Source organism: Hippopotamus amphibius, chromosome 1 (genome assembly GCF_030028045.1).
Source record: "Hippopotamus amphibius kiboko isolate mHipAmp2 chromosome 1, mHipAmp2.hap2, whole genome shotgun sequence".
Classification (NCBI taxonomy): Eukaryota; Metazoa; Chordata; class Mammalia; order Artiodactyla; family Hippopotamidae; genus Hippopotamus; species Hippopotamus amphibius.
The window spans coordinates 116,072,329-116,144,417 of NC_080186.1; the positions used below are offsets into that span (position 1 = coordinate 116,072,329).

At 40.3% G+C, this 72,089-nt stretch overlaps 3 protein-coding genes and 2 long non-coding RNA genes across 9 annotated transcripts in view; 3 read left to right on the forward strand and 2 right to left on the reverse strand.

Annotated features, from left to right (window-relative positions):
* LOC130846205 (small proline-rich protein 2E-like) overlaps nt 1–631 on the forward strand; it is a 1,537-nt gene extending 906 nt beyond the window's left edge. For both annotated transcript variants that reach the window (XM_057724306.1, XM_057724300.1), the window contains exon 2: nt 1–631. This exon is cut by the window's left edge. In XM_057724306.1, coding sequence (XP_057580289.1) covers nt 10–225 — 216 coding nt within the window. In that variant the 5' untranslated portion in view covers nt 1–9 and the 3' untranslated portion in view covers nt 226–631.
* A 3,365-nt stretch (nt 632–3,996) lies between these two features.
* LOC130846237 (uncharacterized) lies at nt 3,997–55,160 on the forward strand. Of its 3 annotated transcripts, XR_009051537.1 has the most exons (6): nt 3,997–4,199; nt 24,209–24,292; nt 45,148–45,316; nt 46,671–46,741; nt 49,918–50,059; nt 54,834–55,160. It is a non-coding gene; the product is annotated as an uncharacterized LOC130846237 (long non-coding RNA). The 3 variants fall into 3 exon arrangements; XR_009051535.1 differs by lacking the exons at nt 45,148–45,316; nt 46,671–46,741; nt 49,918–50,059; nt 54,834–55,160 and adding exons at nt 24,561–24,635; nt 25,104–25,833; XR_009051536.1 differs by lacking the exons at nt 45,148–45,316; nt 46,671–46,741; nt 49,918–50,059; nt 54,834–55,160 and adding an exon at nt 25,104–25,833.
* Nucleotides 15,917–17,827, forward strand: SPRR1B (small proline rich protein 1B). The gene is made up of 2 exons (XM_057724289.1): nt 15,917–16,157; nt 17,270–17,827. Exon 2 carries the CDS (start codon nt 17,288–17,290, stop codon nt 17,531–17,533), a length of 246 nt encoding a protein of 81 aa, XP_057580272.1. The 5' UTR covers nt 15,917–16,157; nt 17,270–17,287; the 3' UTR covers nt 17,534–17,827.
* On the reverse strand, nt 33,567–35,001 carry LOC130846232 (uncharacterized). The gene is made up of 2 exons (XR_009051534.1): nt 34,924–35,001; nt 33,567–34,203 (listed from the first exon to the last, which is right to left on the reverse strand). It is a non-coding gene; the product is annotated as an uncharacterized LOC130846232 (long non-coding RNA).
* LOC130846222 (small proline-rich protein 2E-like) lies at nt 50,422–51,822 on the reverse strand. Of its 2 annotated transcripts, none has more exons than XM_057724317.1 (2): nt 51,707–51,822; nt 50,422–50,973 (listed from the first exon to the last, which is right to left on the reverse strand). In XM_057724317.1, exon 2 carries the CDS (start codon nt 50,952–50,954, stop codon nt 50,739–50,741), a length of 216 nt encoding a protein of 71 aa, XP_057580300.1. In that variant the 5' UTR covers nt 50,955–50,973; nt 51,707–51,822; the 3' UTR covers nt 50,422–50,738. The 2 variants fall into 2 exon arrangements, with proteins under 2 accessions (XP_057580300.1, XP_057580309.1); XM_057724326.1 differs by lacking the exon at nt 51,707–51,822 and adding an exon at nt 51,632–51,661.
* Nucleotides 55,161–72,089: the final 16,929 nt, after the last annotated feature.

The following is a 72,089-nucleotide window of genomic DNA, read 5'->3' on the forward strand; positions in this document are numbered from 1 at the left end:
TCCAGAAAGATGTCTTATCAACAGCAGCAGTGCAAGCAGCCCTGCCATCCACCTCCAGTGTGCCCACCAAAGTGCCCTGAGCCTTGCCCACCTATAAAGTGTCCAGAGCCTTGCCCACCTATAAAGTGTCCTGATCCATGCCCACCTCAGCAGTGCCAGCAGAAATGCCCTCCTGTGCCACCTCCCCAACCATGTGAGCCGAAGTGCCCACCCAAGTGCAAATAACTGCTGCAGATTTCATCTAGATCAGGAAAGGATAAGGACAATTGGCTCACCTAGTTCCCCAGCTCCACCTTCACCTTCACTTCAAAGAGCATCATGGATAGAGAAGAAGCTTCTCCACCCTTCAGCCTGCAATATGCCTGTGGTGATGCTGACAGCCTGAGGTTTCCTTCCTGAGGTGACTGTACTGCTTTTCCTGGGAGGTAGCTGAGAGAGCATGACAGAGCTTCAGAAGGAAGAGCAGCAGCTCTCCTCCTGGGCACCATCAGAGGATTCTCTCGCTTTCTTCCATATCTGTCTGTTACCTGGGCAGGGGTTTGTACCAGCTGAGCAGTTGTTACTTCTTCTCCATTTCCTGAATAAATTACAGTTCTTTGTGTGATAATAAAGTGTTTTCTTTCTTTTAAAACTGCTTTAAGCAATATCATATCATCATCTTGGTTTTTTCTATCCTTATGTGATGCCAAGGTTCAAGCTCTCAACAGAATCAGTGTTATCTGAATTTTGAGACATGGCAAAGATTATTTCTATATAATTTAAAATCCATGTTATTTTGTTAATTATTGCTTGATTGATTTGAGGAACAAATTATTTAACTCCTCAGGATTTCAGTCCTTTACTGAAATTGGGAAAATAATATTACACTGCAAACTTCTCTTAGGCATAAAAATTACATGAATGTGTGTAATTTAGTTGGCACCATGCTAGACACACAATTGGTACTTTGTGAGTCAACAGATCATTCATTGTCTCGGTCTTTATCACCATCACCACCATCACAACCACCACCACGTTTGCTTCAGCAAGAAAATGGCTCAGACATAACTAGTATAGCAAACAAGCAGATTCTTAACCTCTATTACCAGCTCTTATTCTGTTCTTCTTTTTCTTCGCTGATTTAATCTAATTTTAAATGTAATACTGCAGATAAAGGGCTTTTAGAAATTAGTGGAATATTCTGCATAAAATTATAGTAGTTCTGGAAACACGGGTAGTACAGAAGAGAGGGAAAGTAGAAGGGTCCTTAACAGGTGAAGGGCTGCCTCCCTTCCATGTGTACAACCTGCTCTTCTTCCTCCAACAACTCATCAACCTCAGGGTCTTATATATTTTTTCACCTCTAAAATTACTTTCTTGACTGTTTTGACCCCACCTTTGAAGAACATTGTGGTTTACAATGTTTATTTAAATTTACAAAGTCACTGTTGCTACACAGCTTGTTTTCCAAGTGCTTAGCTCACTAGTCAAGTAAGCTATGAAAAGGGATATGTTCTCTCAGTATATCTCTTCTTATGGTCCTAAGTGTCCACAAATAGAATAGTTAATTCAGATCACACACAGACACACACAGACATACACACACACAATAGCATCATTTTTAAAAGTAAATAAATCTTCCTATTCAATCATGCTGTACCTATACATACTCAAGATTGAGAGGATCTTTCTCTTTGTACACATTCTTCACTCACAAGCCTGGAAGTAAAGAACTACAAGGTGATAGAACTGAAGTTGGAAAAAGATTCCCATGTTACTGTTCAACCCTCATAAGACTATGACAGGAGTGAAAAATAAACACTGATATTTGGGAGCTGTCTCTCCTGTAGCTAGTGTTATTTGACCTGACACAGACATTAGTTCTTTGAGATGGGATGCTACCAAAACAAATCTTAAAATTGTGGCCTTCGCTCAGGAGTCTGGAGGTGATTGGCAAGGAAACTGATATTAAAAATCACAAATGTGATGATCCATGTTATTCATGGCAAAGCGAGTGCAGTAATGGTTGCCCATGGTAATTTGGGAGGCCGACCAAATGTTGGTTATTTGTTGTATTGATCAGGGAATTTCAATAGACATAAGATCAGGAAAAAACTTTCTTGTTTGCCGGACAGAAATTTAAAAAATAAAAAGTAAAACTGTAGCACAAAAATTCAAAACCTTGTCAAATTAGAAAACCCACCACTTGTAAGCCCCAAAGAGGAAGAGATGAGAGTAGAAGTGGTTTTGAACTTCACGTCCATTTTCAGCTGACTGTAACAACAGAGAAAAGAGATAGAAGTTGTCGTCTCTCCACCTTTGTGCCAGGGATCTCATGGTAGCTCTATCAAGTTCACAAGGAAAGGCAACAAAGTAAATCAGGCCAGAGAATTACTTCTACGAATAAAACCGAGTGTGGTCCCTAGAACATAGAAATGATTGGAGGAATGCAATATATCAGGTGCCTAATAAGTTTTTGAGGAGATAGATGGCTAAATAAACTACATGCCAAAACTAAAAAGACTTTGACTTTTCAAAAATCGAAACAACTTTCCAGCTCTCCTTTCCCACTTTCCACACTACCCACTCACATGTGGTCAGTACAAGTAACTAAAAGGGAATAACCGCTATGAGGTGGATACAAGGCCCACAGGGAATGATGGATATGGGAAGCTCTCTCAGGGAACAGTATCAGAGCCTAATAGAGGCAAGGAGGAGAAGGAGCACAGAAATTCTCAGACCTTGTTACTCTTTTGTATGATGGCTATTCTTTCATCTTTCCCTCCAGATTTATTGAGGTATAATTGACAAATTAAATTGCATATATTGACAGTTTATAATGTGATGACTTGACATACGTATACTTTGTGCAATGATTACCACCACCAGGTACTTAACACATTACCCACCTCAAGAGTAATCATTTAAGTGTGTGTATGACTGTGTGTGTGCGTGTGTGTGGTGAGAATGCTTAAGGTCTACCCTCATAGCAAGTTTTAAGTACAGAACACAGTGTTATTACCTACAGTCACCATGCTCTACATTAGACTCCCAGAGCTTATTCACCTTATAACTGAAGGTTTGTACTCTTTGTGCAACATTAACTTTGCCCCACCCTACCCTCCCACACAACTTACCACCACTCTACTCTCTGTTTCTGTAAGTTCTATGAGTTTGGCAACACATTCCTAAATAACCAGTGACTCAAAGAAGGAATAACAAATAAAATTAGAAAATACTTTGGGATGACTATAAAGGAACACAACATACAAGAATTTTAGGGATACACATAATGCAGCGCATAGAGAGAATTTATGGCTGGAGAAATCTATATTTTAAAAGATGAAAGATCTCAAGTCAATAACTTTATAGACATGTATGCATGCTATGGGCTTATGGGAAATACAAAATCCTAACACTAAATACAGAAAAATATAAGCAGTGATTTTTTTTTCTGAAAGTTTAAGGTCGATGATCATATATGATGATGATGTATAACATTTACGATGTCATTTCATTTTTATAACTATTTATTATAATATTTTTTTAAATATATAGCATTCAGTAAGATGCTGCTGAGCTAGAGGAAAATGTTATATTCTGGCCTTCTGGAACACTCCTAAGGCTCTGCAGCAGGTCCCATATGAGCAGCCCAAGGGTGGGTGATCCCACTTCCTCTTGGAGCAGCCCAAGTGTCTCTCCTCCCCACACATCCTCCTCCCAATTCTCAAACTTCTGATCGGGACCATGGATACCACTACACCCAATCCTACTCACAGTGCAAAGGCCTCAAACCCTTCCCACTGGACTGACAGCTGATGCCAGTTGAGGGTTAAAGGAGGAGTTGTTTCTTCTTGTCTCAGCTCCTTCTCTTCCCTCAGTTCCTCTCCGCTTCTGTAGCTTGGCAAAACTGTCCTCAACTGTGCTGAAAACTTAGAGAGTAGGTACTAGTTTCATGAGGAACTTGGAGTTCAAACCATGCACCTTTTAGCAAATTTCATGTCCACAGCCTGGTAACTGATCGAACTTGTGCAGATAAAGAAATGCATATTTGGTCGGAGAAAAAGATGGCGGTGAAGTAGAGGGACGTGGAATGCATCCCCCTCCACAGATGCATTGGGAATGCACCAAAAGACGCAATAATTCCCACAGAGAACCAGCTGAACACCAGCAGACAACCTCGGACACCAGAAAGGACCACAAGGATCCCGACATAACCGGTAGGGAGGCATCTATGACGGCTCAAAGAGGGTGAAGCGGGAGAGCTGTGGCAGATGGGAGGGAGTGAGAAACATACAGAGGGTCCACACCGCAGCTCAGTGTTCCCAGACCAAGATGTTGACCCACAGCTGAACAGTGGGTCCGGGAGAGGGAGTGTGGGAACTGGAGAGCTGGTTCAGGGTGAGAAAAATTGTTGCCAGTAAGGTGACAGACCGAGAGGACAGGAGGGAAGAGGTTCGCGGCGAGGAGTGCCTGCCCCTGAGAGCTGCCCGGCCATGATGGTGGCTGGAGGCTGCAGGCTCACGGGCGGGGGGGGGAGGGAGGGGAGGAGCCATGGGCATAGCCTCTCTCTCTCTATCCACACCTGAAACAGGCAGTGGAGAGACACCCTGTGGGCCACCTAAGGCGCTCAGGGATAATAGGGACTCTCAGGCCCTCAGGAGGGGCTACATTAAAACCCCTTGGAACTCCGGCAGCAGGGAGACCGCCAAGAAAAAAAAAAAAAAAAAACCATGACAGGCCCAACTCTGAGACTTTCTGTTTACACCTGAGCCACCGGTGTCCCTCTGCAACAGGCACCTCCAAGCCCGACTGAAACAACAGTGCACCACTGCTCACTCACTCCCAGGAGAAGGAGCCACTATTGTACCCTCTCCCTCCCTACATACTGATGCTTACAGACTAACAATAAAGGAAGCTCTGCTGGTCACAGAATAATACAAAAAAACCCAATGCGAGTAGAAGAACACTTACAGCTGAGACTCTAAGGAAACAGAAATATTAGTATCAATTCTATTGAACTGGTCCGTTCTGGGAACAGTTCTGGATTTTTCTTTTCCCTTTATTAATTATGATCCTAGTCCTAAGGGATCTACAAGTTTTATAACTTTTTTAATTCTATTTTTCTTCTATTTTTATTTTTTTGCCTTTTTATATACTTCTATTACTAGCTAAGTTTTTGGTACTATGGACAACATCTCTCTCGTACATTCCTTTCATCCCTATCTTTTATACATTTCTATTCCTTTCTTTTTATTTGCATATTTCCAATCACGCTACGCTCTTCTGTTCCCCTGTCTTCCATCCATTTTTAGTTTACTTAATCTTAACATACTTATAAGCAACACTATTGATCTGCGCAGACTCCTAGCTCTATTCTCCAGATGACTCACCAACTTGGTACTTAATATTAGGTTTTTGTCTTTATCTTAGTTCTTAGTACAATTGTCTAATTTCATTCTGAGAATCTCCATTCTGTCTGGTGGTACTTTAGCTCTTTCTTATATTTGATTCTAGCTTACAAAATCTCCCTGGATTAGTGTTTGTATGTGTGAGGAGTAATTTGTTTGTTTGTTTGTTTTTGCTTTTGTTTCTGTTTTGTTCTGTTTTGGTTGTCAATTTCTTTTGGGTTTCTCTATGAATATCTGACAGCATACTGGGGTTCTTCTGTCAGGTCTTTCCACAGCCTTATGTCCTAATGGATTCAGTAATTGTGTGTCTTATACATGTATGTGTTTCCTAGGCTGAGTATTTGTTTAACCCAACACTCAGACATTAGTCTGAGGCTTGGACAGTCTTCTATAAACCCTTCTATCACTGGGACACACAACCCCAAAAGTTTGGACTACCATGAGGAAACAAAGAAACACCATGCAGGCAAAAGAGCAGGAAAAAAACCTACAAGACCAAATAAGTGAAGAGGAAAGAGGAAAAATGCCTGAAAAAGAATTTAGAGTAATGATAGTAAAAATGATACAAAATCTTGATAACAAAATAGAGAAAGTACAAGAAACAGTTCATAAGAACTCAGAAAAACAAACAGCAATGGATAACAAAATAACTGAAATTAAAACTACTCTAGATGCTATAACCAGCAGAATGACTGAGGCAGAAGAATGAATAAGTGAGTTGGAAGATAGAATGGGGGAAATAACTGCCACAGAGCAGGAAAAAGAGAAAAGAATAAAAAGAAGAGAAGACAGTCTCAGAGACCTTGGTAATAACATTAAACATACCAACATTCGAATTATAGGCATCCCAGAAGAAGAAGAAAACAAGAAAGGGTCTGAGAAAATATTTGAAGAGGTTATAGTGGAAAAGCTCCCCAACATGGGAAAGGAAATAATTAACCAAGTCCGAGAAGCACAGAGAGTCACATACAGAATAAACCCAAGGAGAAATACACCAGGGCACATATTCATCAAACTAATGACAATTAAACACAAAGAAAAAATATTAAAAGCAGCAAGAGAAAAGCAACAAATAACATATAAGGGAAAACCCATAAGGATGACAGCTGATCTTTCTGCAGAAACTCTGCAGGCCAGAAGGGAATGGCAGGATACACTAAAAGTCCTGAAAGAGAGAAACCTACAGCCAAGAATACTCTACCCAGCAAGAATCTCATTCAGATTTGAGGGAGAAATCAAAAGCTTTCCAGACAAGCAAAAGTGAAGAGAATTCAGCACCACCAAACCAGCCTTACAACAAGTGCTAAAGGAACTTCTCTAAGTAGGAAACACAAGAAAAGGAAAACACCTACAAATACAAACCCAAAACAATTAAGAAAATGGTAATAGGAGCATACATGTCAATAATCACCTTAAATGCAAATGGATTAAATGCTCCAAACAAAAGACACAGACTGGCTGAATGGATACAAAAACAAGACCCTTCTATATGCTGCCTACAAGAAACCCACTTCAGACCAAGGGATACATATAGACTGAAAGTAAAGTGATGGAAAGAGATATTCCATGCAAATGGAAGTCAAAAGAAAGCTGGAGTAGCAATACTCATATCAGACACATTAGACTTGAAAGTAAAGACTATTAAAAGAGACAAGGAAGGACACTACATAATGATCAAGGGATCCATCCAAGTAGAATATATCACAATGGTAAATATCTATGCCCCCAACATAGGAGCACCTCAATACATAGGCACATGCTAACAGCTATAAAAGGGGACATCAACAGTAACACAATAATAGTGGGAGACTTCAACACCCCACTTATATCAATGGACAGATCATCCAAACAGAAAATAAAGACACACAAGCTTTCAATGACACATTAGACCATCTTGAATTAATTGATGTTTATAGGACATTCTATCCAAAAACGACAGACTACACTTTCTTCTCAAGTGCACACGGAACATTCTCCAGGATGGATCACATCTTAGGTCACAAATTAAACCTTGGCAAATTCAAGAAAATTGAACTCATATCAAGCATCTTCTCAGACCACAACGCCATGAGACTAGATATCAATTACAGGGAAAAAACTGCAAAAAATACAAACACATGGAGGCTAAACAATATGCTATTAAACAACCAAGAAATCACTAAAGAAATCAAAGAGGAAATCAAAAAATATCTAGAAACAAATGACAATGAAAACACAAAAGCCTAAAACTTTTGGGACACAGCAAAAGCAGTTCTAAGAGGGAAGTTTATAGCAATACAGTCCTACCTTAAGAAACAAGAAAAATATCAAATAAACAACCTAACCTTACACCTAAAACAATTAGAAAAAGAAGAACAAAGGAACCCCAACTTGAGCAGAAGGAACGAAATCATAAAGATCAGAGCAGAAATAAATGAAAAAGAAAGGAAGGAAGCAATAGCAAAAATAAATAAAACTAAAAGCTGGTTCTTTGAGAAGATTAACAAAATTGGTAAACTATTAGCCAGACTCATCAAGAAAAAAAGGGAGAAGATGCAAATCAACAGAATTAGAAATGAAAAAGGAGAAGGACACCACAGAAATACAAAAGATCATGCGAGACTACTACAAGAAACTATATGCCAATACATTGGATAACCTCGAAGAAATGGATAAATTCTTAGAAAAATACAATCTTCCAAGACTGAAGCAGGAAGAAATAGAAACTATGAAAAGAGCAATCACAAGTATGAAAATTGAGGCAGTGATAAATATCTTCCAACAAACAAAAGCCCAGGGCAAGATGAATTACCAGGCGAATTCTATCAAACATTTAGAGAAGAGCTAACACCTATCCTTCTCAAACTCTTCCAAAATATTGCAGAAAGAGGAATACTCCCAAACTCATTCTACGAGGCCACCATCACCCTGATACAAAAACCAGGCAAAGATGTCACAAAAAAGGAAAATTACAGAGCAATATCACTGATGAATATGGATGCAAATATCCTCAACAAAGTACTAGCTAACAGAATCCAACAGCACATTAAAAAAATCATGCACCATGATCAAGTGGGGTTTACCTCTGGGATGCAAGGATTCTTCAATATACGCAAATAAATCAACGTGATACATCATATTAACAAATTGAAGGATAAAAACCTTATGATCATCTCAATAGATGCAGAAAAACCTTTTGACAAAGTTCAATATCCATTTATGATAAATGCTCTCCAGAAAATGGGCATAGAAAGAAATTACCTGAACAGAATGAAAGCCATATGTGAGAAACCAAAAGCCAACATTGTTCTAAATGGGGAAAAACTGAAAGAATTCCCTCTAAGGACAGGAACAAGACAAGGGTGTCCACTCTCACCACTATTATTCAACATAGTTTTGGAAGTTTTAGCCATAGCAATCAGAGAAGAAAAAGAAATAAAAGGAATCCAAATTGGAAAAGAAGAAGTAAAATTGTCACTCTTTGCAGATGACATGATATTATATATAGAAAACCCTAAAGACTCTACCAGAAAACTGCTATCACTAATTGATGAGTTTAGTAAAGTAGCAGGATACAAAATGAATGCACAGAAATCTCTTGCATTCCTATACACTAACAACGGAAGAGCAGAAAGAGAAATTAAGGAAACTCTCCCATTCACCATTGCAACAAAAAGAATAAAATACCTAGGAATAAACCTGCCTAAGGAGGCAAAAGATCTGTATGCAGAAAACTTTAAGACATTGCTGAAAGAAATCAAAGACGACACAATCAGATGGAGGGATATACCATGTTCTTGGATTGGAAGAATCAACATCGTGAAAATGACTGTACTACCCAAAGCAATTTACAGATTCAGTGCAATCCCGATCAAATTACCAATGGCATTTTTCACAGAACTAGAGCAAGAAATCTTATGATTTGTATGGAAACGCAAAAGACCCCGAATAGCCAAAGCAATCTTGAGAAGGAAAAGTGGAGTTGGTGAAATCAGGCTTCCTGACTTCATAGTATACTACAAGGCCACAGTGATCAAGATAGTATGGTACTGGCACAAATATAGAAAGGAAGATCAATGGAATAGAATAGAAAACTCAGAGGTAAGCCCATACACATATGGGCACTTTATCTTGGACAAAGGAGGCACGAATATACAATGGAAAAAAGACAGCCTCTTCAATAAGAGGTGCTGGGAAAATTGGACAGCTTCATGTAAAAGAATGAAATTAGAACACTTCCTAACACCATACACAAAAATAAACTCCAAATGGATTAAAGACCTACATGTAAGGCCAGACACGATAAAAACTCCTAGAGGAAAACATAGGCAGGACACTCTATGACATCCATCAAAGCATGATCCTTTTGGACCCACCTCCTAGAATCACGGAAATAAAATCAAGAGTAAACAAATGGGATCTAATGAAACTTAAAAGCTTTTGCACAGAGAAAGAATCCATAAACAAGACAAGAAGGCAACCCTCAGAATGGGAAAAAAATAGTTGCCTATGAAACAACGGACAAAGGATTAACCTCCAAAATATACAAGCAGCTCATGCAGCTTAATACCAAAAAAGCAAAAAACCCAAACCACAAATGGGCGGAAGACCTAAATAGACATTTCTCCAAAGAAGGCCTACAGGTGGCCAACAAACACATGAAAAGATGCTCAACATCACTCATCATCAGAGAAATGCAAGTCAAAGCCACAATGAGGTATCACCTCACACCAATCAGGATGGCCATCATCACAAAATCTGGAAACAACAAGTGTTGGAGAGGGTGTGGAGAAAAGGGAACTCTCCTGCACTGTTGGTGGCAATGTAAGTTGGTACAGCCACTATGGAAAACAATTTGGAGGTTCCTTCAAAAACTACAAATAGAACTACCATATGATCCAGTAATCCCACTACTGGGCATATGCCCAAAGAAAACCATAATCCCAAAAGAAACATGTACCATAATGTTTATTGCAGCACTATTTACAATAGCCAGGATATGGAAGCAACCTAAATGCCCATCAACAAATGAATGGATAAAGGAGATGTGGCATATATATACAATGGAATATTACTCAGCTATAAAAAGAATGAGATGGAACTATATGTTATGAGGTGGATAGACCTAGAGTTTCTCATACAGAGTGAAGTAAGTCAGAAAGAGAAAGACAAATATTGTATGCTAACTCACATATACGGAATCTAAAAATGATACTGATGAACTCAGTGACAAGAACAAGGACGCAGATGCAGAGAATGGACTGGAGAACTCGAGGTTTGGGAGGGGAAGCTGAGATGAAGCGAGAGAGTAGCACAGACATATATATACTACCAACTGTAAAGTAGATTGCCAGTGGGAAGTTGTTGTATAACAAAGGGAATTCAACTCTAGGATGGAAGATGCCTTAGAGGACTGGGACGGGGAGGGTGGGGGGGACTCGAGGCAGGGTGGGGGGCGGGAGTTGAGGGAGGGAGGGAATATGGGGATATGTGTATAAAAACAAATGAAACAATTGATTGAACTTGGTGTACCCCCCCAAAAAAAATAATAAATTAATTTTAAAAAAAAGATACCGTCATTAAAAAGGAGGAAGTAAAATGAAAAAAAAAACAAAAAAGCAGCAGTTCTGAGTACTGCAAATCACTGCTCTTTCCAGTCTATACCTGAAAGACTTTTGGAAAAATTGTTTTTTTATCTTCCTGAAAACGGGAGAAACCTGAGGGCATGGTTATCTCCCCCAAATCTGACTGAGAGTGTCCCCTAGTTGGAGTCTGTCCACTTCATATGTAAATTTCATGAGGGCAATAGGGGTTTAGGAACAGAAGGCCCCACACCACTTTCTTAGTGAAAAGAATATAAGCAACATGATAGAATTTTCTAGAGCTATGGGACATAATGAAATGGAGCAGGACCCTGCGGTCCTTCCCCACCGCCCCACTCCCCGCCATGTCCTTCACCTGCCTTTTGTCTATAGGAAAAGATTTAGCCAGAGACTAAGTTTAATCAGAGAAGTAAGAAAATGCAGAAGCAAAGGAAACCAGTCAAACAGGACAAAATAATAATAGATTAGTCATTAAACAAAGTCAAGGACCTTTAGTTCCTCCTCAAGGGCTATAGATAATATTCTGGGCCATATCCTATGAGCTCTCTTGTAGTTACTGAAACCTCCACAGGTGGAAGAAGTTAACTACATGGTGACCAATCTGTAGCCATGACATAAGCTACCACAATTCCGAGAACTGGAATCAAAGAAATGGGAACAAACTGACCCTGGAACTGAAGACTAACTGTACTTAAAACAATCAAGGTGACACTGATCAGACAACTGCATGACCAATTTTAAGATGACTGTCAGAGCTGACTGTGCTGTTTCTGCATGTTGCCCCCTCCCTCCCCTTTAAAAGCTCTTGTACTCTGTCAGTAACAGGGGGTCTGGAATCAGCCTTTGGAAGCAAGTCCACCTTCCCCCCACCCCATTGCTGGCCTCCCAAAGAACCGAACTTTCCTTTCCAACAACCTTGCCTCAGTATTGGCTTTCAAGGGGCAAGCAGCCAGACCACACTTTTGCTAACAGTTAGATATAATTATCAACAGTGATTAGTCTATATTTTTTATGAAATATGTTACAGTTTTATTTCTCTATCACTATTTTTAAAAATTCATATGTTTTTCATTAAGATTAATAAAACAGAAATCTATGAATTTTTTTATAAATAAGCTAATGATATTTTAGCATGCCATTTTTACCTGAATATACTGCCTAAAAATGAAAAATCTATTTGAAAACTCTTAAAGCTATAGTCCCTATAATAACTTTTATTTAGTTAATATCTTTTACCACATCCTAGTAAGCAATGTTCCTCATGCTAAAACAAAGAAACAAATAATAATCAAAATTTGGGGGTATATGTGTAAATACAGTTGATTCACTTTGTTGTACAGCAAAAACTGGCACAACAGTGTAAAGCAATCATATTCCAATAAAGAGCTTAAAAAAAAAAAGGAAAACTTGTTATTCATGTTATATGTATTTGTCAGGGTAGAGTATCTTCTGTGACAAAAACTCCCAAAATATCTGTGACTTCATGCAACAGAATTTTATTTATCATTTATACCCTAGTCCCATATGAGTTGGCAGGAACTCTGACTCCTTCCCTTCCTTCAGTCTGTCTTCCTCAATTCATCCAATTTTTTTGTTTGTTTGTTTTGCTGTAAGAAAAAGAATTTTCTTTAAATCATGGCATATAAAGGAAGAGTCTGTAGCAAAACACAAGTTTCTGGTAAAGAGAAATGCCAAATGGGTTGGACACCAAGTGGGGAAAGCTAGCGGGGTTGGGGTGGGATGAATTTGGAGATTGGGATTGCCATATATACATTACTAACAAGAAAAAAAAAATCAAATTGTAAAAAAAATAAAAAATAAAGGGAGAGAGAGAAATGCCAAATGGGAAGGGAGAGGAAGCAATCCAATGGAATAATGATGATTTTAGGAACTGAAAAAAAATCTTCACAGTTTGGACAAGGACTGTTTATCATAGGAACTTTGCCCTCTTTCCCTGCAGAAGAGAACCTCTGTTAACAGTTACCTGTTTCTTTTAGATATTGCCAAATAACAGGAACGATGTTCTACTAGCTGTTGCCTTGCCAGCCACCTCCAGCAACTTCACCTGCTTATCCTGTGACATAGCCTCCCAAGTTTCTGGAGACCTGGTCTTTAAGTGCCCAGCACCTTGCACAATTCTGCAAAGCTGTAGGCCACTACAGGATCTTTCCTTAGTGTCTACCTCCCTAGTAACCACCTAAACACTGTCTGCCCAAGTCTTCTCTTTGGAAGGCTCCTTTGTATTTCTCAAAGCTAGAAGAGCCTCAGAAGCTGACAGGGCCAAAACACCACAAAATCAAATGGCACTCCATCAAATTCTCCTCAAAATCTGTCACGGTGAGAGATGGCATCTTCACCAAGTATCAGCCCCTGATCTCCTTGGGATGATACTTAACAGACAAAGCCTCCTTTCCTGAACTTATTAACATGTAACATTCTAGCAGGAAGCTAAGGAAGTACCATCCTCAGCCACAGCAATCTGTCCAGTGCTTCAGAAGTACTTAGGTCAAGTCCAACTTTCTTACAGTGATCCTTCTCTCTTTATGTGCTCTGGGCATTGATTTCCATCCTCTGGATGATTTTGTTTATATGTCTTCTTTGTGAATTACAAGCCTGTTTCATAATTGTCTTAACCTGGCTTCTCCAGAAAGTTGTGCCTGATGCTAAAGCCTCATGGGCAGGAGTTTATTTGGGAACGTGATCCCAGAGAAAAGGCATGATGGATAAGGGGATAACTGAGAAGGAAGAAATCCAAGGAGGCATTATCTTTTTCCACATCAACAGGAATAACTGACAGTCAAGCCCATGGGACCTTTTAAGGATCTTTAGGAAATGACCTCAGAACTCTTTGTCCTGTGGATGAAGGTAGGAGGTATTTATTCATACCATCCTTTCACCATCACCATTTGTCAAGTTTGGTTCCACATACATTAACTCCCCCACACTTCTGGATTGAGCACACAAGAGTGCATTGTGTTCCACAGGTGCCCTGAATGATAGTATCATAGAAGCACTGGATCGGGAAGGATCAGGAAGTTCTTACACAGAGCCCATCCAAACCTACACAGAAAGGGTGCCATGACAGTGTATGGATAAGAGGTAAAGCAGAGAGAATTTGTAGGGAGGCCCAAGAGGTATCTAGCACAGTTTAACCAGCAAGACCAAGAAATAAGAATATTAGCAGCATCCTATTGTCCTGAGAAAGGCATCAGTGTAAGAGTCAGAGGCATGTGGGGAGATGCTAGTTGCAATCAGAAGCCATATGGCTTCCCAGAAAATTCACTGGCTAATCCAGCACTGCTAGTGAATAAATTGGGTTTCTCTGTATAGTAGGAAAAGCCTTAATATCCAACTATTCAGTGCACTTTTGACAGAAGAGTAAAGGGAAAGTCTAGGAGCTGGAAAGGGAAAAGTGTTGCTGAGGGAAAGGACGCACAAGTCAGGCAAACACATCAGGTCAAAGATTAAAGAATATTGAATGACAGTCCTTCTTTGCACCCAGGGATGTGGGTCCAGGAAAGACATGAGAGGCAGTGGTCCAGCCTCCAAACTGATGTTCAGTCAGCCAGCTCCATGAATAGTATCATGGAGGACCAAGGAGCAGGAACCAGTGTGCCCTAGGTCTGAGAATCCCACCAGATCAGCCTCAAGGTGTGCTAGGAAATCCTTCCTCAGGATCCTTATATATATGGTTTGGGTGAGAAGAGGCTTATACCCAAGCCTAAAGAAGAGCTGAATTAGTACAAAAGGCCTGAAACTCAGGCATGGCTGTGGCATTGGTCATATCCCACAAGGAAGTAACTACTTAAACTCTAGCAGAAGGAAAACAGATGGTTGAGGTTAGTAGCAGAAACACCTGTGTCTTGCTAAACTCTTACCCCACCCCTCAGCCCATATCGTGAGGCTTACCATAAGGGTCCAATTCCCTTTATAAAAAATTTTCTATTCACTCTCCAAACAGCTTCTGGGTGTCTCATAACAAAAAATGTCATTCATTCATGCATCCATTCTATAAACATCAATCCATTGAGCAGCTACTACACACCAGGCCCTGTGTGGGGATGGAGGGTAGAATAATGGCTAAAGGGAGCCAGGGGGAGGAGCTTCTGGTGGTGTCTTGCTGGTCCCAGGCTCAAGTTCAGGGGAGGTGACACAGCTGTGGAGCCAGCAGGTCCTCCACAAACATGTAGGTAAGCAAAGTAAGAAGGAAGGGACCACCCAAACACTAGGGTTTGAAGAATAATTTGGATTTTCCAAAGATAACAGCTTGTTTCAAATTGTGTATTGGAAGTAGACCTGGATTAATGGCCTCTGTTTCATTTCATCTTGAGCAGAATGAACCTTGGAATAAAGGATAAGGGAATCCTGTGGCTCTCATCCCTATGCCGTCTCCTGGAAGGGGTCCCCTTGAGGGGCAGGGTCTTCAGGGCCTGTTGTCACATTAGACAGAACAAGTGGATGGGCTAAAAGCACCAGGGTGCTATGGGGTTGCAGAAACCAATTGTCTTTCCCAGTGTTTTCACTGATCAGCTTCCCCATGCCCCACTGCTATTAACTCTGAAGGCTTTCTTGGAGTAAAGGTTTTTTAGGATTCAAAGAATAATTTTAGCCTTTTCTTCCCCTTCCCAGGCCTGGTACACTGAGTGATAGATAAACAAAATTGTTACTTTTTTCCACCTGGGGAAATTCATGCCACCATGCTCTTGGCCTCCCAGAAGAACCAGAAATATCTGTTGTTCCTCTCCACATCCAATTCAAATGTTAAGCAGCCCATCAAGCTTAGTCTGTGCTAAGGATTAGGACCTTCCAGAAAGCAGGACTGTTTCTAGTCAACAGCCCTAGAGCTTCTTCCTTCTCTCTCCTTTCAGCCCACACCGCCCTCACCATAAACACTAGCCCTGGGTATATAATGTACTCAGTGGGGATAAGTCCCCAGGTGACATCATTGTCAGAGAGCAAGTGCCAAAAAAATGTCAAGTTAGTGGTTTCATCACAGAAGCTGAGCGAACAGGTAACTGAGGGGTGCAGAATGAATCATGTTTGGCAGGCAAAACATGAAAATGCAGTAACCCCAAAAGATCCCATTCCTTGAAACAAGTCTCATTCCCTGTATAAAAAGCCAGTTGGCTTGGGAGACCATGCCAGATCCAAGTGATCACATAACCTGCTCTGCTCTGCGAACCAGGTGAGTCACTTTTCTTGCAACTTTTTATCATCCACTCAATGTATTTGACTTCTGTTGGAATCTCTTTGGCATTCATGATATCTTTTCCCTAATTATTGAAGTCCAGTCATTAGAGTGGTAACCTCTAGGAATATCTTTGTTTTAAAAGTAATCACATTTCGGGATTGAAGGGACTTAAGACTTTATCAATTTTGCCCTATCAGTTCTTGCTGTGTCAGTGAGAAGGGGACTGACATGTGCAAGGACCCACAGTTCACAAGATAAGGACTAGAACTGAGGGCCATAGCACTTTTAGTGACATTGTAACTCTTTCTTTATTTGTAATTTCAATATAGAGAATTTTATTCTTTCAAAAAATCGTTTTGTGAGAGTCTACTCTGTTTGGCGCTTTACTGTTAGAAAACAACTTAGGCAACAGGGACTTTACTCCATGAAACTACAATTTAATCAGGAAGGTAAGACATGGACATGAAGAGCTAAAACACCATGTAGAAATTTATCCTCATGAGGCAATGAGGACAAGTAAAGTGTTAAGGCAGTTTAGGGAGACAGGTGACTTCTGGAAGGCTTGCTCTAGTAAAGCCACCCAAAAGCATCATTTCAGGCCAGCTTTGATCCATGGTGGTTGGATACTACCTGAACAAGCAGGAATAAGGGAAACATTTGAGGCAGATGAGAGTGTGAGTGAGGCCAGAAGTGGAATTGTGTGGGGTCATAAAAATGCCACTACTTATTTATAGGTGATAAGGCATTCTGTGTGTGGGGTGGGGGGATGAAGTTATTGGGTTTTTTTTTTTCAAATAATATCACATTTCCATATAATCTAATATTGTGATTTCACATGCCTGCCAGGAGCCTGCAAAGGTGTTGTGTTGCTAATTGGGTTTTAAGATGTACCAGGAAGAAGGAGAGCACTTGGAGAAGGCTTGCTAAAGTGGAGCAGAACAATCACCTTTACATTCCCCCTTTTCAAAGGTTCAGAAATCATCAAAGCATTCTTTGTGGTAGAGAGGGGGAAAGGAGAACATGTGCTTCTGAAGAGACTTGAAGTGGCATTGAATGAGCTTCTTCCCTAGTTAATCCCTGTTTAAACCATCTGTTCTGTCTCTAAGTCCAGCCTCTTTTGAAGCATGAGTTCCCACCAGCAGAAGCAGCCCTGCATCCCACCCCCTGAGCCTCAGCAGCAGCAGGTGAAACAGCCCTGCCAGCCTCCACCCCAGGAGCCATGTGTCTCCCAAACCAAGGAGCCATGCCACACCAAAGTGCCAGAGCCCTGTCACCCCAGGTTTCCAAAGCCCTGTCACCCCAATGTTCAAGAGCCCTGCCCCTCAATGGTCACGCCAGTGCCAGCTCAACAGAAGACAAAGCAGAAGTAATGTGGTGTACAGCCAAGCCCTAGAAGAACCAACCACCGGATGCTGACCTCCCTCTCCCGTTCTGATTATCAGTCCATTTGCCTTATAATTAGCATGCTGTCACCCTGAGTCACAGACCTTCTTAATTTACACTCTAAAAACATGTGCTGTGAAGATTTCCTTCCCAAACACACTGGGCCTCTAAGCCTCTGAATTGCGCTGAAGTTCTGGGTACCTTAGAACCTTAGCTATGGACTGCTCAGGATTCATCTGAAGAGGGACTTAAGGTGAAAACAGGTGGATCAGCTTTGTTCTTCCACGATTAAATGCATTTTCAATTCCACTCCTGACTCTGTGTTGTGGTCTGACTCAATGCCTTCATTCTTTTCCCTTGTGAAGTAAGACTTGTACATAGGTTGGCGAGGAAAGGATGCATTCAGAAGTGTCTAGTCCTGGTAGTATGTGGGTGGGGAATTGCCCTTGCTGAGCATTTCTAGGCTGGAAATGGGCGTTTGTACAATGCCAGCCAGAGGCTGTTGCTTTGGGCATCCAGGGCTGAGAAGGGCTCTCCTCTTGCAACTCAGTGAGTCATGCTAGAGTCTAATTAGTGCCTGTCTGAACTAATTCTGATTCCTACTCTCTACCCCTGTCCCCAAATCTTCCAGATTGCTGACCTAACTAGCCATTTCTTGTTCATTTCAAGGGATGCTGTTCCAAGCCTGTGAACCTGCTCCTCCTCACTCATTTCCTTCTGATACCCAAAGATGTCTCTACTTTTGTTGCCTCAATCCATCCTCTTCCATTCACCAAGTGCCCAATCTGTGCCAGAAGGGGGATGAGAAGTATGCAAATACTTGCCTTCGGCATTTACACTCTTTGAAAAGGATGCATTTCACTCCCTACCCCACCTCTCACGCAAACACATGTACACACCCATGCACACTAGATCTGGAATCTTGGAATCTCCCGGAGTGATACACAAAATTTCATCTGCTGCATCTCCAGGTTGGAGACTGTTTACTTCACACATATATGGCAGGGACCACAGAAAGTGAGGACTGGAAAGCACACCATCTCATCTTCCTAGAGTGGAAAAATGTTTACAATGAAATGAAACACAGAATTACCAACCACGCATTCATATATATGTATATATGTTTATATTTATATTTATATTTATGTAAAAATATGTTTCTTTATGTTACCGAGAGACAAAGCAAATACTCCTTCAGCGGTATAAGAAGACATATTTTCATTTGTGAAATGAAATAATATAAAAAGGTGCATTTGATATAACTCAAGATATTGCGATTCTTTTGATCATAAAAATTTTACCTGCTTGCATTCTTTAAATTTATTGTCGCAATAAACATTACGGTACATGTTTCTTTTTGGATTATGGTTTTCTCTGGGTATATGCCCAGGAATGGGATTACTGGATAATATGAGAGTTCTATTTTTAGTTTTTTAAGGAACCTCCAAACTGTTCTCCATAGTGGTTGTACCAACTTACATTCCCACCAACAGTGCAGGAGAGTTCTCTTTTCTCCACACCCTCTCCAACATCTGTTGTTTCTAGATGTTTTGATGATGGCCACTCTGACCAGTGTGAGGTGATACCTCACTGTGCCTTTGACTTGCATTTCTCTGATAATTAGTGATGTTGAGCATCTTTTCATGTGTTTGTTGGCCAGTTGTATGTCCTCTTTGGAGAAATGTCTATTTAGGTCTTCTGCCCATTGGTGGATTGGGTTATTTGCTTTTTTGGTATTAAGCTGCATAAGCAGCTTGTATATTTTGGAGCTTTATCCTTTGTCCATTGCTTCGCTGGCAAGTATTTTCTCCCATTCTGAGGGTTGTCTTCTTGCCTTCTTTATGGTTTTTTTTTTTTTTTTTTTTTTTTTGCTGTGCAAAAGCTTTTAAGTTTCATTGGGTCCCATTTGTTTATTCTTGATTTTATTTCCATTATTCTAGGAGGTGGGTCCAAAAGGATCTTGCTTTGATGGATGTCATAGAGTGTTCTGCCTATGTTTTCCTCTAGGAGTTTGATAGTGTCTGGCCTTACATGTAGGTCTTTAATCCATTTGGAGTTTATTTTTGTGTATGGTGTTAGGAAGTGTTCTAATTTCATTCTTTTACATGTAGCTGTCCAATTTTCCCAGCACCACTTATTGAAGAGGCTGTCTTTTTTCCATTGTATATTCTTGCCTCCTCTGTCAAAGAGAAGGTGCCCATATGTGCTTGGGTTTACCTCTGAGTTCTCTATTCTGTTCCATTGATCTACTTTTCTATTTTTGTGCCAGTACCCATACTGTCTTGATCACTGTGGCCTTATAGTATAGTTTGAATTCAGGAAGCCTGATTCCACCAACTCCATTTTTCCTTCTCAAGATTGCTTTGGCTATTTGGGGTCTTTTGCGTTTCCATACAAATCATAAGATTTCTTGTTTTGGTTCTGTGAAAAATGCCATTGGTAATTTGACAGGGATTGTGCTGAATCTGTAAATTGCTTTGGGTATGATAGTCATTTTCACAATATTGATTCTTCCAATCCAAGAACATGGTGTGTCCCTCCATCTGTTTGTGTCACTTTGATTTCTTTCATCAGTGTCTTCTAATATTCTGCATACAGATGTTTTGCCTCCTTAGGCAGGTTTATTCCCAGGTATTTTATTCTTTTTGTTGCAATGGTAAATGGGAGAGTTTCCTTAATTTCTCTTTCTGCTCTTCCGTTGTTAGTGTATAGGACTGCAAGAGATTTCTGTGTGTTAATTTTGTACCTGCTACTTTACTAAACTCATCGATTAGTGATAGCAGTTTTCTGGTAGAGTCTTTAGGGATTTCTATATATAATATCATGTCATCTGCAAAGAGTGACAATTTTAATTGTTCTTTTCCAATTTGGATTCCTTTTATTTCTTTTTCTTCTCTGATTGCTGTGGCTAAAACTTCCAAAACTATGTTGAATATTAATGGTGAGAGTGGACACCCTTGTCTTGCTCCTGTTCTGACAGGGAATGCTTTCAGTTTTTCACCATTAAGAATGATGTTGGCTGTTGGCTTGTCATATATGGCTTTTATTATGTTGAGGTAATTTCATTCTATGATCATTTTCTGGAGAGCTTTTATTTTAAATGGATGTTGAATTTTGTCAAAAGGTTTTTCTGCATCTATTGAGATTATCATATGGTTTTATCATTCAATTTGTTAATATGGTGTATCACATTGATTGATTTGCACATATTGAAGAATCCTTGAATTACAGGGATAAACCCCACTTGATCATGGTGTAAGATCTTTTTAATGTGCTGTTGGATTCTGTTAGCTAGTATTTTGTTTAGGATTTTTGCATCTATATTCATCAGTGATATTGCTCTGTAATTTTCTTTTCTTGTGACATCTTTGCCTGGTTTTGGTATCAGGGTGATGGTGGCCTCATAGAATGAGTTTGGGAGTGTTCCTCCTTATGCAATATTTTGGAAGAGTTTGAGAAGGATAGGTGTTAGCTCTTCTCTAAATGTTTGATAGAATTCCCCTGGTAATCCATCTGGCCCTGGGCTTTTGTTTGTTGGGAGATTTTTAATCACTTGATCAGTTTCCGTACTTGTGAGTGGTCTGTTCATATGTTCTATTTCTTCCTGGTTCAACCTTGGAAGATTGTATTTTTCTAAGAATTTATCCATTTCTTCAAGGTTATCCAATGTATTGGCATATAGTTTCTTGTAGTAGTCTCTCATGATCTTTTGTATTTCTGCAGTGTCCATTGTTACTTCTCCTTTTTCATTTCTAATTCTGTTGATTTGCATCTTCTCCCCTTTTCTTCCCGATGAGTTTGGCTAATGGTTTATAAATTTTGTTTATCTTCTCAAAGAAGCAGCTTTTAGTTTTATTAATCTTTGCTATTCTTTCCTTCATTTCTTTGTCATTTATTTCTGATCTGATCTTTATGATTTCTTTCCTTCTGCTCACTTTGGGGTTTTTTTGTTCTTTCTCTAATTGTTTTAGATGTAAGTTTAGGTTGTTTTTTCAATATTTTTCTTGTTTCTTGAAGCAGGACTGTATTGATATAAACTTCCCTCTTAGAACTGCTTTTGCTCATCCCATAAGTTTCGGGTTGTTGTGTTTTCATTGTTGTTTGTTTCTAGGTATTTTTTGATTTCCTGTTTGATTTCCTTAGTGATTTCTTGGTTGTTTAATAGTGTATTGTTTAGTCTCCATGTGTTTCTATTTTTTACAATTTTTTTCAGGTAATTGATATCTAGTCTCATGGCATTGTGGTCAGAGAAGATGCTTGATACAATTTTAATTTTTTTGAATTTACCGAGGCTTGATTTGTGACCCAAGATGTGATCTATTCTGGAGAATGTTCCATGTGCACTTGAGAAGAAAATGTACTCTGCAGTTTTTGGGTGGAGTGGCCTATAAATATCAATTAAGTCGAGATGGTCTAATGTGTCAGTCAAAGATTGTGTGTCCTTATTTATTTTCTGTTTGAATGATCTGTCCATTGATGTATTTGGGTGTTAAAGTCGCCTACTATTATTGTGTTACTGTTGATGTCCCCTTTTATGGCTGTTAGCATTTGCCTTATGTATTGAGGTGCTCCTATGTTGGGAGCATAGATATTTACCATTGCGAGATGTTCTTCTTGGATGGATCCCTGATTATTATTTAGTGTCCTTCCTTGTCTCTTGTAATAGTCTTTACTTTAAAGTCTAATGTGTCTGATATGAGTATTGCTACTCCAGCTTTCTTTTGACTTCCATTTGCATGGAATATCTTTTTCCACCCCCTTCCTTTCAGTCTATATGTGTCCCTTGGTCTGAAGTGGGGTTCTTGTAGACAGCATATAGAAGGGTCTTGTTTTTGTATCCATTCAACCAGTCTGTGTCTTTTCATTGGAGCATTTAATCCATTTGCATTTAAGGTGATTATTGACATGTATGTTCCTATTACCACTTTGTTAATTATTTTGGGTTTCTTTTTGTAGCTCTTTTCCTTCTCTTGCATTTCCTGCTTAGAGAAGTTCCTTTAGCAATTGTAAGGCTGGTTTGGTGGTGCTGAATTCTCTTAATTTTAGCTTGTCTGTAAAGCTTTTGATTTCTCCATCGAATCTGAATGAGATTCTTGCTGGGTAGAGTATTCTTGGCTCTACATTTTTCTCTCTCAGGATTTTCAGTATATCCTGCCACTTCCTTCTGGCCTGCAGAGTTTCTACAGAAAGGTCAGCTGTTATCCTTATGGGTTTTCCCTTATTTGTTATTTGTTGCTTTTCTCTTGCTGATTTTAATATTTTTTCTTTGTGTTTAATTGTCATTAGTTTGATTAATATGTGGCTTGGTGTTTTTCTTCTTGGGTTTAATCTGTATAGGACTCTTTGAGCTTCTTGGACTTGATTAATTATTTCCTTTACCAAGTTGGGGAAGTTTTCCACTATAACCTCTTCAAATACTTTCTCAGACCCTTTCTTTTTTCTTTCTTCTTCTGGGATGCCTATGATTCAAATACTAGTGCGCTTAATGTTGTCACCAAGGTCTCTGAGACTGTATTCCATTCTTTTTATTCTTTTTTCTGTTTCCTGCTCTGCGGCAGTTATTTCCCCCATTCTGTCTTCCAACTCACATATTCATTCTTCTGCCTCAGTTATTCTGCTGTTTATAGTATCTAGAGTATTTTTAATTTCAGTTATTTTGTTATCTATTACTGTTTGTTTGCTCTTTAGTGCTTCTGAGTCCTTATTAACTGTTTCTTGTATTTTCTCTATTTTGTTATAGAGATTTTGGACTATCTTTACTATCATTACTCTGAATTCTTTTTCAGACAATTTTCCTATTTCCTCTTCATTTTTTTGATCTTGTGTATTTTTACCTTCTTCCTTCATCTGTGACATATTTTTTTGTCTTCTCATTTTCCCACGAATTTGGATGCGTGGGATCGTGTTCCTGTCCCACTGGGTGTTTGGCCTGAGGTTTCAAGCACTGGAGTTTGTAGGCTGTTGAGTATAGCTTGGTCTTTGTGTTGAGATGACAACCTCTGGGGGACCTCACTCTAAAGAATATTCTCTGGGAACTGGGTTTCCCTGTTATTCCAATGTTTTGGACTCAGAGCTCCCACCTCCAGAGCTCAGGCCTGACCCTGGGCTTGTGAATCAAAATCCCACAAGCCATGTGGAGCAGCGAAATGAAAAAAATTGTTTTAAAAATTAGGAGAACAGCAGAACAATAGCAAGATAAAAATACAAAAACAGGAAACTAACAGATGTGTTAGAAAAAAATTAAAAAAAAAAGATGAGCAACAACTGGAAGGTAAAACAACTGCAAACGCCTAAGTGAGGAGGTGCGAAGAAAAGGAAAAAAAAACAAGAAGAGAAAACAAAGGCCAGAAGGTCTTCGTTGTGGGGGCGGGGCTTAGACAAGGCTGGGGGTGGGGGTGAGGGGGAGGTTATGCAATGGGCAGGGCCTATGCTTAGAAAAGGCCCTGGGGGTGGTGGGGATTGGGGCTTAGGCCCAGTGAGGCAGATGAGCCCCGGAATGCCTCTGGTCCTTGATGCAAAGGACCAGGTCAAGATACCCAGTGGGCTCCCTGGGCCCAAGTTAGTGGAAGAAATGCTAGGCACCTCCCCTACTCCTCCAATCTCAGGGGTTCCCTCCCCCTTGGCTTCTCTTCTTCCTCACCCCCTCTCTCTTATTCCCCTAGGACCCTCACAGCTGCAGGGGGCACTGGAAGGCCGAAGACCAGACTCTGATGACCAACAGGATTCCCACGGCCAACTGAGCTAGGGTAATGCCTGCACACTTCCCCAGACCTCACAGTCTCATAGGGTCCCAGTCTGCCTCTCTTCCCCTCCCCCACCCCCCACTCTCCTAGGTCCCAAGAAGTTGCAGGGGGCCCTGGAGTGTGAAAGACCAGGTCCATGAGCCTAGCAGGCTTCCCAGAGCTAGTGGGTGGAGGAAATACCTTCTCCACCTCCCTTGATCCGCCAATCCCAGAAGGCCCCCTCCCCTGCCCTCCTCTCCTCTTCTCCCCAGCTTTCCTTCTACACCCCTAGGACCAGTGAGACCTAGAGGGGCCACAGGAGGACTGAAGACCAGACCTGGGGGCACAACAGGCCTCCCAGTGAGAAGTGAGTAGGGAGATTTTCCACAGGGTCTCCCCTGATCCTCCAGTCCTGCAAGATCTCATCCACTGCTGTCTCAGGCTCTCTGTCTCTTCTCCTCTCCTCTCTCCCTCCCACACGTGTATGACCCACTTAGTCAGAGACACTGAGGGACCAGACTGGGGAGCCCAGCAGGCCCACCAGGTCCAAGTGGGCAGGGGAAAGGTCCTCCGCAACTCCCTTGGTCCTCTGCACCTGGAACGTCCCACCACTAGTCTGCCTCTCTTCCTCTTCCCCTGCCACACTCCACTGTCCCCAGGACCAAAGCATCAGGGAGGGGACCCTGTAGAGTTGGAGAGCAGGCCCAGGAACCCAGCAGGCTTCCCAGGCCAGTGGGCAGTGGAAATGCCTTCTGCTCTTCCCCTGATGCTATGATCCCTCCCCCACTTCCACCTCTCCTCTTTTCCCATCTCCACTTCCCCCTTGTACTTCTAGGACCAACACCCTGGAGGTGCCTTGGAAGGTGGAGGACCCACCCAGAAGAAATACCTGGTAGTGCCTCCCCTATTCTTCTGACCTGGGGAGATCCCTTCCCACAACCACTGTCTGCCTCTCTCCCGCCCCCACACCATGCCCCCAGGACCCTCATGCTCTAGGGGGGCTGGGAGAGTGAAGGACCAGGCCCGGGAGCCCAGTCAGCCTTCCTGGCCAACAGGGAGGCGAAATGACCTCTCGCCTCCCCATTCCCCAATTTCAAAGCCCCCACCCCCACCTGCCCACCTCCTTGCCCCTCCTCCCTCCTTCCCACACCCCCAAGTAGCAGGCAGCCCAGAGAGGGTCTTGGAGGGTGGAGGACCCTGCTGGGGAGCCCAGCAGGCCCCTAAGCTGGGGAACTGAGGAGGCCTCATGGCCTGCTGAGTGGGAGAAACCCAGTTGCAGTTTCGCAATATCCCCAACCCCCAATGGTCCCTCCAGGTGGGAACCTACACCCTCACCCAGCCACCCCCCAGGGGCACTGGTCCCTTCCAGCTTTCCCTTCCCTGCCCCCTGTCTTCACCCATATCCCACCCGGTTGTTCCAGGGTTCCTGGGGTCTACTTGGGCCTCAAGTCCCCTGCTGGCCTCTGGCAACTGATCTACCTGTGGGGAGATGTGATCTCCACGTTGTTCCACACAGCCATCTTGACTCTTGCCCCCCTATGTTTATTCTTGAACAATGAAATTCTTTTTTGGTTTGGCACATTGCTTATTTAGTGTTCAAATCCCTCACAGAGGTATCAGGCATCTGATATAAATCAGTCCTCCAATCATTTCTATATTCTAGAGACCACACTCAGGTCCTTTCCTAGAAGTAATTTTATTGCCTGATTTTCATTGCTGTCTTTCCCCCTGATCATAATAGAGCTACCATAAGATCCTTGGCACCCAGGGGGAAAGACTACAACTGCACTCTCTTTTCTTTGTTGTTATACTCAACTGAAAGGGGACCAGGAGTGCAAAACCACTTCTAATCTCATCTCTTCCTCTTTGGGGCTTACAAGGGTGAGCTTTCTAATTTGAAAAGGTTTTGAATTTCTGTGCTTCAGTTTTACTTTTCATTTTTTTCATTTCTGGCCTGCAAACCAGAAAGTTACTTCTTAAATATATGTCTATTGAGCCAGATGGTGGAAGATGCCAGAGTGGGAGGACTTGCACTCTCTCCCTCTTGCAAGAGCACCAGAATTACAACTAACTGCTGAACAATCACTGACGGAAACACACTGGAACTAACCAAAAAAGAAACCATGCATCCAGAGACAAAGGAGAAGCTGTAATGAGACAGTAGGAGGGGCGCAATCCATTAAAATCAAATCCCATATACTCTAGGTGGGTGACTCACAAAGTGGAGAACAGTTATACCACAGAAGTCCACCCACTCAAGTGAGGGTTCTGAGCCCCACATCAGGCTTCCCATCCTGGGGGTCCAGCAATGGGATGAGGAATCCCCAGAGAACCAGTCTGTGAAAGCCAGCAGGATTTGATTGCAGGACCTCCACAGGACTGGGGGAAACAGAGACACCACTCTTGGAGGGCACACAAAAAAGAGAGCACACACCAGGACCCAGGGGGAAGGAGCAGTGACCCCATAGGAGACTGAACCAGACCTAATTGCTGCTCTTGGAGGGTTGCTGAAGAGCTGGGGGGCAGCTGTGGCTTACCACAGGAAGAGGGACACTGGCAGCAGGGGTTCTGGAAGTGCTCATTATTGTGAGCCCTCCCACAGTCCCTCCACCATTAGCCCCACCAAAAAGCCTGTAAGCTCCAGTGCTGGGTAGCCTTGGCACAAACAACCTAAAGCAAGGGAACACAGCCGCACCCATTGGCAGACAAGCAGATTAGTTTTACTGAGCTCCACCCACCAAATTGGATTAAAGATTTCCTGAGCGCTGCCCACCAATCTCTACCCATCATCAGTCCCTCCCATCAGACAGCAGCAGGAGCCTCTTAGATAGTTTCCTCCACAAGAGGGAAGACAGCAGTATCAAGCAGTACCAGAAGTATTTTGTTCTGTGGAAATGAAAACCACAGCCAAAGAAAGATAGAGAAAATGAAAAGGCAGAGGACGTTGTATCAGATGAAGGGACAAGGTAAAACCAAGAAAAACAACTAAGTGAAGAGGAGCTAGGCACCCTTCCAGAAAAAGAATTCAGAATAATGATGGTGAAGATGATCCAGGACTTTGAAAAAAGACTGGATGTAAAGATCAAAAAGATGAAAGAAACTTTACCAAAGACCTAGAAGAATTAAAGAGCAAGAAAACAGATATAAACAACACAATAACTGAAATGAAAAATACACTAGAAGGAACCAATAGCAGATTAACTGAGGCAGAAGGCTGAATAAGTTACCCAGAATACAAAATGGTGAAAATCACTGATGCAGAAAAGAATAAAAAAAAAAGAATGAAAACAAATTTACACAGCCAGAGAGACCACTGGGACAATGTTCAATGCACCAACACTCTCATCATAGGGGTCCCAGAAGGAGAAGAGAGAGAGAAAGAAACCAAGAAAATGTTGGAAGAGATTATAATGGCAAAAGTCCCCAACACGGGAAAGGAAATAGCCACCCAAGTCCAGGAAGCACAAACAGCTTCAGGCAGCATAAACCCAAGGAGAAACAGCCCAAGACACATAGTAGTCAAACTGACAAAAACTAAAGATAGAGAAAAGTTATTAGAAGCAACAAGGGAAAAATGACAAATAACATACAAGATAACTCCCATAAGGTTAACAGCTGATTTCTCAGCAGAAACTCTGCATGCCAGCAGGGAGTGGCACAATATATTTAAAGTCATGAAAGGGAAGAACCTACAACCAAGAATACTTTACCCAGCAAGGATCTCATTCAGATTTGATAGAGAAATGAAAAGCTCTACAGACAAGCAACAGCTAAGAGAATTCAGCACCACCAAACCAGCCCGACAACAAATGCTAAAGGAACATCTCTAAGTGGGAAACAAAAGAGAAGAAAAGGACCTACATAAACAAAAGCAAAACAATTAAGAAAATGGTAATAGGAATATATATATTGATAATCATTTTGAATGTAAATGCACTAAATGCTCCAACCCAAAGACACAGACTGTCTGAATGGTTGCAAAAACAAGACACATATATATGCTGCCTACAAGAGACACACTTCAGACCTAGGGACACATATAGGCTGAAAGTGAGGGGATGGGAAAAGATATTCCATGCAGATGGAAATCAAAAGAAAGCTGGAGTAGTGATACCCATATCACATAAAATAGACATTAAAAAATGTTACAAAAGACAAGAAAGGACACTACATAAAGATCAAGGGATCAATCCAAGAAGAGGAGATAAGAATTATAAATATACATGCACCTAATGGAGGAGCACATCCATACATAAGGCAAATACTAACAACTATAAAAGAGGAAATTGACAGTAACACAATAAGAGTGGGGGACTTTAACACCCCACTTACACCAATGGACAGATCATCCAGACAGAAAATTAATATTGAAGCATGAGCTTTAAATAACATAACAAAACAGCTAGATTTAATAGGTATCTATAGGACATTACATCCAAAAACAGCAGATTACACTTTCTTCTCAAGTGCACATGGAACATTCTCCAGGATAGATCACATTTAGATCACAAGTCAAACCTTGGTAAATTTAAGAAAGTTGAAATAGTATCAAGCATCCTTTCCCACCACAATGCTATGAGATGAGAAATCTATTACAGGGGGGATAACTGTAAAAAAAAAAAAAAAAAAAAACACATCAAGACTAAACTATACACTACTAAATAACCAAGAGATCACTGAAGAAATCAAAGAGGAAATCAAAAAATACCTAGAGACAAATGGCAATGAAAACACAATTATCCAAAACCTATGGGATGAAGCAAAAGCAGTTCTAAGAGAGAACTTTATAGCAATACAATCCTACCTCACAAAACAAGACAAATCACAAATAATCTAACCTACCTAAAGAAACTAGAGAAAGAACAGCAAACAAACCCCAAAATTTGTAGAAGGAGAGAAATTATAAAGATCAGAGCAGAAATAGGTGAATAGAAACAAAGAAAACGATAGCAAAAATCAACACAACTTAAAGCTGATTCTTTGAGAAAATAAATAAAATTGATAAACCTCTAGAAAGACTCATCAAGAAAAAGAGGGAGAGAACTCAAATCAATAAAATTAGAAATGAAACAGGAGAAGTTACAATGGACACTGCAGAAATAAAAAAACATCATAAGACACTACTACAAGCACCCCTATGCCTATAAAATGGACAACCTGGATGAAATGGACAGATCCTTAGAAAGATAAAACCTTCCAAAACTGAATCAAGAAGAAATAGAAAATATTAACAGACCAAACACAAGTAATGAAATTGAAATTGTGATTAAAAATCTTCCAAAAAACAAAACTCTGGGACCTGATGGCTTCACGGGTGAATTTTACCAAACATTTAGAAAAGAGCTAACACCCATCCTTCTCAAACTCTTCTAAAAATTTTCAGAATAAGTAACACACCAACACTCATTCTTTCAAGCCACCATCACCCTGATACCAAAACCAGACAAGAAAAGTACGCACCAATATCACTATTGAATTTAGATGCAAAATTCTAAAAAAAATACAAGCAAACAGAATCCAACAACACACTGAAAGGATCATACACCATGGTCAAGAGGGGTTTATCCCTGGAATGCAAGCATTCTTCAATATAGGCAAATCAATCAATGTGATACGCCATTTTTAAAAACTGAACGATAAAAAGCACATGATCATCTCAATAGATGCAGAAAAAGGTTTGACAAAAATCAACACCCATTTATGATAAAATCTTTCCAGAAGGTGGGCATACAGGGAACATACCTCACCTAATAAAGGCCATGTATGCCAAATCCACAGCAAACAACACTCTCAATGGTGAAAAACTGAAAGCATTCCCTCTAAGATCAGGAACAAGACAAGGATGTCCACCCTCGCCACTATGATTCCACATAGATTTGGAAGTCCATGCCACAGCAATCAGAGAAGAAATAGAAATAAAGGCAATCTAAATTGGAAAAGAAGCAAAACTGTCACTGTTCGCAGATGACATGACACTATACATCGAAAATCCTAAAGATCCCACCAGAAAATAACTTGAGCTAATCAATGTATTTGGTAAAATTGCAGGATACAAAATTAACACACAGAAATGTCCTGCACTTCTATACACTAACAATGAAAGATCAGAAAGAGAAATTAAGGAAACAATCCCATTCACCATTGCAACAAAGAGAATAAAATACCTGGGAATAAACCTAACTAAGACCTGTACTCAGAAAACTATAAGATGTTAATGAAAGAAATCAAAGATGACACAAACAGATGGAGAGATATACCATGTTCTTGGATTGGAAGAATCAAAACTGTGAACATGACTATACTACCCAAAGCAATCTACAGATTCAATGCAATCCCTCGCCAATTACCAATGGCATTTTTTACAGAACTAGAACAAAAAATCCTAAAAGTTGGTATGGAGACACAATAGACCCCGAATAGCCAAAGCAATCTTGAGGGAAAAAGCTGGAGCTGGAGGAATCAGATTCCATGACTTCAGACTACACTACAAAGCTACAGTAATCAAGACAATATTGTACTGGCACAAAAACAGAAATATAGGTCAATGGAACAGGATAGAAAGCCCAGAGATAAACTATGGTCAACTAATCTATGACAAAGGAGGCAAGGATATACAGTGGAGGAAAGATAGCCTCTTTGATAAGTGGTGCTGGGAAAACTGGATAGCTACATGTAAAAGAATGAAATTAGAACACTCCCTAACACCATACACAAAAATAAACTCAAAATGGATTAAAGACCTACATGGAAGGCCAGACAGTATAACACTCCTAAAGAAAAACACAGGAAGGACACTTCTGACATAAATCACAGCAAGACCTTTTTTGACCCACCTCCTATAGTAAACAAAATAAAAACAAAAATAAACAAGTGGGACCTAATGAAACTTCAAAGCTTCTGCACAGCAAAGGAAACTATAAGCAAGGTGAAAAGACAACCTTATGAATGGGAGGAAATATTTGCAAATGAATCAACAGACAAAGGATTAATCTCCAAAATATATAAACAGTTCATGCAGCTCAATATCAAAAAAAAAAAAAACCTAATCAGAAAATGGGCAGAAGACCTAAATAGGTATTTTTCCAAAGAAGGCATATGGATGGCCAAGAGGCATGTAAAAGCTGGTCAACATCACTCATTATTAGAGAAATACAAATCAAAACTACAATGAGGTATTAACTCACACAGGTACAAAAGGCCATCATCAGAAAATGTACAACAGTAAATGCTGGAGAGGGTGTGGAGAAAAGGGAACTCTCTTGCACTGTTGGTGGGAGTGTAAATTGAAACAGCCACTATGGAGAACATATGAGGGTTCCTTGAAAAACTAAAAGTACAGTTCCCATATAACCCAGCAATCCTACCACTGAGTGTACACCCACAGGACACCGTAATTCAAAAAAACACATGCACTTCAATGTTCACTGCAACACGATTTACAATATCCAAGACATGGAAGCAACCAAAATGTCCATCAACAGAGGAATGGATAAATAAGATGTGGTACATGTACACAATAGAATATTACTCAGCTGTAAAAAGGAATGAAACTGGGACATTTGTAGAGACGTGGATGGACCTAGAGAGAAACACTGTCAAATAGAGTGAAGTGAGTCACAAAGAGAAAAACAAATATCATATACTAACACATATATGTGGAATATAGAAAAATCGACCAGTGTGCAAGGCAAAAAAAGAGACAGATGTGGAGAACAAACATATAGATGCCAAGTGGGGAAATCAGGGGGGATTTGGAGGGAAGAATTGGGAGATTGGGATTACCATATATACATTACTAATAAGAAAAATATCAAATTTTACACTTTGGATATGTGCAGTGTATTGTATGTCAGTAAAACTTCTTAAAGAAAAAAAAAGAAAACATAGAAGAAACCCATAGTGAGCTTTGATTTCATAATCCCTTGATTACAGCACACAAAACAAACTGTGACAGAAACAAATGAATAAATTGAACTTCAAAATGAAAAAAAAAAAAAAAAAACTATGTCTATTGAAATACCCTGAAAAATACAACATTTAACCAACATTTGGTCTGCCTCCCAAATTAATCTGAACAACCATTATTGCCAATGTGTTGCCATGAATAACATGTATCATCACATTTATACTTTCCAATATCAGTATCTTGCCAAACACATCCAGACTTCTAAACCAAGGCCACAATTTAAACTTTGTTACAGTAGCATCCCACCTCAAGAACTACTTGCTCTGTCAGCTCAGATAACACTAGCTACAGGAGAGACAGCTCCCAAACATCAGTGTTGATTTTTCACTCATGTCATAGTCTGATGAGAGTTGAGCAGTAAAATGGGAAAGTTTTTCCATCTGCAGTCCTATCATCTTTGAGTCCTTCACTTCTAGGACCAGAAGAAGAGATATGCTGAGAGAACATATCTCTTTTCACAGATTGACTAGTAAACTAAGCACTGAGAAAACAAGCTGCATGGCAAACGTGGTTCTGTAAATCTAAATAAACATTGTAAACTTCAATGTTCTTCAAAGGTGGGGTCAAACCAATCAGGAAAGTAATTGCAAAGGTGAAAAAAATATAAGAACACCCTGAGGTTGAGGTGTTGTTGGTGTAAGAAGAGCAGGTTGTACACATGGAGCGGAGGCAGTACTTTGCCAGACAGGATCCTTTCATTTCCCTTTCTTCTCTACTACCCAAGTTTTCAGAACTACTATGATTTTTTGCAGAATATTCCACTAATTTCCAAAATTTTTATCGGTAATATCATATTACAAATAAGTTTAATTAAAAAAGAAAAAGAACAGCACAATCTGAGATGGTAATAAAGCTTAAGAACCTTCTTTTTGCTATATTAGTTATGTCTGAGCCAACTTCCTGCTGGAGCAAACCTGAGGGGTATGGTGATGACGGTGGTGACACTGATGACGACAGAGACAATGATGATCTAGTGCCTCCCCAAGTGCCAACTAGGTATCTGGCATAGTGGCAACTAAATTACACACATTCAGGTAATTTTCATGCCTCAAACAACTTTGCAATGTAAATATGATAGTCCCACATTTTAGTAAAGGGGCCGAAAACCCAAGGAGTTGAATAATTTCTTCCTCATTTCAATCAAGCAATAATTAACAAAATAACATGGATCTGTAATTCTATAGAGATACTCTTTGATATGACAAAATTCAGACCACACTGATTGTGAGAGCCTGAACTTTGGCATCAAAGGAGAGAAATCAACCCAGATGATGATATGATATGATACTGCTAAAAGCACTTTTACAAGAAAGAAAACATTTGACCATCACACAAAGGGATTGTAGTTTATTCACAAAATGGAAGATAAGTAACAATGGCTCAGTTGGTAGAAACCCCTGCCCAGCTGACAAACACATACAGAAGACAGTGAGAGAGTCCTCTGATGGCACCCAGGAGGAGAGCTGCTGCTCTTCCTTCTGAAGCTCTGTCATGCTCTCTCAGCTACCTCCTGGGGGAAGCAGTACAGCCACCTCAGGAAGGAAACCTTGGGCTGTCAGCATCACCACAGGCATATGGCAGGCTGAAGGGTGGAGAAGCTTCTTCTGTATCCATGATGTGCTTTGAAGAGAAGATGAAGGTGGAGCTGGGGAACTAGGTGAGCCAATTGTCCTTATCCTTTCCTGATCCACATGGAACCTGCAACAATTACTTGCACTTGGGTGGGCACTTCGGATTGCATGGTTGGGGAGGTGGAACAGGAGGGCATTTCTGCTGGCACTGCTGAGGTGGGCATGGATCAGGACACTTTATAGGTGGGCAAGGCTCTGGACACTTTATAGGTGGGCAAGGCTCAGGACATGGTGGAGGTGGGCAAGGCTCAGGGCACTTTGGTGGGCACACTGGAGGTGGATGGCAGGGCTGCTTGCACTGCTGCTGTTGATAAGACATCTTTCTGGAGTCTTAGAATCTGAAAGAAATTGTATGACAGTATTCACAAAAGGGACTCCTACAAAGAGAAAAGCCAAATATTTTATTATACCATCAGATAGCATCTCTCCAATGGCTCAGAATGCTCTTTAACCCTTCACCTTCTTTTAACAAATTTCTAGCTTCTTGGTCCTTAGGAAATTGCTTCAAGAGCCCACAAAAAACCTTCTCTTTTCTCATACAATCTTTTACAAAAGAAAAATACTTTTGTTTGCTTTGTTTCTTGTATGGAAACAGCATCTTCAAGAAAGGCCATTATTACTTCTGAAATGGGGGGCAAGCTCACAAGCAGTCCCTATCATCATGTTCTCTCATGCAGTTCCAGCAGGATGACTAGTGCACAGAGCAGGGACAGGCAGAAAGGACACAAGGGGGAAATCCTCACATCTTCTCAGATAAATGCCTCTGAAGTCATAGCAGATGGACACAGCAAAGATATAGAGAAGGGAAAATTACTTTCTGCTTTCCCTCTTCTTCATGTCATAGGTCTCCTATTAATTTCTTTCTCAGTAGGAGAAGTGAAACTTTATCAGAAATCTAAAAATTACAATACACCATTGTGTCCCAATTCCAAGTTCCTGTCCACTAAGTAGCATTAAACCCATGAGCATAACTTTGGGCCCACCAAATTTGCCGTCTCCAGCATAAATGCAACATTCAGGAGCCCAAGAACGAAGCTGAACTGAAGAATCAGACTCACCAGATTCTCCAAAGTCGCTGGCACTAGAGCAGCAGGAGGATGGCAGTCGTGCAGCAGAGGACCTTTTTATTGGGGCTTGCTGCCCCACCCAAGGGGAAGTGGAACTGTCAAAACTTGCCTGGTCAATCATTTCCCAACCAAAATGCAAATCTATCCATAATTGGCTTGACAGGAACTCTGAAAACAGGAAATGTACTGCTCCAGAATCTCCCCGCTGGATTGGGTTCTCATGACTCACAGAATCCCTGCCTTAGCTCTCAGTTTCAGGGGTTTATGGCAGTGGGAGGATGGGAAGGGGGATTCTCTAAGTTGTAGTCAAGGGCACCCTTTCTTGATTGGGGAAGATGATCCTGTTCGAGCTTTCATCTTCCTTTCTTTATAAACTTCCTGCTGTGTTCCACTGGGACTGGCTGACATTTTATTGTACATACTGGGTTGAAAAAAGCCTGGCTTCCTGCTGACACCTTCCTCTTTACTTTAAGCCCTTCTTACAGTGCATTTCCTCTTGACCCATGGCTTGCTAAACTGAGTCTCCTTTCTTCTCTAAAATGGACTGAGGGTACGTTGCAGATCATCTCAGATCCCTTCCCATCATGATACTCAGACACGTTTGGTAAAGTAGCGACCTCTAGGTTCCTCCATTCACTGCTGCGCTCCTTCAAATAAAGAACATCTAGCAAGCAGATTCTTGTGATCTTTATAAATATGTTTCACATCTGGACACAGGGAATTCACTAGGAGTGTGGCATCACCTACCACCATTCAGATGATGTGGCAGCTCAGACCCTAGACCTAAAAAAGAAAGCAAGCAATTCGCTCATATCTCCCCTACATGACATACCACCTGCTCCCACATAATTACTCCCAACTGACCTCTTTGTATTTCTTCTATTTGTCAAGGAAGCTCAGAGGATTGGTCAAATTTTCTGGCTTTCTGCCCCTGTGAAATTATTTGAAAACCCAATCTACTATGCAATACCATTCAAACCATTACTATTTATGAATTATTTAAACCCCTATTGGTTGGCCTCAAATCCAGTGGTAAATTCAAGAAAAAGGTGAAATCACTTTATTAATAATTTAGTCATTGAAATTAAATGTTGTTCATATACAACTTCATCATTAATAATGTTTTCATTATAATTTTAACCTACTTTTTAGGTTTTCCATATCGGTCACTGTGGAATACATGTCAAATAAACCAATTTCCGGCTCTACATTCTTGATACAATTTCAGTGTGATGGTTAATTTAAGGGTCAACTTGACTGGCACAGGTCCCAGTATTTCATCAAACATGATTATGGGTGCTTCTCTAAGGATAGCTTCGGATGAGATTAAAATTTAAATCAGTGGCCTGAGTAAAGGAGATTGCCCTCTGTACAGTGGGAAGTCCTCATCCAATCCACCCAAAGCCTCAATACGACAAAAGTCTACCCTCCCCCAGGTAAAAGGTAATTCCCCTGTCTGATGGCATTCCTCAGGGTTTCCAATTTGAATGTGCCAAAATTCGTTCTCTCTCTCTTCTCTCTCGCTCTCTCTCCTCTCTCTCTGTGTCTAATATATATGCTTGCATATATATTGTAATGTATAGTATATTGTAATATGTAATTTGAATATTTCATCTGACATTTCATGTACATGATTGCCTATGGTCAATGAAATTAAAAATTTTTTCAGTTTTTATAAAATGAAGTTAATGTAACAAATATTAATATTACAAGATACGTGTGATGTGTACTTATGACAAATATAAGGGGCTCTTGGGGAATAACTGATGTTCAGGAAACAATGCCCTAGCAGGTTCTCCAAGCCTGGGAAAAGATTTCTTTGGTGCCTTTATTTTTTTTATTTTTTTTTTTTTTAGGAATCAGATCTCCTGGTTTTTTATTAATACTTTTGCAATAGGTAATATATGAACATGGTACACAATTTCCATGACACCAAAAGGCATACAGTGAAAGTACAACCCTCTCCTGTCTCTATGCCCCCAGTTCTCTCCAAAGGCAACACTTACATAGTTTTTGAATATATCTTTCTAGATGTACTTTGTAAATATCTATTGGCAATTATGGGAAGTGATTGAAGTAACCTACCCTTCTCTCTAAAATCTTGGCCTTCAGCCTGCTTTCAAACCCACTGTCTATAAATTCCTTTTCAAGTCATAACCACTCTGCTTTCAAAACCAGGTAAGGGCAATGTAGATATATTTTATCCATTTTCTTTATTGTCAAAAGGAGTTACAATGATAAGAGCGAACCCACACACTTTGATTTAGCCTCCAGCCCTCTAATCCTTTAATTCTTTGTTTCAATAATTGTTGAGGATATATATTTTCTCTGATCTTTCATAACTCTCTACATATAAAATACATTGTCTCATCCCAATATCTCATTTTGTGTGTGAAATTTTTTTTCTTTCACTGTTTTAGGTTTTTTTTTTTTTTAATTTAAGGAGGCTGCTTCTTTCAGGATCCAGGTTCTTGGCTCTTAATAAAACTTGCGACTAATATTAATTGTACTCCCTTTATTGTATATAATTATTTAATTATTTTTTATTTTTTTAATTTTTTTGGGGGTACACTAGTTTCAACCATATGTTTTTATACACATATCCCCGTATGCCCTCCCTTCCTTGACTCCCCCCCCCAAGTCCCCCCCACACTCCCTGCCCCAGTCCTCTAAGGCATCTTCCATCCTCGAGTTGGACTCCCTTTGTTATACAATAACTTCCCACTGACTATTTTAGAGTTGGTAGTATATATATGTCTGTGCTACTCTCTCACTTCGTCTCAGTTTCCCCTTCACCCCCCGCTCCCTCCCATACCTCGAGTTCTCCAGTCCATTCTCTGTATCTGCATCCTTATTCTTGTCACTGAGTGCATCAGTACCATTTTTAGATTCCGTATATGTGAGTTAGCATACAATATTTGTCCTTCTCTTTCTGACTTACTTCACTCTGTATGACAGATTGTAGTTCTATCCACCTCATTACATATAGCTCCATCTCATCCCTTTTTATAGCTGAGTAATATTCCATTGTATATATATGCCACATCTTCTGTATCCATTCATTTGTTGATGGGCATTTCGGTTGCTTCCATGTCCTGGCTATTGTAAATAGTGCTGCAATAAACATTATGGTACAAGTTTCTTTTGGGATTATGGTTTTCTTTGGGTATATGCCCAGGAGTGGGATTACTGGATCATATGGTAGTTCTATTTGTAGTTTTTAAGGAACCTCCAAATTGTTTTCCATAGTGGCTGTACCAACTTACAGTCCCACCAACAGTGCAGGAGAGTTCCCTTTTCTCCACACCCTCTCCAACATTTGTGGTTTCCAGATTTTGTGATGATGGCCATTCTGATCGCTGTGAGGTGATACCTCATTGTGGCTTTGACTTGCATTTGTCTGATGATGAGTGATGTTGAGCATCTTTTCATGTGTTTGTTGGCCACCTGTATGTCTTCTTTGGAGAAATGTCTATTTAGGTCTTCTGCCCATTTGTGGTTTGGGTTATTTGCTTTTTTGGTATTAAGCTTCATGAGCTGCTTGTATATTTTGGAGGTTAATCCTTTGTCCGTTGTTTCATAGGCAATTATTTTTTCCCATTCTGAGGGTTGCCTTTTAGTCTTGTTTATGGTTTCCTTTGCTGTGCAAAGGCTTTTAAGTTTCAAGAGGTCCCATTCATTTATTCTTGATTTTATTTCCATGATTCTAGGAGGTGGGTCAAAAAGAACCTTGCTTTGATGTATGTCATAGAGTGTTCTGCCTATGTTTTCCTCTAGGAGTTTGATAGTGTCTGGCCTTACATGTAGGTCTTTAATCCATTTGGAGTTTATTTTTGTGTATGGTGTTAGGAAGTGTTCTAATTGCATTCTTTTACATGTTGCTGTCCAATTTTTCCAGCACCACTTTTTGAAGAGTCTGTCTTTATTCCATTGTATACTCGTGCCTCCTTTGTCAAAGATAAGGTGCCCATATGTGTTTGGGCTTACTTCTGAGTTCTCTATTCTATTCCATTGATCTTCCTTTCTATTTTTGTGCCACTACCATACTGTCTTGATCACTATGGCCTTGTAGTATAGTTTGAAGTCAGGAAGCCTGATTCCACCAACTCCATTTTTCCTTCTCAAGATTGCTTTGGCTATTCGGGGCCTTTTGCGTTTCCATACAAATTGTAAGATTTCTTGCTCTAGTTCTGTGAAAAATGCCATTGGTAATTTGATCGGGATTGCATTGAATCTGTAAATTGCTTTGGGTAGTACAGACATTTTCACGATGTTGATTCTTCCAATCCAGGAACATGGTATGCCCCTCCATCTGTTTGTGTCGTCTTTGATTTCTTTCATCAGTGTCTTAAAGTTTTCTGCATACAGATCTTTGGCCTCCTTAGGCAGGTTTATTCCTAGGTATTTTAATCTTTTTGTTGCAATGGTGAATGGGAGAGTTTCCTTAATTTCTCTTTCTGCTCTTCCGTTGTTAGTGTATAGGAATGCAAGAGATTTCTGTGCATTAATTTTGTATCCTGCTACTTTACTAAACTCATCAATTAGTGCTAGCCATTTTCTGGTAGAGTCTTTAGGGTTTTCTATATATAATATCATGTCATCTGCAAAGAGTGACAATTTTACTTCTTCTTTTCAAATTTGTATTCCTTTTATTTCTTTTTCTTCTCTGATTGCTGTGGCTAAAACTTCCAAAACTATGTTGAATAATAGTGGTGAGAGTGGCACCCTTGTCTTGTTCCTGTTCTTAGAGGGAATTCTTCCAGTTTTTCCCCATTGAGAATGATGTTGGCTTTTGGATTTTCATATATGGCTTTTATTATGTTGAGGTAATTTCCTTCTATGCCCATTTTCTGGAGAGCTTTTATCATAAATGGATGTTGAACTTTGTCAAAAGCTTTTTCTGCATCTATTGAAATGATCATATGGTTTTTATCCTTCAATTTGTTGATATGATGTATCACGTTGATTGATTTGCATATATTGAAGAATCCTTGCATCCCAGGGATAAACCCCACTTGATCATGGTGTATGATTTTTTTAATGTGCTGTTGGATTCTGTTAGCTAGTATTTTGTTGAGGATTTTTGCATCTATGTTCATCAGTGATATTGGTCTGTAGTTTTCCTTTTTTGTGACATCTTTGCCTGGTTTTGGTATCAGGGTGATGGTAGCCTCGTAGAATGAGTTTGGGAGTGCTCCGCCTTCTGCAATATTTTGGAAGAGTTTGAGAAGGATAGGTGTTAACTCTTCTCAAAATGTTTGATAGAATTCGCCCATGAACCCATCTGGTCGTGGGCTTTTGTGTGTTGGGAGATTTTTAATCACTGCCTCAATTTCCGTACCTGTGATTGGTCTGTTCATGGTTTCTATTTCTTCCTGGTTCAGTCTTGGAAGATTGTATTTTTCTAAGAATGTATCCATTTCTTCCAGGTTATCCAATTGATTGGCATATAGTTGCTTGTAGTAGTCTCTCATGATGTTTTGTATTTCTGAGGTGTCCGTTGTTACTTCTCCTTTTTCATTTCTAATTCTGTTGATTTGCATCTTCTCCCTTTTTTTCTTGATGAGTCTGGCTAATGGTTTATCAATTTTGTTAATCTTCTCAAAGAACCAGCTTTTAGTTTTATTTATTTTTGCTATGGTTTCCTTCCTTTCTTTTTCATTTATTTCTGCTCTGATCTTTATGATTTCTTTCCTTCTGCTCACTTTGGGGTTTCTCTGTTCTTCTTCCTCTAGTTGTTTTAGGTGTAAGGTTAGGTTGTTTATTCGATAATTTTCTTGTAGGTAGGACTGTATTGCTATAAACTTCCCTCTTAGAACTGCTTTTGCTGCGTCCCATAGGTTTTGGGTTGTTGTGTTTTCATTGTCATTTGTTTCTAGATATTTTTTGATTTCCTCTTTGATTTCTTTAGTGATTCCTTGGTTGTTTAAGAGTGAATTGTTTAGCCTCCATGTGTTTGTCTTTTTTGCAGTTTTTTTCCTGTAATTGATGTCTAGTCTCATGGCGTTGTGGTCTGAGAAGATGCTTGATATGATTTCAATTTTCTTGAATTTGCTGAGGTTTGATTTGTGACCCAAGATGTGATCTATCCTGGAAAATGTTCCATGTGCACTTGAGAAGAAAGTGTAGTCTGTCGTTTTTGGATGGAATGTCCTATAAATATCAATTCAGTCGAGATTATCTAATGTGTCATATAAAGCTTGTGTGTGTTTATTTATTTTCTGTTTGGATGATCTGTCCATTGATGTAAGCGGGGTGTTCAAGTCTCCCACTATTATTGTGTTACTGTTGATGTTCCCTTTTATAGCTGTGAGCATTTGCCTTATGTATTGAGGTGCTCTTATATTGGGGGCATAGATATTTACCATTGTGATATGTTCTTCTTGAATCGATCCCTTGATTATTATGTAGTGTCCTTCCTTGTCTCTTTTAATAGTCTTTACTTTCAAGTCTAATTTGTCTGATATGAGTATTGCTACTCCAGCTTTCTTTTGACTTCCATTTGCATGGAATATCTTTTTCCATCCCTTTCCTTCCAGTCTATATGTATCCCTTAGTCTGAAGTGGGTTTCTTGTAGGCAGCATATAGAAGGGTCTTGTTTTTGTATCCATTCAGCCAATCTGTGTCTTTTGGTTGGAGCATTTAATCCATTTACATTTAAAGTGATTATTGATATGTGTGTTCCAATTACCATTTTCTTAATTGTTTTGGGTTTGTATTTGTAGGTGTTTTCCTTTTCTTGTATTTCCTACTTAGAGAAGTTCCTTTAGCACTTGTTGTAAGACTGGTTTGGTGGTGCTGAATTCTCTTCACTTTTGCTTGTCTGGAAAGCTTTTGATTTCTCCCTCAAATCTGAATAAGATTCTTGCTGGGTAGAGTATTCTTGGCTGTAGGTGTCTCTCTTTCAGGACTTTCAATATATCCTGCCATTCCCTTCTGGCCTGCAGAGTTTCTGTAGAAAGGTCAGCTGTTATCCTTATGGGTTTTCCCTTATATGTTGTTTGTTGCTTTTCTCTTGCTGCTTTTAATATTTTTTCTTGGTGTTTAATTGTCATTAGTTTGATTAATATGTGTCTTGGTGTATTTCTCCTTGGGTTTATTCTGTATGGGACTCTCTGTGCTTCTTGGACTTGGTTCATTATTTCCTTTCCCATGTTGGGGAAGTTTTCCTCTAGAACCTCTTCAAAGATTTTCTCAGACCCTTTCTTGTTTTCTTCTTCTTCTGGGATGCGTATAATTCGAATGTTGGTACGTTTAAGGTTATCACTGAGGTCTCTGAGACTGTCCTCTATTCTTTTTATTCTTTTCTCTTTTTCCTGCTCTGTGGCAGTTATTTCCCCCATTCTATCTTCCAACTCACTTATTCGTTCTTCTGCCTCAGGCATTCTGCTGGTTATAGCATCTAGAGTATTTTTAATTTCAGTTATTTTGTTATCCATTGCTGTTTGTTTTTCTGAGTTCTTATGAACTGTTTCTTGTACTTTCTCTATTTTGTTATCAAGATTTTGTATCATTTTTACTATCATTACTCTAAATTCTTTTTCAGGCATTTTTCCTATTTCCTCTTCATTTATTTGGTCTTGTGGGTTTTTTTCCTGCTCCTTTGCCTGCATGGTGTTTCTTTGTTTCCTCATGGATGTCCAGACTTTTGGGGTTGCTTGTCCTGGCGATAGAGGTGTTTATAGAAGACTGTCCAAGCCTCAGACTAATTTCCAAGTATTGGATTAAACGAATATTAAGTCTAGGAAACACATACATGTATAAGACACACAATTACTGAATCCGTTAGGACATAAGGTTCTAGAAAGACCTGACAGAACCCAAGTGTGCTATCAGATATTCAAAGAGAAACCCAGCAGAAATTGACAACTGAAACAGAACAAATCAGAGACAAAAGCAAAAGCAAACAAACAACAAATAACACCCTACATATACAAACATCAATCCAGGGAGATTTTGTAAGCTAGGATCAAATATAGAAAAGAGCTGAAGTACCACCAGAGAGAATGGAGATTCTCAGAATGTAATTAGACAACTGTACTAAGAACTAAGATAAAGACAAAAGCCTAACATTAAATACCAAGGCAGTGCATCATCTGGAGAATAGAGCAAGGAGTCTGAGCCGACCGATAGTGTTGCTTATAAGTATGTTAAGATAAAATAAACTTAAAATGGCTGGAAGAAAGGGGAACAGAAGAGCGTAATGTGGTTGGAAATATGCAAATAAAAAGAAAGGAATAGAAATGTATAAAAGATAGGGATGAAAGGAAAGTATGAGAGATATTTTGTCCGTACTACTAAAAACTTAGCTAGATATAGAAGTATATAAAAAGGCAAAAAAAAAGAAAAAGAATAAAAAATATAATTAAAAAATTATGTTATAAAACTTGTAGATGCCTTAGGGCTAAGATCGTATTTAATAAATCAAAAAAAAAAAAAAAAAGAGAGAGAGAGAGAGAAAGAAAAAAAAAAAAAAATCCAGAACTGATCCCAGAATGGACCAGTTCAATAGGCATTGATACTACTATTTCTGTTTCCTTAGCGTCTCAGCTGTAAGTGTCCTTCTCCTTGCCTTGGTTTTTTTTTTTTTTTTTTTGCATTATTCTGTGACCAGCAGAGGTTCCTTTATTGTTCGTCTGTAAGCGTCGGTGTGTGGGGAGGGAGAGGGTACAATAGTGGCTCCTTCTCCTGGGAGTGAGTGAGCAGTGGCGCACTGTTGTTTCAGTGGGGCTTGGAGGTACCTGTTGCAGAGGGCGCTGGTGGCTCAGGCATAAACAGAAAGTCTTAGAGTTGGGCCTCTCTCGGGGTTTTTTTCTTTTTGATGCTGTTGTTTTTCTTTTTTTTTTCTCTCAGCAGCCTCCCTGCTGCTGGCATTGCAAGGGGTTTTAATCTAGCCCCGCCCAAGTGCCTGAGGGTGTTTGTTATCCCTGAGCACCTTAGGTGGCCCGCAGGGCGTCTCTCCACTGCCTGTTGCAGAGCCTCCGAAAGAGAGAGAGAGGCTATGCGCGCGGCTCCTCTCCCTCGCCCATGAGCCTGCAGCCTCCAGCCGCCATCATAGCCGGGCAGCTCTCAGGGACAGGCACTCCTCTCCGCGGACCTCCTCCCTCCTGTCCTCTCGGTCCGTCACCCTACGGGCAACAATGTTTCTCACCCTGAACCAGCTCTCCGGTTCCCACGCTTCCGCTCCTGGACCCTCTGTTCAGCCGCAGATCGATGTCTCGGTCCGGGAACGCTGAGCTGTGCTGCGGACCCACCGTATGTTTCTCACTCCCTCCCGTCTGCCACAGCTCCACTGCTTCACCCTCTTTGAGCCCTCGTAGATGCCTCCCTACCAGCTATGTCAATCTCCCCGCAGCCCTTTCTGATGTCCGAGGCCGTCTGCTGGTGTTCAGCTGGTTCTCTGTGGGAATTACTGCGTCCTTCCATGCATTCCCAATGCCTCTGTGGAGAGGGATGCACTCCACATCTCTCTACTTCGCCGCCATCTTTTCTCCTCTTTGGTGCCTTTAGAGAGATTTAGCTCTCAACAATTCCTCTACACTTAGTCTCTTATCCTGGAACTGAACTATCCTCTTTTCTGTGCTGTCCCCTTGGGGACTGAAGCTTCTTGAGATGGGCCAAGGCTGGTGAATGACTCTGTCTCGTTTAGAAACAAAGTTACTATACTCATTTTACATTCCTGTAGAATGTGGAAACACATTTTTAACCAGTCAGGAAGTTTCGTCTCACGTGATAGAAACACTTCCCTAAACTGCTGCCATGTGCTTAGAATTCCTTTATCAGGATATAAATTTCTTCTTTTCCATAAGTAAATGCCAGGTTTAAATTATGAGAAACCAAAAACACATATAAGATGCCATTTAAGACTCACACCATCCCAAATAATGATTGACAGTGGGTTTGGGAGGCAAAAGAGGATCAGGGCACTAAACTTCTGAAATCTAGGTGAAATATGAACTTGGGGTTCATCTGATATATTTCCTTTCCTCTACTGTTTCCAAACATATTTTAGGTCTTTGAAAGACAGTAATTTTAAAAATTCTTTCAATGTGTATTCCCTGTCTTCTCTTTCAAACTTCCAGTCCCCTCAACCTGTCATATTACCTTCACTCCCCAATGCATACATCTTAACTGTCCACTTTGGTACATTGATCTACTGTCAATGCATTTAGTAATAGTCCCTTCATATCTTTCTATACTCTTCCTGCACTCAGGAGGAAGAATTGGCCTACTAACATGTCTTGGCCAAATACTACAAAGCTTTCCAGGAATGTGGTTCTATAAATCGGAAAGAAGGAAGAAGAGGAGAGTGAGGAAGAAGAGGAAGAGAAAGAGCAGACACCTGAAACCTGTGAAAGAGTCACCACTATGCATGTTCCAAAGGTCAGGCCTCACATTTTCCTCTCACTCAGCAACATCTTCACTGACTACTCTATATTCTTTTAAATATTCTGATCAATAGTTACAAAAGTGAAATTACATCATGTAATATGTAATGGAGAAAACATAAAGCTATTCAAAAATGTGCACTGACATTAAACTACCAGAAATACTCACGGCTCATATTTTGCTGTATTTAGCGGTAGGATGTTTTATTTTTCATGAACGCACATACAAGTATACATTTCTCTCAGGAAATTGATCTGAGATCTTTCATCTCTTGTTATACAGGTGTCTCCAGCCATAAGTTTCTCTCTATGCACTGCATTACATTTGTCCTTAAAGACCTTATGTGTTTTGTTTTAATTTCCGTTCATCCCAAAGAATTTTCTATTTTATTTGTTGTTTCTTCTTTCAGCCATTGGTTATTTAGGAACGTGTTGCCCAACTCATCGCTCTCAAAGAAACAGAGAATAGAACGGTGGTTAGCCAGGTCTGAGGGGTGGGGCATACATGCAGATCATAAGTGCAGATGTTGGGCAAAGGGAACAAGCCTTGTGTCATATGGTGAATAAGCTCTGGGAGTCGAATATAGAGCATGGTGAGTCTAGTTTATTACACTGTGTTGCGTGCTTGAAACTTGATGAGAAAGTAGACCTTAAGCAGTATCACTACACTCTCTCACAGAGAGACATACACACACTGAAATGCTTACTATTGAAGGGATTAATGTGTTAAGTACCCAATGATGGTAATCATTGCACAAAGTAACATACGTCACGTGATCACATTACACACTGTAAATATATACAATTTAATTTGTCAATTATACCTCAGTAAAGCTGGAAGGAAAAGATGACAGAATAGCAATCATACAAGAGAGTAGCAAACCCTGAGAATCTCTGTGCTTTGTCTCCTCCTTGCCTCTATTGGGCTCTGATACTGTTCCCTGGGAGAGCTTCCCGTATCCATCATTCCCTGTGGGCCTTGTATCCACCTCACAGTGGGCAGTCCCTTTCAGTCACCTGTACTGACTACATGTGAAATGGGTTGTATGGAAAGTGGGGACAGGAGGGCTGGAAAGTCATTTCTGTTCTTGAAAAATCAAACACTTTTTACTTTTGGCACATAGTGTATTTCATGCTCAAATCCCTCAAAAACATATTAGGCATCTGAGATAATGTAGTACTCTAATCATTTCTATGTTCTAGAGACCATGCTCAGGTCCTTTCCTAGAAGTAATGTTCTGCCCTAATTTATTTTGCTGCCTTTCCCTGTGAACTTAATAGAGCTGCCATGAGATCCCTGGCAGAGGTGGAGAGATGACAACTTCTATCTCTTTTCTCTGTTGTTACAGTCAGCTGAAAATGAACCTGAAGTTCAAAACCACTTCTACTCGCATCCCTTCCTCTTTGGAGCTTACAAGTGGTGAGTTTTCTAATTTCACAAGGTTTTGAATTTCTGCCCTACAGTCTTTCTTTTCTCATTTTTTCTCATTTCTGTCCTGAAAACCAGAAAGTTTTTTCCTGAACATATGTCTGTTGAAATTCCCTGATCAATACAACAAATAAGCAACATTTGGTCAGCCTCTTAAGTGACCAGGGACAACCATAACTGCAAACATTTTGCCATTGAATAGCATGTATCACCACATTCATGGTTTCCTATATCACTTTCCTTGCTAACCACCTCTGGACTCCTCAGCCAAGGCCCCAATTTAAGATGTATTACAGTTACATCCCACCTCAAAGAATTAATGTCTGTGTCAGGTCACTTAATACTAGCTACAGGAGAGACAGCTCCCAAATATCAGAGTCAATTTTCCACTCCAGTCATAGTCTGCTGAGAGTTGAGCAGTACCATGGGAATCTTTTCCCACCTGCAGTTCTATCATCTTACACTCCTTTACTTCTAGGTATGCAAGTAAAGAATGTATACAAAGAGAAATATCCTCTCAATGTTATTTATGTTTAGGTATAATATGACTTAACTTGAAGACATTGTTGCTTTTCAAAATAATGCTATTTTTCATGTGTGTGCAGGCATGTTGTGTGTTGTGCATTTGTATGTATGTGTGTGTGTGATATGAAGTAAGTATTCTGTGGGACTTCCCTGTGGTGCTGTGGTTAAGAATCTGCCTGCTGGAGTCCCTCCCATCAGGAAGGATGCATGATGCTTCTAGATAGCTTCCTCTACAAGAGGACAGACAGCAGTATCAAGCAGTATCAGCAGTATTTCATCCTGTGGAACTGAAAACTACAGCCACAGAAACATAGAGAAAAAGAAAAGGCAAAAGACTTTGTACCAGGTGAAGGGACAGGATAAAACCCCAGAAAAACAACTAAATGAAGAGAAGATAAGCACCCTTCCAGAAAAAGAATTCAGGATAATGATGGTGAAGATGATCCAGGACTTTGAAAAAAGACTGGATGCAAAGATTTAAAAGTTTACCAAAGACCTAGAAGAATTAAAGAGCAAACAAACAGAGATATGCAACAGAATAACTGAAATGAACAACTCACTAGAAGGAAGCAATAGCAGATTAACTGAGGCAGAAGGGTGAATAAGTGACCTGGAAGACAGAATGGTGATAATCACTTATGCGAAAAAGAATTAAGAAAAAAGAATGAAAAGAACGGAAGACAGCCTAAGAGACCTCTAGGACAATGTTAAACACAGAAACATTTGCATTATAGGGGTCCCAGAAGGAGAAGAGAGAGAGAAAGGACCTGAGAAAATATTGGAAGAGATTATAGTTGAAAAATTCCCTAACAAGGGAAAGGAAATAGCTACCCAAGTCCAGGAAATGCAGAGAGTCCCAGGCAGGATAAACCCAAGGAGAAACATGCCAACACATATAGTAGTCAAACTGACAAAAATTAGATAGAGAAAAGTTGTTAGAAGCAACAAGGGAAACATGACAAATCACATGCAAGGGAACTCCCATAAGGTTAACAGCTGATTTCTCAGCAGAAACTCTGCAAGCAAGAAGGGAGTGGCACAATATATTTAAAGTCATGAAAGGGAAGAACCTACAACCAAGAATACTCTACCCAGCAAGGATCTCATTCAGATTCGACAGAGGAATCAAAAGCTTTACAGACAAGCAACAGCAAAGGGAATCCAGCACCACCAAACCAGCCCTACAACAAATGCTAAAGGAACATCTCTAAGTGGGAAACAAAAGAGAAGAGAAGGACCTACAAACACAAAAACAAAACACTTAAGATAACGGTAATAGGAACATACATACCCATAATTACCTTGAATGTAAATGGACTGAATGCTCCAACCAAAAGACACAGACTGGCTGAATGGTTGCAAAAACAAGACACACATATACGCTGTATACAAGAGACACATTTCAGACCTAGGAACACATACAGACTGAAAGTGAGGGGATGGAAAAAGATATTCCATGCAAATGGAAATCAAAAGAAAGCTGGAGTAGTGATACTCATATCAGATAAAATAGACTTTAAAATAAAAAATGTTACAAGAGACAAGAAAGGACATTACATAAAGATCAAGGGATCAATCCAAGAAGAGGAGATAACAATTATAAATATATATGCACCCAATACAGGAGCACCTCAATACACAAGGCAAATGCTAACAACTATGAAAGAGGAAATGCAAGGCAGAAATAGAACACAGGTGTAGAGAACAAATGTATGGACACCAAGGGGGGAAAGCGGGGAGGGTTGGGGGGGAATGAATCGGGAGATTGGGATACCAAATTTTACACTCTAAATATATGCTGTTTATTGTCTGTTCACTGTATCTCAATAAAAGTTCTTAAAAAAAAAAAAGAATCCACCTGCCAATGCAGGGGACATGGGTTTAATTCCGAGTCAGGGATGATCCCACGTACCACAGAGCAACCCAGCCTGGGTGCCACAACTACTGAGTCCACGGGCTGCAACTCCTGAAGCCTGTGTGCCTAGAGCCCATGCTCTACAACATGAGAGGCCAGCGCCCTGAGAAGCCTGCACACAGTCATGAAGATTAGCCGCCACTGGCTGTACCTAGAGAAAAGCCCCGCGCAGCAAAAAAGACGCAACACAGACAATAAATAAATAATTCTTTTTAAAAAATGAATTAACTATTCTGTTTTGTGGACACTTAGGCCCACAAGAAGAGATATGCTGAAAGAACATATCCTTTTTCACAGCTTACTTGACTAGTAAGCTAAGCAAATCGAAAACAAGCTGCAGAGCAACAGTGACTTTGTAAATCCAAATAAACATTGAAAAACTAAGTCCTCTTCAAAGGTGGGTGTGAACAATAGGAAAGTAATTTCAGAAGAGAAAAAATGCAATAAACCCTGAGGTTGATGAGTTCTTAGAGTAGGAAGACCACGTTCTACACACGGAAAGGAGGAGGAATTTGCCACGTAAAGACCCTCTTCATTTTCCTTTCTTCTCTACTACCCATGTTCTCAGAACTACTATAATTTTATGCAAAATATTCCACAAATTTCCAAAACTGTTTATCTGTAATATCACATTAAAAATACGCTTAGTTAAAAATGAAGCAGAACAACACATATGAGATGGTAATGGAGCTTCAGGATCTTCTTGTTTGCTATACTACTTATACAGGAGCCACTTTCCTGCTGGAGCAAACGTGGTGCCGGTGGTGACGGTGGTGATACTGATGACGACCGAGACCATGAGGACCTATTGCCTCCGCAAGTGCCCGTTTTGTGTGCAGCACGGTGCCAGCTAAATTACACACGTTAAGGTAATTTTCATGCCTCGGACAAGCTTGCAATGGGAATGTGACTTTCCCACCTTTTAGTGAAGGGACTGAAATCCCAAGGAATTAAAAAATTTCTTCCTCATCTCAATCAAGCAATAATTAAAAAAATAACATGCATTTGTAATTCTATATCAATAATCTTTGAAATGACTCAAAATTCAGATCACACTGATTGTGAGAGCCTGAACTTTGGCATCAAAGAAGGAAAGAAATCAACCCAGTTTATGATATGATATGATACTGCTAAAAGCACTTTTACAAGAAAGAAAACATTTGATCATCACACAAAGGGATTGTAGTTTATTTAGAAAATAGAAGATAAGTAATAACGGCTCAACTAGTAGATAACCCTGCCCAGCTGACACACAGATACAGAAGACAGTGAGAGAATCCTCTGATGGCTCCCAGGAGGAGAGCCGCAGCTCTTCCTTCTGAAGCTCTGTCATGCTCTCTCAGCTACCTCCAAGGGAGAGGCAGTACAGCAGCCTGAGGAATATACTTCTGGCTGTCAGCATCAACCACAGGCATATGGCAGGCTGAAGGGTGGAGAAGCTTCTTCTGAATCCATGATGCGTTTTGAAGAGAAGGTGAAGGTGGAGCTGGGGAACTAGGTGAGCCAATTGTCCTTACCCTTTCCTAATCTGGATGAAACCTGCAGCAGTTATTTGCACTTGGGTGGGCAAGTCTGCTGGCATGGCTGGGGAGGTGGCACAGGAGGACATTTCTGCTGGCACTGCTGAGGTGGGCATGGATCAGGACACTTTATAGGTGGGCAAGGCTCAGGACACGGTGGAGGTGGGCAAGGCTCAGGGCACTTTGGTGGGCACACTGGAGGTGGATGGCAGGGCTGCTTGCACTGTTGCTGTTGATAAGACATCTTTCTGGAGTCTTAGGATCTGAAAGAAATTATGTGACAGTGTTCACAAGAAGGAACTCCTACAAAGAGAAAAGCCAAAGGTTTTGTAATACCATCACATACTACCTCTCCAGTCTCTAACACTGTGCTTTAATCTCTTTAACACTCTCACTCATTAGCAAATTATTTCATCAGCCCAGAGAAGATCTTCTCTTTTCTCGCATGATTTTACAGAGAAAATATCTTTGTTTGAAAGAGTTAAGCGATGGTTTTGTTTTTCTTTTCTTTTCTTTCTTTCTTTTAAGGAAAACAACATCTTCAGAAAAGGCCAACCCAAGTTCTAAGCTGCTGCGCAGGCTCACAAGCAATTCCTATCACTTCTTCTCTCATGAGGTCCCAACAAAATGACTTATGTACAGAGCAAAGGGCCAGCAGGAAGCATACAAGGGCCTCACACATTCTAAGATAAATTCTTCTGAAATCATCGCAGAGGGATACAAGAAAGGTATAGAAAAAGGAAAAATACACTGTTCTTTGCCTCGCCCTCATGTCAAAATTTCCCTATTAATTTCTTTTTTGATAGGGGTACTCAAACTATGTACTAGAAAGCTAATAAATATGGCATAGCAGTGTGACCGAATTTCAAGTTCCCATCCGCTAAGTAACATTAAAACCCATGATCAAAACTTTGGGCCCACCAGATTTGCTATCTCCAGCATAAATTCAACATTCAGGAGCCCAAGAACAAAGCTGAACTGAAGAATCAGCCTCACCAGTTTCTCCAAAGTCGCCGGGACTCGAGTAGCAGGAGGATACCAGTCGTGCAGCAGAGGACCTTTTTATTGGGGCTTGCTGCCCCACCCAGGGGGCAGTGGAGCTGCCAACACTGGCCTGGTCCAATCATTTCCAGAACAAATTGCAAATCCATCCATAACTGGCTTGACAGGGACTCTGAAAACAGGAATAGCCCTGCTTGCTCCAGGTTCTCCTCAGTGGATTACATTCTTATTACTCACAGAATCCCTGCCTTAGCTCTCAGTTTCAGGGGTTTATGGCAGTGGGAGGATGGGGGGGAGGGGATCTCAAACTTGTAGTCAAGGGCACCCTGTGTTGATTGGGGAAGATAACTCTTTTCAATCTTTTACCTTCCTTGAATTATGAACCTTCCTGCTGTGTTCCACTGGGACTGCTGGACATTTTGTTGTATATACTGGTTTGAAAACAGCCTGGCTTCCTGCTGACATCTCTCTCTTTACTTTAAGCCCTTCTTACAGTGCATTTCCTCTTGACCCATGGCTTGCTCATCTGAGTCTCCTTTCTTCTTCTCAAATGGGCTGAGGGTAGGTTGCAGGTCATCTGAGATCCCTTCCCATCATGATACTCAGACACGTTCGGTAAAGTGGTGACCTCTAGGGTCCTCCGTTCACTGCTGTGCTCCTTCAAATAAAGAATATCTAGCAAGCAGATTCCTGTGTTCTTTATAACTCTGTTTCACCTCCGGCCACAGAGAATTCACTAGGAGCGTGGCATCACCTACCATCATTCAGATGATGCGGCAGCTCGGACCCTAGACCTACAACAGATAGCAAGGCATTCACTCATATCTCTCCTACATGACATACCATCTGCTCCCACATAACTTCTCCCAACTAACCTTTTTTTATTTCTTCTATTTTTGAAGCAAGCTCAGAGCACTGTTCAAATTTTCTGGCTTCCTGCCCCTTTGGAATCATTAGAAAACCCATCCGACTATGCAATGCCATTCAAACAAATAAATTTATATATATTCAGTATTTATTAAGGATTTAAACACAGGTCATTTAACCTGAAATCCAGCGGTAAATTCAAGAGAAAGTTGACATCCCTTTATTAATAATTTAGTCATTGACGTTAACTGCCATTCATATACAACTTCTACATTATTAATAATATTTCCCATATAATTTTAACCTATTTTTTATTTGTTCCATATTGGTCTCTGTGAAATGTAAGTCAAATGTGCCTATTTCCTGCTCTGCAAGGTTTGATGGTTCATTTATGGTTTAACTTGAGTGGCACAGTGTGCCCAGATATTTGGAAAACTGTATTCTGGGTTTTTCTCTGAAGCTGTCTTAGGATACGGTTAAAATTATAAATCAGTAGCTTGAGAAAACAGGTTGCCCTCTGTGAGGTGGGACGTCCTCATCCAATCCATTGAAGACCTGAATGGAACAAGGGTGACCCTCCCCCAGGTAGGAGATAACTCCCCTGTCTGATAGCCTTCCATCAGACTTCGAATTTGAATGTTCCAGGGGCTGACAGGGGCTGACTTGGCCGGGGAGGGCTGGAAGAACTGGAAACATGTGACTTAACCTCACTCATTCTTTAAGACTGATGCTTAATGACTCTCCCTTGTGATCTCATTTAACAACTAGGGTGGTGGTTCCCTGGGATGTCACAGATCACTGAGTAATGAAATTCTCTGTTCTGATGAATAACATGAATGTTTCTAAAGAAACAACCAACCCTAACAATCCACTCCAACAATCAGTCTTGAGGTGAGGACTGCCTTATCTCTGCTCTGAAAGTATATAGCTTGCTCATGTACGACCCCTTCGGGGGTCTCCCACCCCTTCTGGTGTCTATGCAGGAAGCTGTTGTGCTTTCTTCCTAATAAACTGTTATTCTGTAACTTAAACCTGAGCAGCGGCTTGTTATTGATCCCGAGGAGAAATTCTTTTCCATCCAAGATTACTAATCCACACCCTAGACAATTTCACGGCATCAAATTTGCAAGATTTCATAATCTCTCTCTCTCTCTCCTGCTCTTCTCTCTCTCTCTCTCCCTCTTCTCTCTCTCTCCCTCTAAAATTATATATATATATATATATATATATATGATTTGAAGATTTCATCTGCCATTTCATGCACATGATTGCCTATAGCCAGTGAAATAAAAAATTTAAAAGTGAGTATAAACTGAATTTAAAGTTAAAAAATTCGAAAAGAAATAAATAAACTTACAAAATTCATATTCCTTGATACAAGCAATGTGTGATTCTGACAAACAGAATGAGCTTTTGGCAAATAACTGAAATTCAGGAAACAGTGCCCTGGCAGGTTCTCCAACCCCAGCAAAAGATTTCAGTTCTGCCTTTTCAGAGGTTTAGCTGTCAACAGTTCTTCCATAGGTCCTCTCCTCTATCCCACACCTCTTTTCTATACTTCCCATCTTCTACCTATGAACGATTTCTATAGCTCCTAGAAAAGAACTGTCCTCTTTTCTATGCTGTCCCCTTGGGCACTGAAGCTTTTCATGATGGGCCATGCTTGGTGAGGGGCCTTGTCTGGTGTAGGAATAAAGTTACAGTGCTGGCTTTCTGTTACTCCAGAATGTGGGAACACATTCTTATGGGAATCAGGATGTCCCATCTCATCTGACACCAACACTTGCCTCGACTGCTGCCATGCACTTAAAGTTCCTTTATCACGGAAAGAAATCCTTTTTTTCCCTTAAGTAAATAGCAAGTCTAAATTTGGTGAAACAAAAATTAAATGTAACATACCATTTACGACTCATAGCATCACATATAAGTGAATGACAGTGGGTTTGGGGAAGGGAGAGAGGATCGGGGTACTAAAGCTCTGAAATCTAGGTGAAATATGAACTTAGGGCTCATCTCATCTATTGGCTTTCTTCTACTCTTTCCAAACATGGTTTCGGTGCTTCAAAGACAGAAATTTTAAAATTTATTTCAATATTTCTTCCCTATATTCTCCTTCAAGCCTCCAGACCCCTCAACCTGCCATACTACCTTCACTCCCCAATGTGCACTTCCTCACTGCCTAATTTGGTACATTGACATGTTGTCAGTGCATTTCCTAACAGTCCTTTCATATCTTTCTTAATTTTTCTTGCAGTCAGGAGGAAGAATTAGCCAACTGACTTGTCTTGGCCAAATACTCAGGAAGCTTTTCAAGAATGTGGTTTTGTTAATGGGAAAGGAGGAAGAAGAGGAGAATGAGGAGGGAGAGGAAGAGAAAGAGGAGACACTTGAGACCTCTGAAAGAGTCACCAGCTATGCATGTCCCAAAGCCCAGGACATAACATTTTCCTCTAGCTCGGCTACATCTTCACTGAGAACTATATGCTTTTTTAAATATTATGTTAAATAGTTACAAACATGAAATTACATCATATACTATAAAATGGGGAAAACATAAAGCTGTTCAAAAATGAGCACCTAATTAAACTGCCAAAAACAATCATTGCTTATATTTTGCTGTATTACCGTTAGCATTCTTTATTTCTCATAAACTCGTGCATGCATACATGTCTATAAGCTTATTGGTTTGAGATTTCTCATCTTTTGTCATATAAACTTTCCAGCCCTAAGTTTTACTCTATGCACTGTGTTACATTTATCCCTAAAGATCCTGTTTATTTTGTTTTCATCTTCATTCATGCCAAAGTATGGTCTATTTTATTTGTTATTTCTTCCTTGACCCATTGGCTATTTAGGAATGTGTTGCCAAACTCATAGGTCTCGCAGACAAAGAGGCAGGAGGATGGTGGTAAGCAGGGACTTGGGGGAGGGGCAAACATGGAGATGCTGGGCAAAGGGAACAAGCCTTGAGTCACACGGTGAATACGCCCTGGGTGTCTAACGTAAAGCATGGTTAGTCTAGTTAATAACACCATGTTGTGTCCTTGAAACTTGCTGAGAAAGTAGACCTTAAGCATTATCCCCACACTCTCTGTCTCTCTCTCTGTTTCTCTCTCTCTGTCTCTCTTTCTCTCTGTCTCTGTCACATACACACACACACACACACACACAGTGAAATGATTAGCTTACTGTTGTAGTGGTTCATGGGTTAAGTACCCAATGGTGGTAATCATTGCATAAAGTATATATCTGTCAAATCATCACATTATACACAGTAAACATATACACTATAATTTGTCAATTATACCTCAGTAAAACTGGAGGGAAAAGATGAAAGAATAGCCATCATACAAAAGAGTAACAAGCTTGACAGTCTATGTCCACCTTCTCTTCCTTGCCTCTATAAGGATCTGATAGTGTTCTCTGAGAGGAGTTCCCATATCCATTACTCCCTGTGTGCCTTGTACCCACCTCACAGTGGTTAGTCCCTTTTAGTCACCTCTACTGACCACATGTGAAATGTGTAGAGTGGAAAAAGAGGAAAGAAGGGCTGAAAAGTTAGTTTTATTCTTGAACAATGAAAGTCTTTTTAGATTTGACACATCACTTATCTAGAGTTCAAATCCCTCATAAATGTATCAGGCATCTGATATAATTCAGTCCTCCAATCAATTCTATATTCTAGAGACCACACTCAGGTCCTTCCCTTAAAGTAATTTTCTTACCTGATTTTCTTTGCTGCCTTTCCCCCTGAACATAATAGAGCTACCATGAGATCCCTGGCACCCAGGGGGAAAGACTACAACTGCATTCTCTTTTCTCTGTTGTTACACTCAACTGAAAGGGGACCAGAAGTGCAAAAGCACTTCTAATCTCATCTCTTCCTCTTTGGGGCTTACAAGGGTGAGTTTGCTGAATTGAATTGCTGTGCTTCAGTTTTACTATTAACTTTTTTCAATTCTGGCCTGCAAACCAGAAAGTTATTTCTTAAATATACGTCTGTTGAGCTGGACATGGAAGATGGCAGAGTGGGAGCACCTGCCCTCACTCCCTCTTGCAAGAGCACTGGAATTACAACTAACTGCTGAACAATCATTGACAGAAACACACTGGAAATCACGAAAAAAGACCCCACATCCAGAAGCAAAGGAGAAGCCGCAGAGACAGTTGGAGGGGTACAATCCATTAAAATCAAATCCCATATTCGCTGGCTGGGAGACTCACAAACTGGAAAACAGTTATACCACAGAAGTCCACCCACTAAAGTGAGGGTTCTAAGCCCCACATCAGGCTTCCCAACCTGGGGGTCCAGCAATGGGACAAGGGATCCCCAGAGAATCTGACTTTGAAAGAGAGCAGGATTTGATTGCCAGACCTCCACAGGACCAAGGGAAAAACAGACACCATTCTTGGAGGGCATGCAGAAAATGCAGTGCACACCAGAGCCCTGGGGGAAGGAGCAGTGGCCCCATAGGAGACTGAACCAGACCTAACTGCTGCTCTTGGAAGGTTGCTGAAGAGGTGGGGGGCAGCTGCAGTTCACTGCAGGAAGAGGGACACTGGCAGCAGGGGTTCTGGAAGTGCTCATGGGCATGAGCCCTCCTAGTGTCCCTCCACCATTTGCCCCATCAAAAAGCCTGTAAGCTCCAATGAGGGGTAGCCTCAGGACAAACAACTTAAAGGACAGGAACACAGCCCCACCCATTGACAGACAAGCAGATTCGTTTTGCTGAGCTCTGCCCACCCATCCCTACCCACCATCAGTCCCTCCCATCAGGCAGCACAGGCGCCTCTTAGATAGTTTCCTCCACAAGAGGGAAGACAGCAGGATCAAGCAGTATCGGAAGTATCTTGTTTTGTGGAACTGATAACCACAGCCATAGAAAGGTAGAAAAAATGAAAAGCCAGAGGATTTTGTACCACATAAAGGGACAAGGTAAAACCCAGAAAAACAACTAAATGAAGTGGAGCTAGGCACCCTTCCAGAAAAAGAAGTCAGAAGAATGATGGTGAAAGATGAAGGCGAAGTAGAGGAACGTGGAATGCATCCCTCTCCACAGATGCATTGGGAATGCACCAAAAGACGCAATAATTCCCACAGAGAACCAGCTGAACACCAGCAGACAACCTCGGACACCAGAAAGGACCACAAGGATCCCGACATAACCAGTAGGGAGGCATCTATGATGGCTCAAAGAGGGTGAAGCGGGAGAGCTGTGGCAGATGGGAGGGAGTGAGAAACATATGGAGGGTCCGCACCGCAGCTCAGTGATCCCGGACCAAGAAGGCGATTCACAGCTGAACAGAGGGTCCGGGAGTGGGAGCGTGGGAACCGGAAAGCCGGTTCAAGGTGAGGAAAATTGTTGCCAGTAAGATGATGGACCAAGAGGAGAGGAGGGAAGAGGTCCGCAGCAAGGAGTGCCTGCCCCTGAGAGCTGCCTGGCCATGATGGCGGCTGGATGCTGCAGGCTCATTGGTGGCGGGGGAGGAGCTACAGGCATAGCCTCTCTCTCTCTTTCAGTGCCTCGGCAACAGGCAGTGGAGACACACCCTGTGGGCCACCTAAGGCGCTCAGGGATAACAAGTACCCTTAGGCACTCAGGCGGGGCTGGATTAAAACCCCTTGGAATGCCAGCAGCAGAGATGCTACAGAGAAAAAAAAAAAAAAAACCCGAGAGAGGCCCAACTCTGAGACTTTCTGTTTACACCTGAGCCACCGGCATCCCTCTGCAACAGGCACCTCCAAACCCGACTGAAACAACACTGCACCACTGCTCACTCACTCCCAGGAGAAGGAGCCACTATTGTACCCTCTCCCTCCCTACACACCGACACTTACAGACGAACAATAAAGGAAGCTCTGTGGGCCACAAAATAATGCAAAAAAAACCCAAGGCAAATAGAAGGACACTTACAGCTGAGACTCTAAGGAAACAGAAATATTATCTGAGGCTTGGACAGTCTTCTATAAACACCAGGACAAGCAACCCCAAAAGTTTGGACAACCATGAGGAAACAAAGAACCACCATGCAGGCAAAGGAGCAGGAAAAAAACCCACAAGACCAAATAAATGAGGAGGAAATAGGAAAAATGCCTGAAAAGGAATTCAGAGTAATGACAGTAAAAATGATACAAAATCTTGATAACAAAATAGAGAAAGTACAAGAAACAGTTCATAAGAACTCAGAAAAACAAACAGCAATGGATAACAAAATAACTGAAATTAAAACTACTCTAGATGCTATAACCAGCAGAATGACTGAGGCAGAAGAATGAATAAGTGAGTTGGAAGATAGAATGGGGGAAATAACTGTCACAGAGCAGGAAAAAGAAAAAAGAATAAAAGGAATAGAAGACAGTCTCAGAGACCTCAGGGACAACATTAAACGTACCAACATTCGAATTACAGGCATCCCAGAAGAAGAAGAAGACAAGAAAGGGTCAGAGAAAATATTTGAAGAGGTTCTAGTGGAAAACTTCCCCAACATGGGAAAGGAAATAATGAACCAAGTCCAAGAAGCGCAGAGAGTCCCATACAGAATAAACCCAGGGAGAAATACACCAAGTCACATATTAATCAAACTAATGCCAATTAAACACAAAGAAAAAATATTAAAAGCAGCAAGAGAAAAGCAACAAACAACATATAAAGGAAAACCCATAAGGATGACAGCTGACCTTTCTAGAGAAACTCTGCAGGCCAGAAGGGAAAGGCAGGATATACTGAAAGTCTTGAAAGAGAGAAACCTCCAGCCAACAATACTCTACCCAGCAAGAATCTCATTCAGAATTCACGGAGAAATCAAAAGCTTTCCAGACAAGCAAAAGTGAAGAGAATTCAGCACCACCAAACCAGCCTTACAACAAGTGCTAAAGGAACTTTCCTAAGTAGGAAACACAAGAGAAAACACCTACAAATACAAACCCAAAACAATTAAGAAAATGGTAATAGGAACATACATGTCAATAATCACCTTAAATGCAAGTGGATTAAATGCTCCAACCAAAAGACACATACTGGCTGAATGGATACAAACACAAGACCCTTCTATATGCTGCCTACAAGAAACCCACTTCAGACCAAGGGATACATATAGACTGAAAGTCAAGGGATGGAAAAAGATATTCCATGCCAATGGAAGTCAAAAGAAAGCTGGAGTAGCAATACTCATATCAGACAAATTAGACTTGAAAGTAAAGATTATTACAAGAGACAAGAAAGGACACTGCATAATGATCAAGGGATCCATTCAAGAACATATCACAATGGTAAATATCTATGCCCCCAATATAGGAGCACCTCAATACATAGCCAAATGCTAACAGCTATAAAAGGGGACATCAACAGTAACACAATAATAGTGGGAGACTTCAACACCCCACTTACATCAATGGACAGATTATCCAAACAGAAAATAAATAAAGATACACAAGCTCTAAATGACACATTAGACCATCTCAACTTAACTGATATTTATAGGACACTCCATCCAAAAATGACATAATACATTTTCTTCTCCAGTGCACATGGAACATTTTCCAGGATAGATCACATCTTGGGTCACAAATCAAACCTCAGCAAATTCAAGAAAACTGAAATCATATCAAGCATCTTCTCAGTCCACAACGCCATGAGACTAGATATCAATTACAGGAAAAAAACTGCAAAAAATACAAACACATGGAGGCTAAACAATTCATTCTTAAACAACCAAGGAATCACTAAAGAAATCAAAGAGGAAATCAAAAAATATCTAGAAACAAATGACAATGAAAACACAACAACCCAGAACCTATGGGACACAGCAAAAGCAGTTCTAAGAGGGAAGTTTATAGCAATACAGTCCTACCTGAAGAAACAAGAAAATGATCAAATAAACAACCTAACCTTACACCTACAGCAACTAGAGAAAGAAGAACAAAGAAACCCCAAAGTGAGCAGAAGGAAAGAAATCATAAAGATCAGAGCAGAAATAAATGAAAAAGAAAGAAAGAAAACCATAGCAAAAATAAATAAAACTAAAAGCTGGTTCTTTGAGAAGATTAACAAAATTAATAAACCATTACCCAGACTCATCAAGAAAAAAAGGGAGAAGATGCAAATCAACAGAATTAGAAATGAAAAAGAAGAAGTAACAACGGACACCTCAGAAATACAAAACATCATGAGAGACTACTACAAGAAACTATATGCCAATCAATTGGATAACCTGGAAGAAATGGATACATTCTTAGAAAAATACGATCTTCCAAGTCTGAAGCAGGAAGAAATAGAAACTATGAACAGACCAATCACAGGTACAGAAATTGAGGCAGTGATTAAAAATCTCCCAACACACAAAAGCCCAGGACCAGATGGGTTCACGGCTGAAATCTATTAAACATTTAAGGAAGAGCTAACACCTATCCTTCTCAAACTCTTCCAAAATATTGCCGAAGACGGAACACTCCCAAATTCACTCTCCAAGGCCACCATCACCCTGATACCAAAACCAGGCAAAGATGTCACAAAAAAAGAAAACTATACACCAATATCACTGATGAATATAGATGCAAAAATCCTCAACAAAATACTAGCTAACAGAATCCAACAGCACATTAAAAAAATCATACACCATGATCAAGTGGGGTTTATCCCTGGGATGCAAGGATTCTTCAATGTACGCAAATCAACCAACGTGATACATCATATCAACAAATTGAAGGGTAAAAACCATATGATCATCTCAATAGATGCAGAAAAAGCTTTTGACAAAATTCAACATCCATTTATGATAAAAGCTCTCCAGAAAATGGGCATAGAAGGAAATTACCTGAACAGAATAAAAGCCATATATGAGAAACCAAAAACCAACATTGTTCTCAATGGGGAAAAACTGAAAGAATTTCCTCTAAGGACAGGAACAAGACAAGGGTGTCCACTCTCACCATTATTATTCAACATAGTTTTGGAAGTGTTAGCCACAGCAATCAGAGAAGAAAAAGAAATAAAAGGAATCCAAATTGGAAAAGAAGAAGTAAAATTGTCCCTCTTTGCAGATGACATGATATTATATATAGAAAACCCTAAAGACTCTACCAGAAAATGGCTAGCACTAATTGATGAGTTTAGTAAAGTAGCAGGATACAAAATGAATGCACAGAAATCTCTTGCATTCCTATACACTAACAATGGAAGAGCAAAAAGAGAAACTAAGGAAACTCTCCCATTCACCATTGCAACAAAAAGAATAAAATACCTAGGAATAAACCTGCCTAAGGAGGCCAAAGATCTGTATGCAGAAAACTTTAACACATTGATGAAAGAAATCAAAGACAACACAAACATGGAGAGACCTACCATGTTCCTGGATTGGAAGAATCAACATCGTGAAAATGATTGTACTACGCAACGCAATCTACAGATTCAGTGCAATCCCAATCAAATTACCAATGGCATTTTTCACAGAACTAGAACAAGAAATCTTAGGATTTGTATGGAAACACAAAAGACCCCGAATACCCAAAGCAATCTTGAGAAGGACAAATGGAGTTGGTGGAATCAGGCTTCCTGACTTCAAACTATACTACAAGGCCATAGTGATCAAGACAGTATGGTACTGGCAAAAATAGAAAGGAAGATCAAACGAAGAGAATAGAGAACTCAGAAGTAAGCCCAAACACATAGGGGCACCTTATCTTTGACAAAGGAGGCATGAATATACAATGGAAAAATGACAACCTCTTCAATAAGTGGTGCTGGGAAAATTGGACAGCAACATGTCAAAGAATGAAATTAGAACACTTCCTAACACCATGCACAAAAATAAACTCCAAATGCATTAAAGACCTACATGTAAGGCCAGACACTATAAAACTCCTAGAGGAAAACATAGGCAGAACACTCTATGACATACATCAAAGCAAGGTTCTTTTTGACCCACCTCCTAGAATCATGGAAATAAAATCAAGAATAAACAAATGGGATCTCATGAAACTTAAAAGCTTTTGCACAGAGAAAGAAACCATAAACAAGACTAAAAGGCAACCCTCAGAATGGGAAAAAATAGTTGCCTATGAAACAACAGACAAAGGATTAACCTCCAAAATATACAAGCAGCTCATGCAGCTTCATACCAAAAAAGCAAATAAGCCAATCCACAAATGGGCAGAAGACCTAAATAGACATTTCTCCAAAGAAGACATACAGATGGCCAACACACACATGAAAAGATGCTCAACATCACGAATCATCAGAGAGATGCAAGTCAAAGCCACAATGAGGTATCACCTCACACCGATCAGAATGGCCATCATCACAAAATCTGGAAACAACAAGTGTTGGAGAGGGTGTGGAGAAAAGGGAACTCTCCTGCACTGTTGGTGGCAATGTAATTTGGTACAGCCACTATAGCAAACAATTTGGAGGGTCCTTAAAAAACTACAAATAGAACTACCATATGATCCAGTAATCCCACTCCTGGGCATATACCCAAAGAAAACCATAATCCCAAAAGAAACGTGTACCATAATGTTTATTGCAGCACTATTTACAATAGCTAGGACATGGAGGCAACCTAAATGCCCATCAACAAATGAATGGATAAAGAAGATATGGCATATATATACAATGGAATATTACTCAGCTATAAAAAGGAATGAGATGGAGCTATATGTAATGAGATGGATAGACCTACAGTCTGTCATACAGAGTGAAGTAAGCCAGAATAAAAGACAAATATAGTATGCTAACTCACATATACGGAATCTAAAAATGGTACTGATGAACTCAGTGAGAAGAATAAGGACGCAGATGCAGAGAATGGACTGGAGAACTTGAGGTTTGGGAGGGGGCGGTGGGTGAAGGGAAAGCTGAGACGAAGTGAGAGAGTAGCACAGACATATATATACTACCAGCTGTAAAATAGATAGCCAGTGGGAAGTTGTTGTATAACAAAGGGAGTTCAACTCGAGGATGGAAGATGCCTTAGAGGACCAGGACGAGGAGGGTGGTGGGGACTCGAGGGAGGCTTGGGGGGAGTTGAGGGAGGGAGGGGGAGTTGAGGGAGGGAGGGAATATGGGGATATGTGTATAAAAACAGATGATTGAACTTGGTGTACCCCCCCAAAAAAAGTAATTTAAAAAAAAAGAAGAAAAAAAAAGATATATACTAAAAACAGAAAAAAAAAAAGGGGGGGATGAGATGGAGCTATATGTCATGAGGTGGATAGACCTAGAGTCTGTCATATAGAGTGAAGTAAGTCAGAAAGAGAAAGACAAATATTGTATGCTAACTCACATATACGGAATCTAAAAATGGTACTGATGAACTCAGTGACAAGACAAGAACAAGGATGCAGATGCAGAGAATGGACTGGAGAACTTGAGGTTTTGGAGGGGACGGGGGGTGAAGGGGAAGCTGAGACGAAGAGAGAGAGTAGCACAGACATATATATACTACCAACTGTAAAATAGATAACCAGTGGGAAGTTGTTGTATAACAAAGGGAGTTCAACTCGAGGATGGAAGATGCCTTGGAGGACTGGGACGAGGAGGGTGGGTGGGAATTGAGGGAGGGTGGGGGGGATTCAAGGGTGAGAGGGAATACAGGGATATGTGTATAAAAACAGATGATTGAACTTGGTGTACCCCCCAAAAAATAATAAATTAATTTAAAAAAAAAGAATAATGATGGTGAAGATGATCCAGGACTTTAAAAAAAGATTGGATACAAAGACCAAAAGGATGAAAGAGACGTTGACCAAAGACCTAGGAGAATTTAAGAACAAACAAACAGAGATAAGCAACACAATAACTGAAATGAAAATATACTAGAAGGAACCAATAGCAGATTAACTGAGGCAGAAGGGCGAATATGTGACCCAGAAGACACAATGGTGAAAGTCACTGATGCAGAAAGGAATAAAAACAAAAACAGAATGAAAAGAAATTTAGACAGCCAGAGAGACCACTCGGACAATGTTCAGTGCACCAACAGTCTCATTATAGACATCCCAGAAAGTGAAGAGAGAGAGAAAGGGCCCAAGAAAATGTTGGAAGAGATTATAGAGGAAAACTTCTCCAACAAGGGAAAGGAAATAGCCACCCAAGTCCAGGAAGCACAAACAGTCCCAGGCAGCATAAACCCAAGGAGAAACAGCCCAAGACACATAGCAGTCAAATTGCCAAAACTAGAGGAAAATTATCAAAAGCAACGAGGTAAAAACGACAAATAATATACAAGATAACGCCCATAAGGTTAACAGCTGATTTCTCAGCAGAAACTCTACAAGCCAGAAGGGAGTGGCACAATATATTTAAAGTCATGAAAGGGAAGAACCTACAACCAAGAATATTCTACCCAGCAAGGATCCCATTCACATTCAATAGAGAAATCCAAAGCTCTACAGGAAAGCAACAGCTAGGAGAATTCAGCACCACCAAACCAGCCCCACAGCAAATGCTAAAGCAACTTCTCTAAGTGGGAGACACAAGAAAAGGACCTATAAAAACAAAAACAAAACAATTAAGAAAATGAGAAGAGGAACATACATATCCATAATTACCTTGAATGTAAATGGACTAAATGCACCCACCAAAAGATACAGACTGTCTGAATGGATACAAAAACAAGACCCATATATATGCTGTCTACAAGACACGCACTCTAGACCTAGGGACACATACAGATTGAAAGTGAAGGGATGGAAAAAGATATTCCATGCAGATGGAAACCAAAACAAAGCTGGCATATTGATACTCATATCACATAAAATACACATTAGAATAAAAAATGTTACAAGAGACAAGAAAGGACACTACACAAAGATCAAGGGATCAATCCAAAAAGAGGGATAAGAATTATAAATATATATGCACCCAATAGAGGAGCACATCAATACATAAGGCAAATGCTAACAACTATGTAAGAGGTAATCGACAGTAACACAGTAAGAGTGGGGATTTAACACCCCACTTACACCAATAGACAGATCATCCAGACAGAAAATTATTAAGGAAACATGAGCTTTAAATATCACAATAAACCAGCTAGATTAATAGATATCTATAGGACATTACATCCAAAAACAGCAGATTACACTTTCTTCTCAAGTGCACAAGGAACATTCTCCAGCATAGATCACATTTGGGGTCACAAATCAAGCCTTGGGAAATTTAGGAAAATTGAAATTGTATCAAGCATCCTCTCCTACCACAATGCTATGAGATTAGAAATCAACTACGGGGGGGGGGAAACTGCAAAACACACAAACACATTGAGACTAAACAATATGCTATTAAATAACCAAGAGATCACTGAAGAAATCAAAGAGGAAATCAAAAAATACCTAGAGACAAATGACAATGAAAACACGATTCAAAACCTATGGGATGCAGAAAAAGCAGTTCTAAGAGAGAAGTTTATAGCAATACAGTCCAACCTCATGAAACAAGACAAATCCCAAATAATCTAACCTTACACCTAAAGAACTAGAGAAAGAAGAGCAAACAAAACCCAAAGTTAGTAGGAGAGAAATCATAAAGATCAGAGCAGAAATAGGTGAATAGAAACAAAGAAAACAGTAGCAAACATCAATACAACTTAAAGCTGGTTCTTTGAGAAGATAAATAAAATTAATAAACCTCTAGAAAGACTCATTAAGAAAAACAGGGAGAGGACTCAAATGAAAAAAATTGGGAATGAAACAGAAGAAGTCACAACGGAGGCCACAGAAATAAAAAGCATCATAAGATACTACTACAAGCAACACTATGCCAATAAAATGGACAGCCTGGATGAAATGCACAGGTTCTTAGAAAGGTATGACCTTCCAAGACTGAATCAAGAAGAAACAGGAAATATGAACAGACCAATCACGAGTAATGAAATTGAAACTGTGATTTAAAATATTCCAACAAACAATTGTCCAGGACCAGATGGCTTCAAAGGTGAATTTATCAAACATTTAGAGAAGAGCTAACACCCATCCTTCTCAAACTCTTCTAAAAATTTTCAGAGGAAGTAACACACCAACACTCATGAGGCACCATCTGCCTGATACCAAAACCAGAGAAGAAAATTACAGACCAATATCACTGATGAATTTAGATGCAAAAATCCTTAACAAAATACTAGCAAACAGAATGCAACAACACATTGAAAGGATCATACACCATGATCAAGAGGGGTTTATCCCTGGAATGCGAGGATTCTTCAATATAGGCAAATCAATCAATGTGATACATCACATTAACAAATTAAAGGATAAAAAGCACATGATCATCTCAATAGATGCAGAAAAAGCTTTTGACAAAATTCAACACCCATTTAAGAAAAAATCTCTCCAGAAGGTGGACATAGAGGGAACCTACCTCAACCAAATAAAGGCCATATACAACAAACCCACAGCAGACATAATTCTCAATGGTGAAAATCGGAAAGCATGCCCTCAAAGATCAGGAACAAGACAAGGATGTCCACCCTCGCCACTATGATTCCACATAGTTTTGGAAGTCCTTGCCACAGCAATCAGAGAAGAAAAAGAAACAAAAGCAATCTAAATTGGAAAAGAAGCAAAACTGTCACTGTTTGCAGATGACATGATACTGTACATAGGAAATCCTAAAGATGCCACCACAAGATGACTTGAGCTAATCAATGTATTTGGTAAAATTGCAGGATACAAAATTAACACACAGAAATGTCCTGCACTTCTATACACTAACAATGAAAGATCAGAAAGAGAAATTAAGGAAACAATCCCATTCACCATTGTAACAAAGAGAATAGAATACCTAGGAATAAACCTAACTAAGGAGGTAAAAGCCGTGTACTTGGAAAACTATAAGATGCTAATGAAAGAAATCAAAGATGACACAAACAGATGGAGAGATATACCATGTTCTTGGATTGGAAGAATCAAAACTGTGAACATGACTATACTACCCAAAGCAATCTACGGATTCAATGCAATCCCTCGCCAATTACCAATGGCATTTTTTACAGAACTAGAACAAAAAATCCTAAAAGTTGGTATGGAGACACAAAAGAACCTGAATAGCCAAAGCAATCTTGAGGGAAGGAGCTGGAGCTGGAGGAATCAGACTCCCTGACTTCAGACTACACTACAAAGCTACAGTAATCAAGACGATATTGTACTGGCACAAAAACAGAAATATAGGTCAATGGAACAGGATAGAAAGCCCAGAGATAAACTATGGTCAACTAACCTATGACAAAGGAGGCAAGGATATACAATGGAGGAAAGACAGCCTCTTCAATAAGTGGTGCTGGGAAAACTAGATAGCTACATGTAAAAGAATGAAATTAGAACACTCCCTAACACCATACACAAAAATAAACTCAAAATGGATTAAAGACCTACATGGAAGGCCAGACAGTATAACACTCCTAAAGAAAAACACAGGAAGGACACTTCTGACATAAATCACAGCAAGACCTTTTTTGACCCACCTCCTATAGTAAACAAAATAAAAACAAAAATAAACAAGTGGGACCTAATGAAACTTCAAAGCTTCTGCACAGCAAAGGAAACTATAAACAAGTTGAAAAGACAATCCTCAGAATGGGAAAAAATATTTGCAAACAAATCAACAGACAAAGGATTACTCTCCAAAATATATAAACAGTCCATGCAGCTCAATATCAAAAAAAAACCTAATCAGAAAATGGGCAGAAGACCTAAATAGGTATTTTTCCAAAGAAGGCATATGGATGGCCAAAAGGCATGTGAAAAGCTGGTCAACATCACTAATTATTAGAGAAATACAAATCAAAACTACAATGAGGTATTAACTCACACAGGTACAAAAGGCCATCATCAGAAAATGTACAAACAGTAAATGCTGGAGAGGGTGTGGAGAAAAGGGAACTAAATTGAAACAGCCACTATGGAGAACAGTATGAGGGTTCCTTGAAAAACTGAAAATAGAATTACCATATGACCCAGCAATCCCACTACTGAGCGTATACCCAGAGAACACCATAATTCAAAAAGACACATGCACTGCAATGTTCACAGCAAGACGGTTTACAATAGCCAGGTCATGGAAGCAACGTAAATGTCCATCAACAGAGGAATGGATAAATAAGATGTGGTACATGTACACAATGGAATATTACTCAGCTGTAAAAAGGAAAGAAACTGGGACATTTCTAGAGACGCAGATGGACCTAGAGACTGTCAAACAGAGTGAAGTAGTCAGAAAGAGAAAAACAAATATCATACATTAACACATAAATGCGGAATATAGAAAAATGGTACAAATCAACGTGTTTGCAAGGCAGAAAGAGAGACACAGATGTGGAGAACAAACATATGGACACCAAGTGGGGAAAGCGGGGGGCGGGGGGGGGGGTTGGGAGGGAAGAGCTGTGAGATTGGGATTGCCATATATAAATTATTAATAGGAAAAAATGATTAAATTGTACACTTTGGATATATGCAGTTTATTGGATGTCAATTTGTATGTCAGTAAAACTTATTAAAGAAAAAAAAGAAAATATAGGAGAAATTCTTAGTGACTTGGGTTTCATAATTTCTTGATTACAGCGCACAAAAGAGTGATAGAAAAGAATGAATAAATTGAACTTCAAAATGAAAAAAAAATATATGTCTATTGAAATACCCTGAAAAATACAACATTTAACCAACATTTGGTCTGCCTCCCAAATTAATCTGAACAACCATAATTGCCAAAGTTTTGCCATGAATAACATGTATCATCACATTTATAGTTTCCAATATCAGTATCTTGCCAAACACATCCAGACTCCTAAACCAAGGCCACAATTTAAACTTTGTTACAGTAGCATCCCACCTCAAGAACTACTTTCTCTGTCAGCTCAGATAACACTAGCTACAGGAGAGACAGCTCCCAAATATCAGTGTTGATTTTTCACTCATGTCATAGTCTGATGAGAGTTGAGCAGTAACATGGAAATCTTTTTCCATCTGCAGTCCTATCATCTTTGAGTCCTTTACTTCTAGGACCAGAAGAAGAGATATGCTGAGAGAACATATCTCTTTTCACAGCTTGACTAGTAAACTAAACACTTAGAAAACAAGCTGCATAGCAAAAGTGATTCTGTAAATCTAAATAAACATTGTAAACCTCAATGTGCTTCAAAGGTGGGGTCAAACCAATCAGGAAAGTAATTGCAAAGGTGAAAAAATATAACCCCCTGAGGCTGATGTGTTGTTGGTGTAAGAAGAGCAGGTTGTACACATGGAGAGGAGGCAGCCCTTTGCCAGACAGGACGCTTTCATTTCCCTTTCTTCTCTGCATCCCATGTTTTCAGAACTACTATGATTTTTTGCAGAATATTCCACTAATTTCCAAAACTTTTTATCTGTAATATCATATTACAAATGAGTTTAAAAACGGAAAAGAGTAACACAATATGAGATGGTAATAGACCTTCAGAATCTTCTTGTTTGCTATTTAAGTTATGTCCGAATCAACTTCCTGCTGGAGCAAAAATGATGGTGACGGTGGTGACAGTGGAGAAGGTGGTGACAGTGATGATGGTGGAGACAATGATGATCTATTTCCTCCTCAAGTGCCAGCTAGGTGTCAAGCATGTTGCCAACTAAATTACACACATTCAGGTAATCTTCATGCCTCAAACAACTTTGCAATGTAAATATGATAGTCCCACATTTTAGTAAAGGGGCCGAAATCCCAAGGAGTTGAATAATTTCTTTCACATCTCAATCAAGCAATAATTAACAAAATAACATGGATCTGTAATTCTATAGAGATACTCTTTGATATGACAAAATTCAGATCACACTGATTGTGAGAGCCTGAACTTTGGCATCAAAGGAGAGAAATCAACCCAGATGATGATATGATATGATACTACTAAAAGCACTTTTACAAGAAAGAAAACATTTGACCATCACACAAAGGGATTGTAGTTTATTCACAAAATGGAAGATAAGTAACAATGGTTCAGTTGGTAGAAACCCCTGCCCAGCTGACACACAGATACTGAAGACAGCAAGAGAATCCTCTGATGGCGCCCAGGAGGAGAGCTGCTGCTCTTCCTTCTGAAGATCTGTCATGGTCTCTCAGCTACCTCGCAGGGGAAGCAGTACAGCCACTTCAGGAAGGGAACCTCAGGCTGTCAGCATCACCACAGGCATATGGCAGGATGAAGAGTGGAGAAGTTTCTTCTGTATCCATGATGTGCTTTGAAGAGAAGATGAAGGTGGAGCTGGGGAACTAGGTGAGCCAATTGTCCTTATCCTTTCCTGATCCACATGGAACCTGCAACAATTACTTGCACTTGGGTGGGCACTTCGGATTGCATGGTTGGGGAGGTGGCACAGGAGGGCATTTCTGCTGGCACTGCTGAGGTGGGCATGGATCAGGACACTTTATAGGTGGGCAAGGCTCTGGACACTTTATAGGTGGGCAAGGCTCAGGACATGGTGGAGGTGGGCAAGGCTCAGGGCACTTTGGTGGGCACACTGGAGGTGGATGGCAGGGCTGCTTGCACTGCTGCTGTTGATAAGACATCTTTCTGGAGTCTTAGAATCTGAAAGAAATTGTATGACAGTATTCACAAAAGGAACTCCTACAAAGAGAAAAGCCAAATATTTTATTACACCATCAGATAGCATCTCTCCAATGGCTCAGAATGCTCTTTAACCCTTCACCTTCTTTTAACAAATTTCTAGCTTCTTGGTCCTTAGGAAATTGCTTCAAGAGCCCACAGAAAACTTCTCTTTACTCATACAATCTTTTACAAAAGAAAAATACTTTTATTTGCTTTGTTTCTTGTATGGAAACAGCATCTTCAAGAAAGGCCATTAGTACTTCTGAAAAGGGGGGCAAGCTCACAAGCAGTCCCTATCATCATGTTCTCTCATGCGGTTCCAGCAGGATGACTAGTGCACAGAGCAGGGACAGGCAGAAAGGACACGAGGGGGAAATCCTCACATCTTCTCAGATAAATGCCTCTGAAGTCATAGCAGATGGACACCACAAAGATATAGAGAAGGGAAAAATACTTTCTGCTTTCCCTCTTCTTCATGTCATAGGTCTCCTATTAATTTCTTTCTCAGTAGGAGAAGTGAAACTTTCTCAGAAATCTAAAAATTACAATACACCATTGTGCCGCAATTCCAAGTTCCTGTCCACTAAGTAGCATTAAACCCATGAGCATAACTTTGGGCCCACCAAATTTGCATCTCCGGCATAAATGCAACATTCAGGAGCCCAAGAACGAAGCTGAACTGAAGAATCAGACTCACCAGGTTCTCCAAAGTCACCGGGACTCGAGGAGCAGGAGGATGGCAGTCGTGCAGCAGAGGACCTTTTTATTGGGGCTTGCTGCCCCACCCAGGGGGAAGTGGAACTGCCAAAACTGGCCTGGTCAATCATTTCCCAACCAAAATGCAAATCCATCCATAATTGGCTTGACTGGAACTCTGAAAACAGGAAATGTGCTGCTCCAGGCTCTCCCCACTGGATTGGGTTCTCATGACTCACAGAAC

Coding starts and splice junctions, on each gene's coding strand:
- SPRR1B (XM_057724289.1), top strand. CDS start 17,288: ATGAGTTCCCACCAGCAGAAGCAGCCCTGCATCCCACCCCCTGAGCCT.
- LOC130846222 (XM_057724317.1), bottom strand. CDS start 50,954: ATGTCTTATCAACAGCAACAGTGCAAGCAGCCCTGCCATCCACCTCCA.